The sequence below is a fragment of the Triticum urartu genome, chromosome 2A, assembly GCF_056163025.1.
Source record: "Triticum urartu cultivar PI428250 chromosome 2A, HENAU_Tu73, whole genome shotgun sequence".
Taxonomy (NCBI): Eukaryota; Viridiplantae; Streptophyta; class Magnoliopsida; order Poales; family Poaceae; genus Triticum; species Triticum urartu.
Window position 1 is genome coordinate 562,209,497 of NC_141874.1, and position 72,089 is coordinate 562,281,585.

Below are 72,089 nucleotides of genomic sequence, written 5' to 3' on the forward strand. Positions count from 1 at the left end.
CATGAATTTATCTCTCTACATCATGCCATCTTGCTTAAGGCGTTACTCTGTTTTTAACTTAATACTCTAGATGCATGCTGGATAGCGGTCGATGAGTGGAGTAATAGTAGTAGATGCAGAATCATTTCGATCTACTTGTCATGGACGTGATGCCTATATACATGATCATGCCTAGATATTCTCATAACTATGCTCAATTCTGTCAATTGCTCAACAGTAATTTGTTCACCCACCGTAGAATACTTATGCTCTTGAGAGAAGCCACTAGTGAAACCTATGGCCCCCGGGTCTATTCTCATCATATCAATCTCCATCACTTTAATCTTGTTTTGCTTTTTTACTTTGCTTTTACTTTTTTACTTTGCATATTTATACCAAAAATACCAAAAATATTATATCTATCAGATCTCAATCTCGTAAGTGACCGTGAAGGGCTTGACAACCCCTAATCACGTTGGTTGCGAGTAGCTATCGCTTTGTGCAGGTACGAGGGAGTTGAGCGTGGGCTCCTACTAGATTGATACCTTGGTTCTCAGAAACTAAGGGAAATACTTACGCTACTCTGCTGCATCATCCCTTCCTCTTCGGGGAAAACCAACGCAAGCACAAGACGTAGCAATTAGTTTCACCCTCAAAGATTGCATGAGTAGGATTGGAAACATGTGGTTATGCTATGTAGTTCATGTGGTAGGAACCTATGACCTTTGATCACCCTGGGAATATTCGTTATATCGTATATTTCTTAGCCATGCTTGTAGACGGGGATTGGTATGTGTGATTCATGCAAGTTGCGAGAGATAATAATTTTGGGACAACATAAGGTGGCAACTTTAATACACGTCTGGGTGGATTGTTTGGGGCACCTGGAGAAACCAGTGCTTTCCCAAGGGGAATCCTGGAGTACCCGTGTGATTACCCTAGGTCCGCCACCCAGGCTCAAAGGGATCATAAGATATTTCTTGCCTAGAAACTTCCGTGTGCAGCCACAAGCCATTATGGGCTCTGGCATAGCTGAGTAAGTTGTGTGACCTCTTTCCGTGGTAGACTAGCTGATGTACGGGAAAGTAGGTGTACCGGTCTACCCAGGGTTTGGAGGAAATACTTCAGAAAGGCTATGTCTCGATCTTCCGATCATGGAGGTGGTCGAGTCTTGTGGGGAAAAGTGCGCAAACCTCTGCAGAGTGTACAAACTAATCATGATTAGCCGTGTCCCCGGTTATGGACAACTTGAGTATCTAGAAGGGAATTATTGGTTGATCTCATCACTCTATTTAATGAAATTATTGGGTTACTAATAACTTGGGAATTTTGGGATTGAGTTGGAGGAACCTTCTCAATAATGGAATTTTAATTTAGTAGCAAAAAAATGTATTCCTTTGTTGTAGGGTAAAATTAGCTTTATGCAAAATAAAATTTTGAGCCTCCACCAGCTAAATTTGCATATAGAGATAGTATTTTCATTTATTATTATTCTATGGTGTAAAATTTCCAGCATATTCCATGTGCTGACCTACACGGCTGCAACGTCTCATGTTGCAGAATTTTTTGATGAGGATTAAAGGTGCGATAGGTCGTTGTTCTGCACTCAGTTTGTCGTGGAGTTGGATGGACTCGTTTACCTTCAATGCTTCCGCAGTTATTTTTATTGAGATGGCCTTTGGCCATATTATTGTAATAAATACTCTTTTGAGGACCTTGATGTAATAAAGTGTGTGATTGAACTATGTTATAATTCCTCGAGTACTGTGTGTGTCAACATACCGATCCAGGGATGACACTTAAGCACAGAGACTTCGATCCATTTTGGGTTGGGTCGCTACAAGATGGTATCAGAGCACACGCTGACTATAGGACGCGACCACTAGGAAATGGAAAGCCATAGGAAGAAAACTTTATTTTACGACTTCCTTAAATATCCGTTGGTCTATACTCTTCTCTATTCATTTCTATCTCTTCTCCAGTTCAATAAAATAGTTGTTGAACCCCATCACCAAGTTCCTCAGCCCGATGAGACCATGACCTATGAAGGCATCATTGATGAAGAAGAAGAAGCTAGAGTTGACATTGATTTGAGGAGATTTAGTTCAGACCACCACTACCAAGTTGAGTCCAACGAATGATTGAGGTAGTATGAAGAGATCATATCTCTTGTGGATATGACCTTACCTGTAGGTTTTTGCTTGTGTGGTGTGATCTGTGTGAATTGCTTGATTTGAAATTTTCTTGCTATCATAAGCATATGGGTAGTGATTTCTCACATTAGGCCCTTATTCTATTCTAATTTCTCATCCACTCTAAACCTAACAGATGCCTCCAAGACATGACCCGGATTCCCACCGGAACTTACCCAGTTGATCCAGAACCAGAATGCTCTCATGCAGCTACTCATCCAGAATCAGAACCAGAATAACAACAACCCACCGCCACCACCCCCGGTCGACAACCTTACCCGTTTCCTGAGGTTGAACCCACCAGTGTTCTCTAGCAGCACGGAGCTGATCGTTGCAGATGACTAGCTTCACAAGATCAGAAGAGAGCTGACCACCGCAGGATGCACTGACGCTGAGAAGGTACGCTTTGCCGCACATCAACTAGATGGACCAGCAGCATCATGGTGGGAGAATTACACCACTACATTTCCCATAGCCAATGTTACTTGGGATTAGTTCTAGCATGCGTTCCATACCGCACATGTTTCAGCCGGTGCTATGAGTCTGAAGAAGCATGAGTTCCGCAGCTTATGCCAGGGAAATTGTTCTGTTGGTGATTATGTGGAGGAATTCAGCAACTTATCCAGGTATTCTCCCGGAGACGTGGCTGATGATGCCGCTAAGCAGGAGAAATTTCTGGAGGGACTAAACAATGATCTGGGACTTCAGTTGACTGTGGATACCTTTAACAATTATCAAGAGTTGGTCGACAAGGCTCTCATTCTGGAAGGCAAGCAGCAGCAGGTGGAGAATCACAAGAGGAAGTACGGACAGGGAAAGTACAACTCTGGTGTTTAGCAGAAGCCCCGCTATACCCCGTACTCGGGAAATAATGGAACATGATCTGGCAAGTATAGTGGACACACTCACCATAATCATGGAGGACATTCACATCATGGAGGGAATGTACACAACCATAATGGCCATAGGAATGGCAATGGGAACGGAGGAAACAACAATCAGCATCAGTCCAACTCCGCTACACCGGCAAAGAAGGATCTGAGCCACATTACCTGTTTCAAGTGTGGGAAAACGGGACACTACGCCACCGATTGCCCTGAGGCTAAGAACAGGAACGGTAATGGAAGCTCTGGAGGCAAGAAGCCCAATCCCTTCACCAGAGGTCAGGTGAACCATGTCAATGTGGAGGAAGTTTATGACCAGCCTGACATTGTTGTTGGTAAGTTCTTGATTAATTCATTTACAACCCTTGTTCTTTTTTACAATGGTGCAACACATTCATTCATATCAAGGGGGTTTGTGGATAAGTTTAAGTTGCCGACCGTATCCCTTCAAACACCTATGTCAGTGAGTTCCCCAGGAGCAGAGTATATGGCTAGTCGGGGAAGTTTTTAGTTGCCATTGACCATAGGGAGACACGTTTTCCCCACAGACCTCATCATCCTAGAATCACAAGGATTGGACGTAATTCTAGGCATGGACTGGCTATCCAAGTATGAAGGGAATATTGATTGTGCTAGTAAGTCGATTCTTCTCACCACCCCAGAGGGGAAACAGATCAAGTATGTGTCGAGGCATACACCAAGGAGGACTCAAGTGAATTCTCTTTCGAGAGTTGTTCAGGAGGAAGTACCAGTTGTGAAGGATTATCCCGATGTATTCCCCGAGGAATTGCCTGGCATGCCACCGGATCGGGACATAGAGTTTTTGATCTAATTGTTACCAGGCACCGGACCAATATCCAAGAGACCGTACCGGATGCCCGCAAATGATCTGGAGGAAATTAAGAAGCAGATTAATGAATTGTTGGAGAAAGGTTATATTCGACTGATTTCATCACCTTGGGGAGCCCCGGTGCTTCTAGTTGAGAAGAAGGATGTATCCTTGAGAATGGTTGTAGATTATCGTGCGTTGAATGAGGTGACAATCAAGAACAAGTACCCTCTGCCGATGATCAATGATTTGTTTGACCAGCTACAAGGAGCAAAAGTTTTCTCAAAGATCGATCTTCGATCAGGATATCACCAGCTGAAGATTCGAGAACAGGATATACCCAAGACAGCCTTTACCACGAGATATGGACTTTATGAGTACACGGTCATGTCTTTTGGTTTGACTAATGCCCCTGCCTATTTCATGAGTATGATGAATAAGGTATTCATGGAGTTCTTGGATAAGTTTGTTGTGGTATTCATTGATGACATATTCATTTACTCGAAGAATGAAGAAGAACACAAGAAACATTTGTGCTTGGTTCTTGAGAAGCTTAGGGAACATCAACTATACACAAAGTTTAGCAAATGCGAATTCTGGTTGAAGGAAGTCGGATTTATTGGACATGTTATATCAGGAGAAGGAATAGCAGTAGACCCCTCCAAGGTTGAAGCTGTCACCGAATGGAAGGCACCCACCTCAGTCGGAGAGATTCACAGTTTTCTTGGACTCGCAGGATATTATTGGAGGTTTATTGAGAATTTCTCCAAGATTGTGAAGCCCATGACAGAGTTATTGAAGAAAGACACTAAGTTTGTTTGGACCGACGAATGTGAGGCCAGTTTCCAGGAGCTAAAGAAATGTTTGGTCACAGCCCCAGTGCTAATTCTTCCGAATATACGCAAGGATTTCCAAGTATATTGTGACACTTCTCGTCAGGGACTTGGAGGTGTTCTTATGCAATAAGGAAGAGTTGTTTCATATGCCTCACGTCAGCTTCGACCTCATGAGCGGAATTATGCCACACATGATTTGGAGTTAGCTGCCGTAGTGCACGCACTCAAGACCTGGAGACATTTTCTTATTGGAAATAGGTGTGATGTTTACATGGATCACAAGACTTTGAAATACATCTTCACGCAGAAGGAGTTGAACCTCAGGAAGAGAAGATGGTTGGACCTCATAAAGGATTATGACATGAAATTGCACTATCACCCAGGAAAGGCCAATGTTGTGGCAGATGCATTGAGCCGCAAGAGCTATGTTAATACCCTCACAGCAGGAGGATTACCTCAGGAATTAATTGATGACCTCAGAGATCTTCGATTGGAGATAGTACCACAAGGTTTTGTTGCCGCAATGGAAATTCAATCCACTTTGTTGGGAAAGATCCGAGAAGCCCAGAAGTTAGACAAAGGTATTGCGGAGATAAAGGGAAGGATGAACCAAGGAAAGTCAGAAGGATTTCGTGAGGATGAACATGGAACCTTATGGTTTGAGCAGCGTATTTATGTGCCAAATGACCCAGAGATCAGGAAATTGATTCTTCAGGAGGCTCATGATTCGCCTTATTCAATACACCCAGGCAACACCAAGATGTATTTGGACTTGAAGGAAAGTTTCTGGTGGACAGGTATGAAGAAGGATATTGCCGAGTATGTCACAGTATGTGACGTATGTCAGAGGGTTATGGCAGAGCACCAGAAACCAGCAGGATTACTTCAGCCTTTGTCGATACCAGATTGGAAGTGGGACAAGCTTGGCATGGACTTCATTACAGGATTATCCAGGACCCGATCAGGCTATGATTCTATTTGGGTAGTGGTTGATCGCTTGACTAAGGTAGCTCACTTCATCCCCGTGAAAACCACATATACAAGTGCTAAGTTAGCCAAGATATACATGACCAGGATCGTATGTCTGCATGGAGTTCCGAGGACCATCATATTAGATAGAGGGACACAATTTACCTCAAATTTTTGGCATCAGTTACATGAAACTTTGGGTACCAGGCTGGAGTTCAGTACAACTTTTCATCCGCAGACAGATGGGCAGACCGAGAGAGTCAATCATATTCTGGAGGACATGTTGAGAGCTTGTGCGCTAGATTATGGATCTAGTTGGGATGATAATTTTCCTTACGCGGAGTTCTCATATAACAACAGCTATCAAGCTAGTTTGAAAATGGCCCCTTTCGAAGCTTTGTACGGAAGGAGGTGCAGGACACCATTGATGTGGGATGAAGTTGGAGACCGTAAATTATTCAGACCAGATTTAGTTAGAGATTCAGAGGAGAAAGTCAAGCTGATCCGCGACAGACTCAAGATAGCCTAATCCAGACAGAAGAGTTATGCCGATACTAAACGCAAAGAGGTAACCTATGAAGTCGGAGATAGAGCATACATGCGTGTGTTGCCACTTAGAGGAGTTAAACGATTTGGAGTCAAAGGAAAGTTAGCACCATGGTTTGTGGGGCCGTATAGAGTTTTAGAATGCATGGGTGAAGTTGCCTACAAGTTGGAATTACCAGAAGACTTGTCAGGAGTTCATGATGTGTTTCACGTTTCCCAGTTGAAGAATTGCCATGCAGAGATGGCCGATATTCCTCTAAGAGATACAGTGCCACTGGAGGCCATACAGTTGGATAGTGATCTGACCTATGAGGAGAATCCCATCAAGATTCTCGAGACTGCAAGCAGGGTTACCCGCAGCAAGGTCATCAAGTTTTGCAAGGTTCAGTGGAGTCATCATACTGAGGAAGAAGCCACCTGGGAACGAGAAGAAGACCTTCGACAGGACCACCCACACCTTTTTGCTAGCCAACCCGAATCTCGAGGGCGAGATTCATCTTAAGGGGGTAGGTTTGTAACATCCCAATTTTCAATTTGGATGTCTATAATAGATCATTCATATGCATCCATGATTTATGCATTTTGCCCCATTTGTTTTATTTTATTTTTGATCCAAGGAACTTTGAGCAACTCAAGGACCAAAAGAGAGAGTTGGAAGTTTCCCTAAAAACCAATTTTGAATTTTTTTTCGAAGTTGGGAGTTTGGATCAAATTTGGTTTCACCAAAAAAATCATTTCCATTATATAAAAAATAAAATAAAGAGAGAAGATAAAATGACTTCTTCAAAATCAGAAAAGAAAATATTGGAAATTGAATTTGGAACCAAAATATATTTGTTGAGTTTTATTTGCAATTTATTTTATTAGCATAGCAAAAAGTTTATTTTTGAAAACTTGCATTTTAGGCCAGATAAAAGTTCACTAGGTCATATATAAGACCATATAACTATGTGAATTTTCTGCGATTTTTAGGGTAACTTTTATTTGTATTTTCGGTGTTTCTTTGCTTCTGTAAAAAAACATTAAAAAAACACTCAACCATAGGCCACTTTTCTCACTAAGGCCCATATCTTCCAGCCCAACCGATGGCCATCTCCCTCCTCTCCTCGTTACATGAACATGAACGCCTCCACCTCTTCCTCGGCAAAAGCCATGGCACCACCTCTTCCTCTCCTCCTCCCACTAAATTCTTTCACCCTTTCGACTCTCCACCAACACGAAACTTACAGAGGAATGTAAGTTGAACCCATTCAGAGAATTAAAACCCAACATTATTGCCTTAAATCGCCGAACTGATCCGGAAACGTTCTTGCACAAACAGCCATTAATCGTTGCATTAAGCTCGCGGTGGATCTCGTTGTATAGACTCCCCTGACACCTATAAAAGCTCCCGCCCCTTCCCCATTACCTCCTAGACCGAAGCCCCCTCCCAGTGGGAGTTCTTTCCCCCTCGTTTCCCCTCAATTCCTCGCCGGAGCGCCGTCTGCAGCCGCTGTTTTTTAGACGAAACCGGTGCCGTCCGAGGTACCTAGACCCCATTTTCCTCCCTTCTTGCTTCGTCTTGTTGAACCTTTTTGATACGGGTATGCCATGTTTTCGCAGTCGGGGCGCGCCGTCCGCGACATCCGTGATCGCCGGAGCCGCCGCCTCGCCGGAGCCTAAGTGCCTCTCCAACTCGTTCTTCTCTGTAAGTTGAACGAGCATCCGTTCACTTTAGTTAAAAAAGTGTTTCGGTTTTTCTAAATTAGATCGGTTAGATCGGTTTTCTGCGGCTTAGATCAAACCGGCTATTGTTTTATTTTTTTAGCCACCACGATCAGTTTATCTACGGATCGGCCGTCCTCTGGCAGCAAACATGCGCAGCCAATCACAGCACGCCACGTGGCAGCTCATATAGAATCCCGTAATTGATTTCCAGAAAAATGCCCAATCTTCAGAAATTCATATCTTTTAATCTATAGATCCGTTTTAGTTGATTCTTTTTTCTACGGTTTCATAGAAATATCCTCTATCCAGAGAACCAAACGAAAAATATTTTTGAGTGTTTTAAAATTTGAATTCAAACATATTTGAATTCAAACTTCATTAGGCCGTAACTCGAGTTTCGTAACTCCGTTTTAGGTGATTCTTTTTGCAAATCGAAGCTCGTAACGTGTACTTTCTGTTAGACGCAAACACACATATTTTTGCTACTGTAAAAATTATGTTATGTACAGAAACTTTATTTGGTTGTTTTGGAGTTTTTTGAAGTCTTTCATTTGTTTTCTTTTTGGATCTTTGCTTGTATGCATATGTATGTTATTGCTTGCTTACGCTAGATCATCCGGAGTGCGAAGCTTGCTACTACGAATCTTTAGAGTTCAACGATCATCAGCAAGGCATGTCCATACTTTGATCATAATCTTCAATACCCAGTTTTCACTATGCATTAGTTTCACCCTCAAAGATTGGAAACATGTGGTTATGCTATGTAGTTCATGTGGTAGGAACCTATGACCTTTGATCACCCCGGGAATATTCGTTATATCATATATTGCTTAGCCATGCTCGTAGACGGGGATTGGTATGTGTGATTCATGCAAGTTGCGAGAGATAGTAATTTTGGGACAACATAAGGTGGCAACTTTAATACACATTTGGGTGGATTGTTTGGGGCACCTGGAGAAACCAGTGCTTGCCCAAGGGGAATCCCGGAGTACCTGTGTGATTACCCTAGGTCCGCCACCCAGGCTCAAAGGGATCATAAGATATTTCTTGCCTAGAAACTTCCGTGTGCAGCCACAAGCCATTATGGGCTCTGGCATAGCCGAGTAAGTTGTGTGACCTCTTTCGGTGGTAGACTAGTGTGATGGCCTGGCTTATTAGGGATGATAGACTGCTCATATCAATAAGGAATTCCTTCTTTTCCAGGAGCCCATTCGAACAGAACTCCAAAGTTAAGCATGCTCAGCTTGGAGTAGTGTCAGGATGGGTGACCGACCGGGAAGTTGCTCCCGGGTGCACACGAGTGAGGACAAAGTGCGCAGAAAAGACTAGCATTGATCTGTGGGGCCAGTCTAGATCCCGCCAGGAGTAACGACCACCGGCGGGTGTGTCCGGAGCGTTACAAGTTGGTATCAGAGCCGACCCTCGCGGTTACACGGATGTTTGCGGACAGGTGCCCGGTCATGTTGTTCATGACATTTGTGACCCGTCGTGGCACACGACATGGTACATGTACCGGACTGGATGCACAGACGTATGTGCCAAGAGGGAACGTTCCTGTGGCCCGACGAGGACGTCGGTTCCTCTGAGTGGGGGTGTATGTGTTGGCCTGGCTTATTAGGGATGATAGACTACTCATATCAATAAGGAATTCCTTCTTTTCCGGGAGCCCATTCGGACAAAACTCCAAAGTTAAGCGTGCTTGGCTTGGAGTAGCGTCAGGATGCGTGACCGACCGGGTGCGCACGAGTGAGGACAAAGTGCGCAGAAAAGACTAGTATTGATCTGTGGGGCCAGTCTAGATCCCGCCAGGAGTAACGACCACTGGCGGGTGTGTCCGAAGCGTTACAACTAGCTGATGTAGGGGAAAGTAGGTGTACCGGTCTACCCAGGGTTTGGAGGAAATACTTCAAAAAGGCTATGTCTCGATCTTCTGATCATGGAGGTGGTCGAGTCTTGTGGGGAAAAGTGCGCAAACCTCTGCAGAGTGTACAAACTAATCATGATTAGCCGTGTCCCCGGTTATGGACAACTTGAGTATCTAGAAGGGAATTATTGGTTGATCTCATCACTCTATTTAATGAAATTATTGGGTTACTAATAACTTGGGAATTTTGGGATTGAGTTGGAGGAACCTTCTCAATAATGGCATTTTAATTTAGTAGTGAAAAAATGTATTCCTTTGTTGTAGGGTAAAATTAGCTTTATGCAAAATAAAACTTTGAGCCTCCACCAGCTAAATTTGCATATAGAGATAGTCTTTTCATTTATTATTTTTCTATGGTGTGAAATTGCCAGCATATTCCATGTGCTGACCTACACGGCTGCAACGTCTCATGTTGCAGACTTTTCCGATGAGGATTAAAGGTGCGATAGGTCGTTGTTCTGCACTCAGTTTGCCGTGGAGTTGGATGGACTCATTTACCTTCAATGCTTCCGCAGTTATTTTTATTGAGATGGCCTTTGGCCATATTATTGTAATAAATACTCTTTTGAGGACCTTGATGTAATAAAGTGTGTGATTGAACTCTGTTATAATTCCTCGAGTACTGTGTGTGTCAGCATACCGATCTAGGGATGACACTTAAGCACAGAGACTTCGATCCATTTTTGGTCGCTACATGACTAATGTTGAGTCCATGGATTATACGCACTCTCACCCTTCCATCATTGCTAGCCTCTTCGGTACTGTGCATTGCGCTTTCTCACCTTGAGAGCTAGTGCAAACTTCGCCGGTGCATCCAAACCCCGTGATATGATACACTCTGTCACACATAAACCTCCTTATATCTTCCTCAAAACTGCCACCATACCTACCTATTATGGCATTTCCATAGCCATTCCGAGATATATTGCCATGCAACTTTCCACTGTTCCATTTATCATGACACACATCATCATTGTCATATTGCCTTGCATGATCATGTAGTTGACATCGTATTTGTGGCAAAGCCACCGTTCATAATTTTTCATACATGTCACTCTTGATTCATTGCCCTTCCCGGTACACCGCCAGAGGCATTCATATAGAGTCATACTTTGTTCTAGTATCGAGTTGTAATCATTGAGTTGTAAATAAATAGAAGTGTGATGATCATCATTAATAGAGCATTGTCCCCAAAAAAACAAATAAAAAGGGGCAATGCTACTAGCTTTTTTCCACACTTGTGCTTCAAAGTAGCACCATGATCCTTATGATAGAGAGTCTCTTGTTTTGTTACTTTCATATACTAGTGGGAATTTTTCATTATAGAACTTTGCTTCTATATTCCAACAATGGGCTTCCTCAAATGCCCTAGGTCTTCGTGAGCAAGCAAGTTGGATGCACACCCACTTAGTTTCTTTTGTTGAGCTTTCATACATTTATAGCTCTAGTGCATCTGTTGCATGGCAATCCCTACTCCTTGCATTGACATCAATTGATGGGCATCTCCTTAGCCCATTGATTAGCCGCGTCGATGTGAGACTTTCTCCTCTTTTGTCTTCTCCACATAACTCCCATCATCATATTCTATTCCACCCATAGTGCTATATCCATGGCTCACGCTCATGTATTGCGTGAAAGTTGAAAAAAGTTTGAGATTACTAAAGTGTGAAACAATTGCTTGGCTTGTCATCAGGGTTGTGCATGATGAGAGCATTCTTGTGTGACACAAATGGAGCATGACCAAACTATATGATTTTGTAGGGATGAACATTCTTTTGCCATGTTATTTTAAGAAGACATAATTGCTTAGTTAGTATGCTTGAAGTATTATTATTTTTATGTCAATATTAGACTTTTGTCATGAATCTTTCAGATCTGAATATTCATGCCATAATAAATAGAATTACATTGAGAATTATGCTAGGTAGCATTCCACATCAAAAATTCTGTTTTTATCATTTACCTACTCGAGGATGAGTAGGAATTAAGTTTGGGGATGCTTGATATGTCTCCAACGTATCTATAATGTTTTATTGTTCCATGGTATTATATTATCTGTTTTGGATGTTAATGGGCTTTATTTTACACTTTTAAATTATTTCTGGGACTAACCTATTAACCCAAGGCCCGGTGCAAATTGCTATTTTTTTGCCTATTTCAGTGTTTCGCAGAAAAGGAATATCAAACGGAATCCAAACAGAAAGAAACCTTCGGGAACGTGATTTTTGGAACAAACGTGATCCAGAGGACTTGGAGTGGACGTCAAGAAACAAACGAGGAGTCCACGAGGCAGGGGGGCGCGCCTTGATGGGGAACGTAGTAATTTCAAAAAATTTCCTACGCACACGCAAGATCATGGTGATGCATAGCAACGAGAGGGGAGAGTGTTGTCCACGTACCCTCGTAGACCGAAAGCGGAAGCGTTAGCACAATGCGGTTGATGTAGTCGTGCGTCTTCACGATCCGACCGATCAAGTACCGAACGCATGGCACCTCCGAGTTCAGCACACGTTCAGCCCGATGACGTTCCTCAAACTCCGATCCAGCCGAGTGTTGAGGGAGAGTTTCGTCAGCACGATGGCGTGGTGACGACGATGATGTTCTACCAACGTAGGGCTTCGCCTAAGCACCCCTACAGTATTATCGAGGTGGACTATGGTGGAGGGGGCACCGCACACGACTAAAAGATCAAACGATCAATTGTTGTGTCTCTAGGGTGCCCCCATGCCCCTGTATATAAAGGAGCAAGGGGGGTGCGGCCGGCCAGGAGAGAGGGTGCGCCAGGAGGAGTCCTAGTTGGATTAGGACTTGGGAGGGGGAAGAGGAGGGAGAAAGGAAGGAAGGGGGGTGCCGCCCCCCTCTCCTTGTCCTATTAGGACTAGGGGGGAGGGGCGCGGGGCCCAGCCCTGGCCGCCTCTCCTCTTCTTCATAAAGGCCCGCTAAGGCCCATTAACCTCCCGGGGGTTCCGGTAACCTCCCGGTACTCTGGTAAAATCCCGATTTCACCCGGAACACTTCCGATATCCAAACATAGGCTTCCAATGTATCAATCTTCATGTCTCGACCATTTCGAGACTCCTCGTCATGTCCGTGATCACATCTGGGACACCGAACAACCTTCGGTACATCAAAACATATAAACTCATAATATAACTATCATCGAAACGTTAAGCGTGCGGACCCTACGGGTTCGAGAACTATGTAGACATGACCGAGACACGTCTCCGGTCAATAACCAATAGCGGAACCTGGATGCTCATATTGGCTCCCAAATATTCTACGAAGGTCTTTATCGGTCAGACCGCATAACAACATACGTTGTTCCCTTTGTCATCGGTATGTTACTTGCCCGAGATTCGATCGTCGGTATCTCAATACCTAGTTTCAATCTCGTTACCGACAAGTCTCTTTACTCGTTCCGTAATATATCATCCCGCAACTAACTCATTAGTTGCAATGCTTGCAAGGCTTAGGTGATGTGCATTACCGAGAGGGCCCAGAGATACCTCTCCGACAATCGGAGTGACAAATCCTAATATTGAAATACGCCAACTCAACAAGTACCTTCGGAGACACCTATAGAGCACCTTTATAATCACCCAGTTACGTTGTGATGTTTGGTAGCACACAAAGTGTTCCTCCGATAAAAGGGAGTTGCATAATCTCATAGTCATAGGAACATGTATAAGTCATGAAGAAAGCAATAGCAACATACTAAACGATCGGGTGCTAAGCTAACGGAATGGGTCAGGTCAATCACATCATTCTCCTAATGATGTGATCCCGTTAATCGAATGACAACTGATGTCAATGGTTAGGAAACTTGACCATCTTTGATCAATGAGCTAGTCAAGTAGAGGCATACTAGTGACACTCTGTTTGTCTATGTATTCACACATGTATTATGTTTCCGGTTAATACAATTCTAGCATGAATAATAAACATTTATCATGATATAAGGAAATAAATAATAACTTTATTATTGCCTCTAGGGCATATTTCCTTCAGTCTCCCACTTGCATTAGATTCAATAATCTAGATTACACAGTAATGATTCTAACACCCACGGAGCCTTGGTGTTGATCATGTTTTGCTCGTGGAAGAGGCTTAGTCAACGGGTCTGCAACGTTCAGATCCGTATGTATCTTGCAAATTTCTATGTCTCCCACCTGGACTAAATCCCGGATGGAATTGAAGCGTCTCTTGATGTGCTTGGTTCTCTTGTGAAATCTGGATTCCTTCGGCAAGGCAATTGCACCAGTATTGTCACAAAAGATTTTCATTGGTCCCGATGCACTAGGTATGACACCTAGATCGGATATGAACTCCTTCATATGTACTCCGCTTCACACGTAGATCCCGCCACGACGCTTTGTATAGAACTGCACCAACTGACAGCTCCACCGTTCAATGTAAACACGTATCCGGTTTGCGATTTAGAATCATCTGGATCAGTGTCAAAGCTTGCATCAATGTAACCATTTACGATGAGCTCTTTGTCACCTTCATAAACGAGAAACATATCCTTAGTCCTTTTCAGGTATTTCAGGATGTTCTTGACCGTTGTCCAGTGATCCACTCCTGGATTACTTTGGTACCTCCCTGCTAGACTTATAGCAAGGCACACATCAGGTATGGTACACATCATTGCATACATGATAGAGCCTATGGCTGAAGCATAGGGAACATCTTTCATTTTATCTCTATCTTCTGCAGTGGTCAGGCATTGAGTCTTACTCAACTTCACACCTTGTAACACAGGCAAAAACCCTTTCTTTGCTTGATCCATTTTGAACTTCTTCAAAACTTTGTCAAGGTATCTGCTTTGTGAAAGCCCAATTAAGCGTCTTGATCTATCTCTATAGATCTTGATGCCCAATATATAAGCAGCTTCACCGAGGTCTTTCATTGAAAAACTCTTATTCAAGTATCCCTTTATGCTTTCCAGAAATTCTATATCATTTCCAATCAACAATATGTCATCCACATATAATATTAGAAATGCTACAGAGCTCCCACTCACTTTCTTGTAAATACAGGCTTCTCCAAAAGTCTGTACAAAACCAAATGCTTTGATCACACTATCAAAGCATTTATTCCAACTCCGAGAGGCTTGCACCAGTCCATAAATGGATCGCTGGAGCTTGCACACTTTGTGAGCTCCCTTTGGATCGACAAAACCTTCCGGTTGCATCATATACAACTCTTCTTCCAGAAATCCATTCAGGAACGCAGTTTTGACATCCATTTGCCAAATTTCATAATCATAAAATGCGGCAATTGCTAACATGATTCGGACAGACTTAAGCATCGCTACGGGTGAGAAGGTCTCATCGTAGTCAATCCCTTGAACTTGTCGAAAACATTTTGCAACAAGTCGAGCTTTATAGACAGTAACATTACCGTCAGCGTCAGTCTTCTTCTTGAAGATCCATTTATTCTCAATTGCTTGCCGATCACCGGGCAAGTCAACCAAAGACCACACTTTGTTCTCATACATGGATCCCATCTCAGATTTCATGGCCTCAAGCCATTTTGCGGAATCTGGGCTCACCATCGCTTCTTCATAGTTCGTAGGTTCGTCATGGTCTAGTAACATAACTTCCAGAACAGGATTACCGTACCACTCTGGTGTGGATCTTACTCTGGTTGACCTACGAGGTTCAGTAACAACTTGATCTGAAGTTTCATGATCATCATCATTAACTTCCTCACTAATTGGTGTAGGTGTCGCAGAAACCGGTTTCTGCGATGAACTACTTTCCAACAAGGGAGCAGGTACAGTTACCTCATCAAGTTCTACTTTCCTCCCACTCACTTCTTTCGAGAGAAACTCCTTCTCTAGAAAAACTCTGAATTTAGCAACAAAAGTCTTGCCTTCGGGTCTGTGATAGAAGGTGTACCCAACAGTCTCCTTTGGGTATCCTATGAAGACACATTTCTCCGATTTGAGTTCGAGCTTATCAGGTTGAAGTTTTTTCACATAAGCATCGCAGCCCCAAACTTTCAGAAATGACAACTTTGGTTTCTTGCCAAACCACAGTTCATAAGGCGTCGTCTCAATGGATTTCGATGGTGCCCTATTTAACGTGAATGCGGCCGTCTCTAAAGCATAACCCCAAAATGATAGCGGTAAATCAGTAAGAGACATCATAGATCGTACCATATCTAGTAAAGTACGATTACGACATTCAGACACACCATTACGCTGTGGTGTTCCGGGTGGCGTGAGTTGCGAAACTATTCCGCATTGTTTCAAATGAAGACCGAACTCATAACACAAATATTCTCCTCCACGATCAGATCATAAAAACTTTATTTTCTTGTTGAAATTCTTTGAACTTTTCAAACGTTTCAAACTTATGTTTTCATTAAGTAGATACACCCATATCTGCTGAAATCATCTATGAAGGTGAGAAAATAACAATATCCGCCACGAGCCTCAACATTCATCGGGCCACATACATCTGTATGTATGATCTCCAAGAAATCTGTTGCTCTCTCCATAGTACCGGAGAACGGCGTTTTAGTCATCTTGCCCATGAGTCACGGCTCGTAAGTACCAAGTGATTCATAATCAAGTGGTTCCAACAGTCCATCAGTATGGAGTTTCTTCATGCGTTTTACATGGATATGACCTAAATGGCAGTGCCACAAATAAGTTGCACTATCATTATCAACTCTGCATTTTTTGGCTTCAATATTATGAATATGTGTATCACTACTATCGAGATTCAACAAAAATAGACCACTCTTCAAGGGTGCATGACCACAAAAGATATTACTCATATAAATAGAACAACCATTATTCTCTGATTTAAATGAATAACCGTCTCGCATCAAACAAGATCCAGATATAATGTTCATGCTCAACGCTGGCACCAAATAACAATTATTTAGGTCTAATACTAATCCCGAAGGTAGATGTAGAGGTAGCATGCCGATTGCGATCACATCGACTTTGGAACCATTTCCCACGCGCATCGTCACCTCGTCCTTAGCCAATCTTTGCTTAATCTGTAGCCCCTGTTTCGAGTTGCAAATATTAGCAACAGAATCAGTATCAGATACCCAGGTGCTACTGCGAGCATTAGTAAGGTACACATCAATAACATGTATATCACATATACCTTTGTTCACCTTGCCATCCTTCTTATCCGCCAAATACTTGGGGCAGTTCCGCTTCCAGTGACCAGTCTGCTTGCAGTAGAAGCACTCAGTCTCAGGCTTAGGTCCAGACTTGGGTTTCTTCTCCTGAGCAGCAACTTGCTTGCTGTTCTTTTTGAAGTTCCCCTTCTTCTTCCCTTTGCCCTTTTTCTTGAAACTGGTGGTTTTATTGACCATCAACACTTGATGCTCCTTCTTGATTTCTACCTCCGCAGCCTTTAGCATTGCGAAGAGCTCGGGAATTGTCTTATCCATCCCTTGCATATTATAGTTCATCACGAAGCTCTTGTAGCTTAGTGGCAGTGACTGGAGAATTCTGTCAATGACGCTATCATCCAGAAGATTAACTCCCAGTTGAATCAAGTGATTGCAGTACCCAGACATCTTGACTATATGCTCACTGACAGAACTATTCTCCTCCATCTTGCAGCTGTAGAACTTATTGGAGACTTCATATCTCTCAATTCGGACATTTGCTTGAAATATTAACTTCAACTCCTCGAACATCTCATATGCTGCATGACGTTCAAAACGTCGTTGAAGTCCCGGTTCTAAGCCGTAAAGCATGGCACATTGAACTATTGAGTAGTCATCAGCTTTGCTCTGCCAGACGTTCTTAACGTCGTCAGTTGCATCAGCAGCAGGCCTAGCACTCAGTGGTGCTTCCAGGACATAATTCTTCTGAGCAGCAATGAGGATAATCCTCAAGTTACGGACCCAGTCCGTGTAATTGCTACCATCATCTTTCAACTTTTCTTTATCAAGGAACGCATTAAAATTCAACGAAGCAACATCACGGGCCATCTATCTACAATCAACATAGACAAGCAAGATACTATCAGGTCCTAAGTTCATGATAAATTTAAGTTCAATTAATCATATTACTTAAGAACTCCCACTTAGATAGACATCCCTCTAATCCTCTAAGTGATTACGTGATCCATATCAACTAAACCATGCCCGATCATCACGTGAGATGGAGTAGTTTCAATGGTGAACATTACTATGTTGATCATATCTACTATATTATTCACGCTCGACCTTTTGGTCTCCGTGTTCCGAGGCCATATCTGTTATATGCTAGGCTCGTCAAGTTTAACCCGAGTATTCCGCGTGTGCAACTGTTTTGCACCCGTTTTATTTGAACGTAGAGCCTATCACACCCGATCATCACGTGGTGTCTCAGCACAAAGAACTTTCGCAATGGTGCATACTCAGGGAGAACACTTTATACTTTGATAATTTAGTGAGGGATCATCTTATAATGCTACCGTCAATCAAAGCAAGATAAGATGCATAAAAGATAAACATCACATGCAATATAAGTGATATGATATGGCCATCATCATCTTGTGCTTGTGATCTCCATCTCCGAAGCACCGTCATGATCACCATCGTCACCGGCGCGACACCTTGATCTCCATCGTAGCATCGTTGTCGTCTCGCCAATCTTATGCTTCTACGACTATCGCTACCTCTTAGTGATAAAGTAAAGCATTACAGGGCGATTGCATTGCATACAATAAAGCGACAACCATATGGCTCCTGCCAGTTGTCGATAACTCAGTTACAAAACATGATCATCTCATACAATAAAATTTAGCATCATGTCTTGACCATATCACATCACAACATGCCCTGCAAAAACAAGTTAGACGTCATCTACTTTGTCGTTGCAAATTTTACGTGGTTGCTACGGGCTTAGCAAGAACCGTTCTTACCTACGCATTAAAACCACAACGATAGTTTGTCAAGTTGGTGTTGTTTTAACCTTCGCAAGGACCGAGCGTAGCCACACTCGGTTCAACTAAAGTTGGAGAAACTGACACCCGCCAGCCACCTGTGTGGAAAGCACGTCGGCAGAACCAGTCTCACGTAAGCGTACGCGTAATGTCGGTCTGGGTTGCTTCATCCAACAATACCGCTGAACCAAAGTATGACATGTTGGTAAGCAGTATGACTTATATCGCCCATAACTCACTTGTGTTCTACTCGTGCACATGACATCTACGCATAAAACCTGGCTCTGATACCACTGATGGGGAATGTAGTAATTTCAAAAAATTTCCTACGCACACGCAAGATCATGGTGATGCATAGCAACGAGAGGGGAGAGTGTTGTCCATGTACCCTCGTAGACCGAAAGCGGAAGCATTAGCACAACGCGGTTGACGTAGTCGTACGGCTTCACGATCCGACCGATCAAGTACCGAACGCACGACACCTCCGAGTTCAGCACACGTTCAGCCCGATGACGTCCCTCGAACTCCGATCCAGCCGAGTGTTGAGGGAGAGTTTCGTCACCATGATGGCGTGGTGACGATGATGATGTTCTACCGACGCAGGGCTTCGCCTAAGCACCCCTACAGTATTATCGAGGTGGACTATGGTGGAGGGGGCACTGCAGGCGACTAAAATATCAAACGATCAATTGTTGTGTCTCTAGGGTGCCCCCATGCCCCTGTATATAAAGGAGCAAGGGGGTGCGGCCGGCCAGGAGAGAGGGCGCGCCAGGAGGAGTCCTAGTTGGATTAGGACCTGGGAGGGGGGAAGAGGAGGGAGAGAGGAAGGAAGGGGGGTGCCCCCCCCTCTCCTTGTCCTATTCGGACTAGGGAGGGAGGGGCGCGGGGCCCAGCCCTGTCGCCTCTCCTCTTCTTCGTAAAGGCCCACTAAGGCCCATTAACCTCCCGGGGGGTTCCGGTAACCTCCCGGTACTCTGGTAAAATCCCGATTTCACCCGGAACACTTCCGATATCCAAACATAGGCTTCCAATATATCAATCTTCATGTCTCGACCATTTCGAGACTCCTCGTCACGTGATCACATCCGGGACTCCGAACAACCTTCGGTACATCAAAACATATAAACTCATAATATAAATATCATCGAAACATTAAGCGTGCGGACCCTACGGGTTCGAGAACTATGTAGACATGACCGAGACACGTCTCCGGTCAATAACCAATAGCGGAACCTGGATGCTCATATTGGCTCCCACATATTCTACGAAGGTCTTTATCGGTCAGACCGCATAACAACATATGTTGTTCCCTTTGTCATCGGTATGTTACTTGCCCGAGATTCGATCGTCGGTATCTCAATACCTAGTTTCAATCTCGTTACCGACAAGTCTCTTTACTCATTCCATAATATATCATCCCGCAACTAACTCATTAGTTGCAATGCTTGCAAGGCTTAGGTGATGTGCATTACCGAGAGGGCCCAGAGATACCTCTCCGACAATCGGAGTGACAAATCCTATCTCGAAATACGCCAACTCAACAAGTACTTTCGGAGACACCTGTAGAGAACCTTTATAATCACCCAGTTATGTTGTGATGTTTGGTAGCACACAAAGTGTTCCTCCGATAAACGGGAGTTGCATAATCTCATAGTCATAGGAACATGTATAAGTCATGAAGAAAGCAATAACAACATACTAAACGATCGGGTGCTAAGCTAGCGGAATGGGTCAGGTCACTCACATCATTCTCCTAATGATGTGATCTCGTGAATCAAATGACAACTCATGTCAATGGTTAGGAAACTTAACCATCTTTGATCAACGAGCTAGTCAAGTAGAGGGATACTAGTGACACTCTGTTTGTCTACGTATTCACACATGTATTATGTTTCCGGTTAATACAATTCTAGCATGAATAATAAACATTTATCATGATATAAGGAAAAAATAATAACTTTATTATTGCCTCTAGGGCATATTTCCTTCACGCCTACCCCCCTGGGCGTGCCCTCCCCCACGTGGGCCCCTCGTGGCTCAGCCGACCTACTTCTTCCTCCTATATATACTCATATGCCCTGAAAACATCTAGAGGCACCATGAAACCCTATTTCCACCACCGCAACCTTCTGTACCCAAGAGATCCCATCTTGGGGCCTTTTCCAGAGCTCCGCCAGAGGGGGCATCGATCACGGAGGGCCTCTACATCAACTCCATGGCCCCTCTGATGATGTGTGAGTAGTTTACTTCAGACCTTCGGGTCCATAGTTATTAGCTAGATGGCTTCTTCTTTCTCTTTGAATCTCAATACAAAGTTCTCCTCAATCTTCTTAGAGATCTGTTCGATGTAACTTTTTTTGTGGTGTGCTTATCGAGATCCAATGAATTGTGGGTTTATGATCAAGTCTATCTATGAACAATATTTGATTCTTCTCTGAAATCTTTTATGTATGATTGTTTATCTTTGAAAGTCTCTTCGAATTATCAGTTTGGTTTGGCCTACTAGATTGATCTTTCTTGGAATGGGAGAAGTGCTTAGCTTTGGGTTCAATCTTGCGGTGCTCGATCCCAGTGACAGAAAGGGAAACAACACGTATTGTATTGTTGCCATCGAGGATAAAAAGATGGGGTTTATATCATATTGCTTGAGTTTATCCCTCTACATCATGTCATCTTACCTAATGTGTTACTCTGTTCTTATGAACTTAATACTCTAGATGCATGCTGGATAGCGGTCGATGTGTGGAGTAATAGTAGTAGATGTAGGCAGGAGTCGGTCTACTTGTCACAGACGTGATGCCTATATACATGATCATGCCTAGATATTCTCATAATTATTTGCTTTTCTATCAATTTCTCGACATTAATTTGTTCACCCATCATAATAGTTATGCTATCTTGAGAAAAGCCACTAGTGAAACCTATGGCCCCCGGGTCTATTCTCCATCATATTAATCTTCCGTCAACAAGCTATTTCTATTACCTTTTATTTTGCAATATTTACTTTTAATCTTTATCATAAAAATACCAAAAATATTATTTTATCATCTCTATCACATCTCACTCTCGTAAGTGACCATGAAGGGATTGAAAACCCCTTTATCGTGTTGGTTGCGAGGTTCTTATTTGTTTGTGTAGGTACGAGGGACTTGCGTGTGGACTCCTACTGGATTGATACCTTGGTTCTCAAAAACTGAGGGAAATACTTATGCTACTTTGCTGCATCACCCTTTCCTCTTCAAGGGAAAACCAACGCAGTGCTCAAGAGGTAGCACTTTCCACTCAAATCATCTTTCCACCAAATACAATCCTATGAGAGAGAGTTGTGTGTTGGGGAGACTATCATTTGAAGCACAAGAGCAAGGGATTCATCATCAACACACCATCTATTACCTTTTGGAGAGTGGTGTCTCCTAGATTGGTTAGGTGTCACTTGGGAGCCTCTGTCAAGATTGTGGAGTTGAACCAAGGAGTTTGTACGGGTAAGGAGATCGCCTACTTCGTGAAGATCTACCCTAGTGAGGCAAGTCCTTCGCGGGCGATGGCCATGGTGGGATAGACAAGGTTGCTTCTTCGTGGACCCTTCGTGGGTGGAGCCCTCCGTGGACTCGTGCAACCTTTACCCTTAGTGGGTTGAAGTCTCCATCAACGTGGATGTACTATAGCACCACCTATCGGAATCATGCCAAAAATCTCCGTGTCTACATTGCGTTTGCTCCCTCCAAACTCCTCCCTTTACCTTCGTGTGCAATGTTTTACATTCTGTTTCTATACTCTTAGACTTGCATGTGTAGGTTGTTTACTTGACTGGTGCTAAGTTGCTAAAATCTTCCAAGACTTAAAATTGGAAAAGGCTAGATTTTTATTTGGTCAAGTAGTCTAATCACCCCCGCTCTAGACATAATTTCGATCCTACAAGTGGTATCAGAGCTTCGGTCTCCATTTGCCTTGATTTCCATTTTGGTGATCATAGCCTTGGTTTCACAACCTAGGAGAGCATGGCGTCTAGCGAGGGAAATTACCATCGTAGAAGTCCTTACTTTGATGGTACAAATTTTGCTAGTTGGAAGCATAAGATGAAAATGCATATTCTTGGACATAACCCTGCCGTTTGGGCTATTCTGTGTATTGGCTTGCAATGTGAATTTTTTGATGGGAGAGAACCGAACCGTGAAGCTAGCGCGGAAGAGTTGAAGATGCTGCAATACAATGCTCAAGCTCTTCAATGGATTGTGCCCCGAAGAATTCAACAAAATCAGCCGTCTTGAGAATGCAAACGAAATTTGGGATACTTTGATTGATATGCATGGAGGTACCGACTCTGTCAAGGAATCCAAATTGGATGTGCTACAAAGTCAACTTGACAAGTTCAAAATGAAGGATGGTGAAGGTGTCTCTGAAATGTACTCTAGGCTTGCTCTCATCACAAATGAGATTGCCGGCTTAGGAAGTGAAGAGATGACCGATAGATTCATCATCAAGAAGATCCTAAGAGCCTTGGATGGAAAATGTGATACCGTGTGCAAATTGATCCAAATGATGCCAAATTACAAAGATCTCAAGCCAACGGAAGTCATTGGAAGAATTGTTGCTCATGAGATGTCACTCAAGGATAAGGAAGAGCTTCTCAACAAGTCAAGTGGTGCTTACAAAGCCTCGTGTGATGCTCCCACATCATCAAGTGAGAAACAAACCTTCAATGAAGAATTGAGCCTAACGGTGAAGAACTTCAACAAGTTCTACAAGAGTAGAAGCAAGGAAAGAAGTTCCAAGTCAAGGTCCTACAATGACAAAAGATCTTCAAGTCGTGAACGTAATTGCTAAAATTGTGGAAGACCCGGACACTACTCCAATGAGTGTACGGCTCCCTACAAAAGAAGAGAAGATTCTCCCAAAAGAAGAAGTAGAAGATAAGAATCACCACCAAGAGAGAGAAGGAGTAGATATGGACGTTATGAACAAGAACATCAGGGAGAAGCAAGGATTCGGAAAGGAAGGACAAATCATCAAGGAGCTACACAAAACGAAGACATCAAGCTCACTTTGGTGAATGGGTATCCGGCTCCGACTCCGACGATCACTCCGACTCCGAATATATTCAAGATGAAGGTGTTGCTGGTCTAGCACTTGTGTCAACCAACTCCTACGACATATTTGAGTCACCAAATGAAGGAATTGATATATGCTTCATGGCTAAAGGCCCAAAGGTATCACACCCCGAGTATGTTGATTTTAATAGTGATGAAGATGACTTACTAGGTGATGATGATTTACTTGTTGACAATTCCAGTGATGAAAACTATGATGAACTTTCTATTAATCATGCTAATCAAGATAAAACTAATAATGATGATAAGAAGGAGATTGAGCATCTAACTAAAGAACTAAACACTCTTAAGTTAGCTCATGAAACTACCTTAGAAAATCATCGAGAGCTTTTAAAGACTCATGAGAAGTTACGCTTCGAAAAGCTCAACCTTGAGCAAGAGCATGGGTCCTTAAAAGCGATCAATGATGATCTTCGCAGGAAAAGTTCTTCTTACATTGCCAAGCATTTACTCTTGTCTACTAACATGCCACAAGATAAATCTAACAACAAGAGTAAGAAAGATTCTTCTTCTAGTAGTAACAATAATCATGCTAAACCCAATGATGTTGCTTCTAGTAGTTCTCTTGATTCCACTAATGATTCTCTTAGCCAAGTTACACTTGAGCAAGAAAATAGCTTATTGAAGGGAATTATAGAGAAAGGTGTTTACAAGAGCCTTGCCGGAAGTAAGAAATTTGAGGAAATTGTACGCAAGCAAGGACGACACTAGAAGAATCAAGGTGTTGGTTTTGAACGAAAGTTCAATGCCAATGGAGTTGAGTGGGAAGAAGATCAATACCCCAAGATGAAATTTGTTACTCAACAAGAGAAGTATGATCCTACTTCTTTCCAAGGAACACAAGCTCAAGATGATCTTACACCATAAGACCATAAGCAAAAAGGCAAGGACAAGCTTCAAGAGGAGATTGATGCATTCGAGGAAGCTCCAAAAGCCTTGGTCAAGTGGGTTCCCAAGACTACATCAAGTTCTACTTCATCAAGTACGACTACAACTCCAAGGATTCCCATCAAGATGGTGTGGATCCCGAAGAAGAAGAACTAGAGAGTTCTTGAAGGTGACTCCGCCAACATACTTCACTCATATCATTTTGGCGAGGACAAGTGCAAACAACTTCCACATCTTGCACTAGTTAAAGGAGTCACAAACCCTCTTGTTGGTAAGACAAGGGACAAGGTAACCTAATTCTTTCATGGACATCATCCAATGTGAACATCACTCTATGTCTATGGATATCCTTGTTTGTTCCTTGTGGGACTAACCCGTGTAGGTATTGAAAGTGCAACTCACTCTAATGGATTGCTCCAAATGATCTACATCAACATTGAGCATCTACATCTTCAACACCTACATGAAGTCATCATCGACAAAACCCAAGGTTAGTCCATCCCTCTTAGGGGGGATATCACATATAGGGGGAGCTTTACTCTAATCAATTGAGCTAAAGCAACTCTAATGGTGTGAACACAAGAATGCTTTATGGAAAAGTGGCAACCCCACTTGTGCTTAAACGATGAGTATGACCTGCGACCAAATGTTCTCATTTGACCCCTCAGTCAATATACTCATATATAGATGACCTAGTCATCGCAAATTGCTTGATAGATGCTAGAGTGATTGTGCATGCTTTGTCACATACTCCCTCCGTTCCTTTATATAAGGTGTATTTGTTTTTTGATAAAATTCCACAATGTAAGGTGCATTTCTTCTAATTCCTCGTAATTCCGTTGTTAGCCCTTCAAATAAAGGAAAGTATTTCTTCCCTGATTGCATGCATCTCTTCTTGTAAAGAGAAAAAGAAAAGTATCTCTCTCCTGATTGCGTGCATCTCTTACTTTCCTAGCATAAACGATTTAGTTGCCATTAATCAATGATTTAGGCAAGGTTAATTTTGTCCTAACATGTGTAGAATTATGTGCCTTGGTCACCGTGCCGAAAATAATACACCTTACATAAAGAAATGGAGGGAGTATTTCATTTGCCATCTTATTGTGTGAGCATGTTGGTTGCATATTTTACTCATTCAAGGACATCCATTTGTTGCTTTGATTGTTTGGATTTTTCTCTTTTGCCAAATGGATGGACAAGAATGCCTAAGAACCTCCTCTAGCTATCTATGCTTTTCTCATCTCAAACTCTATTCATGCTACATCATAAAGTTTGATCAAGTTAGATTCGAACCACTCTGTGTGAGGAGCACTCGGAGTTCCTGATTCGTCATAGACTTAAACTTCCAAAACCTCTGTGCATGTCGGTATGACCGATTCATCCACCTCGGTCACACCGAGTTCACTATGTTGATCTAGGTTTTCAATCTCGGTGCAACCGATTTGAACTTTTCGGTCACACCAAGTTGCAGTAACTGCTCGCGATTCTGCATCTCGGTGCCACCGAGTTGCCCCACTCGTTCACACCGACAGGGTCGGGATATATATACTCATGGGTTGAATTTTGGAAATTTGTCCAAAACTCTTCACCTCGCACGTGTCACGCTCTCCTTCCTCGGGTGTCCGGATCATCTTCTCGCTGCCAGCGACCTCCCGCCACTGGTCTCTGTCGCTGTCAACAGAAATCTGCCCCACCGTTGTTGCCGTAGCGAACCCCCGCCGAACTAGGGTATGGGTTCGACTTTTGTTCTATTCTTTCACCTTTGATTCATAGCACATTGTTTTGCCATGATCCTTACCACATATGCAAACACTCTATCCACTGAAAACATCCTTTAGGTTAAATTCGATTTGAAAATTTAGGGTTAGGTCTCCGCCGAACTCATCTCGAACCGACCGAGTTGTAGAAATTGGTCTCACTGATTTGGCTTAGGCCATAGCACATGCATTTTTGGTCTGACCGAAAATTGCAAATCGGTGACCAAGTTCGATTCTTTGTGAAACCCTAGCAGTCTCGGTGCCACCGAACTGTGACTCGGTTTGACTGAGTTCACTAGTTTAGGTTCCAAAAGCTGCTTCGGTATCACCAAGTTTACAAATCGGTAGCTCCGAAATGCTTTCTGTGGAGAACTAAAACTAAGTTTTTAAGTCATCTGTTTTGCAAAATCTCTACACTTTGTGATGCTCATCCACTCTACCTCATCTACATCTATTCACGGGGTCTGCTGTCCGTAAGTTTGCAAAGATGTCTGATCAGAGTGACGGTCAGAACAGGTCTGAGGAACATGTGCAGCTGAGTGAGGGTTCAGATCCCTCAAGCACTTCTGATGATGGCAGCAGGAGCACTCCAAGTAACTTGCCAAAGGCAGCCACCAGAACAAGGAATAAGAGAACCTCAGATTCAGAGGTTGAGTACTATGTGGCTACTAAGGAGGAAGTAAGCTCCAAGAAGAAGGTGCTGATAACGAAGTATGGCACAACTGCTACAGTTAAGCCGGGGATGAATAAGAAGGCTCCAGCAAGAAGGATTCCTATGTCTAAGGCCAGAGCCTCCACTCAAGAGACAATGGAGTTCACTCTTGAACCCAAAGAAGGTGGAGAAGGCAAGAAGAGGAAGGAGAGGGTCAAGAAGACCACTGGCAGAGTTCTAGGGAGATCATCCATGTTCAAGGATCCCACGGAAGAAGAGGAAGAGGAAGAGGATGCTCTAGCACCCAAAGCTCAGAAGCTTATGGGAGATGCTATAGAGTCAGGGGCTGCAACATGAAAGCCCAAAGCTGCTTCAAAAGCTCAAGCTCAGAAGCCTCCTAAGCCCAAGAGGAACACCAGAAGTATTCCTGCCGAAGAGAAGAACAACCCCCAGTGCCTGAAGCTGAAGAAGAGGATGATGAATCCCATGTGTTGAGAAATTTAAAACCCAAGATCCCAGACCAAAATGATACTCATCCAGTGGCTGAAGACAAGCACATCAGGAAATATGCTGGACTGAGATTGTGGAGACAATCTGATCCCTATGCTGCAAGGAGAAGGACTATAGTTGACTACAGGTTCCACACAAAAGAACAACAAGACTTCTATGAAACTATTTTGCTTGACAAGAAGCCCATTGTGTGTGACATGAGATAGGTTGATTCAGAATTCATCAAGGAGAATGAAGATCACTTCCCAGGAGTTTATGACAGATTCAAAGCATGTGGAGTAGATGAGTTTGTTGGACAAAAGCTCACAAAATGGAATGATGAGCTGATCATGCAGTTTTACTCCACTACTCACTTTTACCCACATGGGAAGATCATTTGGATGTCAGAAGGTACTAGGTACCAGTCCACTGTTGAAGAATGGGCCAAGCTGATAAATGCCCCAGAGGAACATGAGGATGACTTGGATGTGTATGCCAAGAAGAAGAAAGACCACAACTCTATGACAAACATGTACAAGGAGATCCCAGATAAAGCTTTGGAGACTCACAAGCTTGGATCAGTACATTACTTGTTGGTTGGTCTGCCTACCATCAACTAGATCCTTAGGCATACATTGCTACCCAAGTCAGGAGATCACAAGATGATCAGAGGGCATTCTATCAACCTGCTACAGCTTCTTGATGTCCCTCTGAAGTTCAAGGTCATGAGTCTGATTGTAGAGACAATCAAGAGGACCGGCGCTGACCAGAAGAGAAGCTGTGGGTATGCTCCACACATTTAGGAACTTATCAACTCCAAGATGGGCACATGAACATATATGTTGGATAAGGAGCATCTACCCTTATATCCTGATTTTGAAGACAACACTGTAGTGATGAATGAGGAGGAACCATCATCATCTCAAGCACAGGAGAAGAGAGCCAAAGCAAAGGTTGAGAAAGCTGCCAAGATGCCAAGTGTTGAAGAGGAATCTCAAGTTTTCTTGAAGAGCAAGCAAGATCAACTTGCATATCTGATCCAGTCTACACTGAGGATTGAGAAGGGCTTGGCCACCCTGACTCAAAACCAGGAGAGCTTGGAGAGGATTGTAGAAACCAAATTTTATGATCTCGATCTAAAGGTAACTGAGATTCAAACAATAGTTGATTAGCTCCAAGAGGAAGCAAAAGAGAATAGAGGGAACACAACTACTGATACATTTCAGCGAGTGCCTAGAGGACAGAGGTCTGCTGCAGTGCATGTACTTGATACAAGAGAAAAAACATCAGCACCAGCAGCCACAGCCTCAGTACCACCTCCAGCAGCCACTCCACCAGCTCCAACTACGCCAACAGATGCCTTCATCCTTGGAGTTCTCTCTACACCACCTCCCGTAGACCAAGCCTGAGAGACGCATAGCACTATGCATATTTGAACTTTTTGGTAACTTGTTGCCAAAGGGGGAGAAATATGTATAGATCATAGGGTTCGAGAGAGTGTTTTACTTCTTTGCCTTTTGGTTGAACTTCTTATTGTATGCCTGTGTGACATACTTTATGTACTTGTGTGATCATGTGATTGATCATATGCTACTTTAATGCTTGCTTGGATGATACTATCTTTTATATCTCTATATGATCATTCACTTTACTTGGTGATGAGTGCATGCTTTTTAAGTTATATCATTTTGAGCACTCCACCAAGATGTATGTGACATGGAAGAGTGACCCATGATCCTAATCGATTGTGCTTTTGCATTCAAAAGCAAATTTTAAATAATGCACAAATTTAGGGGGAGCTCTTACTTATCACATACTTCTCAAAGCGACGATGTATTTCAATCTTATTATCATTTGTCGAAGCTTTGATCCATATGTTGTCATCAATTACCAAAAAGGGGGAGATTGAAAGTGCAACTATCCCTGGGTGGTTTTGGTAATTCCTAACAACATATAGCTCATTGAGCTAATACTATTTCAAGATAAATATTTCAGGAAAGCTATATGATTGGCATGGCATGGATTAGAAATGTGGACCCCTCAAAATGCTAAGGACAAAAGATTGGCTCAAGCTCTAAAGCTCAAGACTCTACATTTTACCTTTTAATGATCCAAGATCACATTGAGTCCATAGGAAAAGCCAATACTATTAAAAGGGGGTGAGGTGTTGCTTAATGGGTTACTTGCTCAAAATGCTTAGTGATATGCTCCAAAGTCCTCAACCACTTTCTCATATCCACATATGTCCCAAACCAAAAGTCAAACTCGGCCCCAGCGAAACTTTCGATCCGGCGCCACCGAGTTCAGTTGACATAGCCACTGCCACAAAACCCTAGTCACTTCGGTCCCACCGATAGGGATCTCGGTCTCACCGAGATGGGATTGCAAACTCTCTATTTCCCTTCATAACATTTCGGTCTAACCGAGATGAGAGATCGGTCCCACCGAGTTTGCAATGCAAACTCTCTATTTCCCCTTCATAACGTTTCGGTCCAACCGAGATGAGCGAATCGGTCCCATCGAGTTTGCCTGACCAACTCTCTGTTTGCTTATTACCAAGATCGGTCCCACCGAGTTTGTGTAATCGGTCTCACCGAGATTACATTATGCCCTAACCCTAATGAAATCGGTCCCACCGAGTTGACATGCCGGTCCCACCGAAAATCCTAACGTTCACATTTTGAACTGAATCGGTCTGACCGAGTTTTCTGATTCGGTCCCATCGAGTTTAGTAAATTGTGTGTAACGGTTAGATTTTGTGTGGAGGCTATATATACCCCTCCACCCACTCTTCATTCATGGAGAGATCCATATGTACATGCCTACAATTCCATCATACATTTTCTGAGAGAGAACCACCTACACTTGTGTTGAGGTCAAGATATTCCATTCCAACCACATAAATCTTGATCTCTAGTCTTCTCCAAGTTGCTTTCCACTCAAATCATCTTTCCACCAAATCCAATCCTATGAGAGAGAGTTGAGTGTTGGGGAGACTATCATTTGAAGCACAAGAGCAAGGAGTTCATCATCAACACACCATCTATTACCTTTTGGAGAGTGGTGTCTCCTAGATTGGTTAGGTTTCACTTGGGAGCCTCCGTCAAGACTGTGGAGTTGAACCAAGGAGTTTGTATAGGCAAGGAGATCGCCTACTTCGTGAAGGTCTACCCTAGTGAGGCAAGTCCTTCGTGGGCGATGGCCATGGTGGGATAGACAAGGTTGCTTCTTTGTGGACCCTTCGTGGGTGGAGCCCTCCGTGGACTCGCGCAACCGTTACCCTTTGTGGGTTGAAGTCTCCATCAACGTGGATGTACGATAGCACCACCTATCGGAACCACACCAAAAATCTCCGTGTCCACATTGCGTTTGCTCCCTGCAAACTCCTTCCTTTACCTTCATGTGCAATGTTTTACATTCTGCTTCTATACTCTTAGACTTGCATGTGTAGGTTGTTTACTTGACTAGTGCTAAGTTGCTAAAATCTGCCAAGACTTAAAATTGGGAAAGGGCTAGATTTTTATTTGGTCAAGTAGTCTAATCACCCCCCCCCTCTAGACATACTTTCGATCCTACAACTGTAGCAGAAGCACTTTGAGAGAGTCCTGGATTAGGGGGTCTCCGGACAGCCGGACTGTTGGACTATGAAGATACAAGATTGAAGACTTTGTCCCGTGTTCGGATGGGACTCTACTTGGTGTGGATGACAAGCTAGGCAATACGGATATGAATATCCCCTCCTTTGTAACCGACCTTGTGTAACCCTAGCCTCCTCCGGTGTCTATATAAACCGGAGGGTTTTAGTTCGTAGGACAAGATACAATCATACCATAGGCTAGCTTCTAGGGTTTAGCCTCTCTGATCTCATGGTAGATCAACTCTTGTAATACTCATATCATCAAGAACAATCAAGCAGGACATAGGCTATTACCTCCATCGAGAGGGCCCGAACCTGGGTAAAACATCGTGTCCCCTGCAGCCTGTTACCATCCGCCTTAGACGCACAGTTCGGGACCCGCTACCCAAAATCCGCCGGTTTTGACACCGACATTGGTGCTTTCATTGAGAGTTCCTCTGTGTCGCCACCGTAAGGCTCGATGGCTCCTTCGATCATCGCTAGCAATGCGGTCCAGGGTGAGGCTTTCCTCCCGGACAGATCTTCATATTCAGCGGCTTTGCACTGCGGGCCAATTCGCTTGGCCACCTGGAGAAGATTGAGAGCTACGCCCCTGGCCATCAGGTCAGATTTGGAAACTTGAACTACACGGCCAATATCTGCGGAGACTTGATCTTCGACGGATTCGAGCCCATGCCAGACACGCCGCGCAGTCACGACGAGCAAGACGTAACTCTACCGTCGGACAATGTTCGGGAGATCGCATCCGCAGCTACTCCGGCCTTTTATCTGGAGCAAGTCGCACCATCCGAGAGCGGAGGGATGGACCCCGCCATGGAGGCCGCACTCTCAACGGCGATAGAGCCGGATACTGACTTCACCCCTTACGAGAGCCGTGTTGCCGAAACACTGGATTCATCCTCGGCCACGGACTCTGAGCCGCTCGTATCCGTGCACATCGAGTTCGACTGGGCGCCGATCATGGAGTTCACCTCCGCGGATATCTTTCAGCACTCACCTTTTGGAGATGTGCTAAATTCATTAAGGTATCTCTCCATGTCATGAGAACCTTGGCCGAACTATGTCTGGCCAGAATGGGATGCAGACGACAAAGAAATTCGCTGCCCACCCACCACCCACTTAGTAGCCAATGTCGACGACTTAACCGGCATGCTCAACTTCAGCTCTGAAGACTTCGACGGTATGGACGACGAAGGAGGAGACGAACAGGATCCACCGCCCTCGGGGCACTGGACCGCCACCTCATCATATGATATATATATATATATGGTGGACACCCCCAAAGAAGCCAATGGCGAGGAGAAAGCGGAGGATGACCCCTCCAAGAAGCAACCCAAGCGCTGACGTCAGCGGCACCGCTCTAAGTCCCACCACAGTAAGGGCAATGATACTGGCACAGGAGATAATAACACTCCGGATAGCACCGAAGACAACAACAGTCCCCTCTAGCATGGCTAAGAGCTGGAGGACGAACAAGCTAGCCCTCCAGAGCAGGCAGCAGATGGAGAACCAGAGGAGGACAATTACATGCCTCTCTCCGAATACGAGGCGAGCCTCGGCGACGACGAATTTATCGTGCCTGAGGACCCTGTCGAGCAAGAGCGCTTCAAGCGCCGGCTTATGGCCACATCAAATAGCCTAAAGAAGAAACAGCAATAGCTTCAAGCTGATCAAGACTTGCTAGCAGAAAAGTGGACCGAAGACCTTGCGGCCAAGGAGCATGAACTCGAGCGCCCGTCCAAGAGTTACCCAAAACGCAGGTTGCTACCCCACCTCGAGGAGGAAGTATTCAAACCTCATTCACCAGTGTACAATGTGGCTGACCGGCCACTACATGGCCGAGACAAAGAGGCGTTTCAGCCCAAAGTTCAGCCCGCACCCCATCGCTACTCAGTCAAAGATACTAAGGCCTGGGGTAACACAGAGGACCTGCGAGACATCTTGGACAGCAAGGCAAAAATTGCAAGGTCAATATACGGGACACGAACACGTGTGCCCACACGGGACGATGATCGTCGCGCCGGATACACCAAGAGTAAATCCGACCGAGCCGAATACAGCAGACAAGGCTCATACGAACTACGTCGGGATATAGCCCGGCACAGAGGCGCCGCACACCCCTTATGCTTCACTGATGAAGTTATGAACCATGAATTCCCGGAGGGTTTTAAACCCGTAAATATCGAATCATATGACGGCACAACAGATCCCGATGTATGGATTGAGGATTTCCTCCTTCATATCCACATGGCTCGCGGTGACGATCTATATTCCATCAAGTACCTCCCACTAAAACTCAAAGGTCTAGCTCAGCATTGGCTGAATAGCTTGCCGGCAGATTCCGTCAGCAGTTGGGAGGATTTGGAAGATGCATTTCTTGACTACTTCTAGGGCACTTATGTGCGACCACCGGATGCTGATGACTTGAGCCACATAACCCAGCAGCCAGGGGAATCGGCCAGACAATTCTGGACACGGTTCCTGACCAAGAAAAATCAAATCATAGACTGTCCGGATGCAGAAGCCCTAGTGGCATTCAAACATAACATCCATGACGAGTGGCTCGCCCGCCACCTCGGCCAGGAGAAGCCGAAATCTATGGTAGCCGTCACAACACTCGTGACCCGCTTTTGCGCAGGCGAGGACAGCTGGCTGGCTTGCAGCAACAACACATCAAGGAATCTGGATACCTTGGATACCAAAGACGTCAATGGTAGGCAACGTCGTAATAGACCAAAGCGCCGCAATAACGGCAATAACACCGAAGATACATCAGTCAACGCCGGATTCAAAGGCTCTAGATCCGGTCAGCAGAAAAAGCCATTCAAAAGAAATACTCCGGCTCCGTCCAGTCTAGATCGCATACTGGATCGCTCGTGTCAAATCCACGGCACCCCTAAAAAGCCAGCTAATCACGCCAATAGGGAATGCTGGGTGTTCAAGCAGGCCGGCAAGTTAAATGCCGAAAACAAGGACAAGGGGCTGCATAGCGATGACGAGGAGGAGCCCCGGCCGCCGAACCCAGGGGGGACAGAAGGGGTTTCCCCCACAAGTAAAGACAGTAAACATGATATACGCAACCCACATTCCCGAGAGGGAGCAGAAGCATGCACTAAGGGACGTCTAGGTGATGGAGCCCATCGCCCTAAAGTTCAACCCATGGTCTGCTTGTCCGATCACCTTCGATCGCAGGGACCACCCCACTAGCATCCGTCATGGCAGATCTGCCACACTGGTCCTAGACCCCATCATTGACGGATTTCATCTCACTCAAGTCCTTATGGATGGCAGCAGCAGCTTGAACCTGCTTTATCAGGATACAGTGCGAAAAATGGGTATCGATCCATCAAGGATCAAACCCAGCAAAACCACCTTCAAAGGTGTCATCCCAGGTGTAGAGGCCCATTGCACAGGCTCAATCACACTGGAAGTGGTCTTCGGATCACCGGATAACTTCGGAAGCGAATAGTTAATCTTCGACATCGTCCCGTTTCGCAGTGGCTATCATGCACTGCTCGGACGGACAACATTTGCAAAATTCAATGCAGTGCCGCATTAAGCATACCTCAAGCTCAAGATGCCAGGTCCTCGCGGGGTCATAACAATAAATGGAAACACAGAACGCTTGCTCCGTATGGAAGAGCACACTGCGGCCCTTGCAGCGGAGGCACAAAGCAGCCTGTTCAGACAGACCACTCATTCGGCGTTACAGCCCCCGGACACCTTCAAGCGAGTCCGGAATAATCTACAACAGGATCGCCTAGCGCGATCTGCGCTCGCCTAGCAATTCGGCCCCCGTCCCAGTCCCCGTGCAGCAATGAAATTCGTGCCGCACGTACATAACTACGCATTGAAAATACCATGGACATAGGCGGGGGCACAATCAGGACACGCCCCGCATTGTGGCTTAACCACACTAGGGGCTGTATACCTTTGACATTCCTTTTCTCTTTCAGGGCCTAACTCTTCGGAAGGCCTTTCCGGCAGTACGACTACCGGACACATTCCGGAAGCAACAACCGATGCGGCAAGAAGCTAAGATGAACACGGGAACCGCCAGGTGGTCTCTAGTAATGTAACGCCCCGAGACCAACGCGCCAGGTGTCTTCTAGTTATTCGTTGTTGTTGCCTTATCATTTGATTGTGTGTCACATCTTGCCATGTCATCATGTGCATTGCACCATTATGCTTTCAAAACTTGCATCCGTCCCGGTCTCCCTGTTCCTTCCGTTGTCCGTTCTGAACCCAGTCACACTCGCACGCGCCCGTGGCATGTCCAAAATATTATTCTATAAGTGGCCAAAAAATGTTCTCGGAATGGGTTGAAAGTTGCCGTGTGGTCTTGTTATAGTGTAGGTAGGCCGCCTTCCAAGTTTCATCGCATTCGGAGTTCGTTTGATGCCCCAACGGATAACTATAGCGACAATATAGTCGGTCAAACCGTCGGACGTTTTCGGTCTCCGCAAACAGTCGCCGGGCTGCATTCCCCCTCTTTCCTCTTAGCCCAAGCCCTTCTTCACAGTCCACCTAGGCCCAGCCTACCCCTCTTTGTGCAGTGCATAGACCCCTCCCGCGCGTCTGAAACTTCCCCTAACACGACCCGAGCAGTCGTGACCGATGGGTCCGGAACATCCCCAAACATCTATAAAACATCACTATTTTCTTATTTGGACTCCCTAGCCTATTTTTCTCTACCACCCGATTTCGATCGGAGGGTCCTACCTCAATCCTATTTCCATATATAAGACCACCACCTACCAAATCAAGCCAACCCTAAAATCTAAGGGATTTATCCCTGCCGCCGCCGCATTATCTCCCACCTCGGGATCCTCCCCAAATCCAAAAATCCCCCCTCGATTTTCCAACCGGACCATCCCCCTCGTCGCCGCCAAATTCCACCCGCAGGCAGCCAGCCACAACCTCCTCCCGATCCATCCACCATGGCCATCGCCCCACTTCCTCAAGACCAGACGCTGCTGATCTGCATCCATGCCGCCTCCCGCCGTCGACCGCAAGCCAAGGCACCTCCCCGTGCTCCTCCACCTCGCCTCGTCGGCCGGCAACCGGTACTGCCGCCGGCGACCACGTCCAGCCACCAGGCCGTCTCGCACCTTCCCATGCTCTTTTCTCGCTCTTCTTTCCCGTGAACTCTCCCTGACCTCACCCCTCTCTCTTTCTCTTTCACAGACAGGAGCCCAACCCCGGCGTCCGCGTCGCCATGCCGCCGCCTTGCTCCGCCCTCGTCGATGAACAGCACCAGCAGGGAGACAATCGCAGCCGCCCTGGACCTCCACTGAACCGCGAGCAGTCACCGTCCTCGCCCAGGACCCGGCCAGATCCCACCTTTCCCGGTCCTCCCCGTCGCCGGGAGCTTGCGCCAAGTCCGTCGTCATCCTCTGCTCGGGAACGAGCTCGATGCGCCTCTGCTCACCCGCGTGGAACGACTGGCCGCTGGATCACCCCCGCGCCCGTTCCTGACCATCTTCGCTCCGTCCGGGCGCCTCCTGCCGTCCGTGTCGTCAAGAGACTGCTGCATCTCGAACCCCACCCCGCGCCATGGCTACATCTCCCGCAGCAGCCAGTCGCCGCTGCAACCATCATGGCGCTCGGCCTCGTGCAGCTTCGGGGCCAGTGCCGCCGCCTAGAGCTTCTCCGCTGGAGTCCCCTTCGTCTCGTCCGCGTCGCTGGTGCCCCGCCAAGTCCCTTAAGCCGCTGCCAAGTCCCGCGGATGCGGCCTCCTGCACCGCCGGTGTCCTCTGCATCGAAGCAGTTGCAGAGGAGGACGAGCGTCTCGATCCCTGTATCGCTAGCGCGTTGACCGCGCCCTGCTTCTCGTGTAGCCAGGGCCCAGCGGCAGCGCCCCTCCTGCAGCCTCCCTCCCAATCGGGCCAAGGCCCATGGTGAGGCAAACCCCCCCAGCGCCTCCTTTTTTTTCCCTCCTTACTTTGGCCTGGCTAGATTCGGCCCGCTTACATTTTTTTCCAGATCGGTGAATTTGTATTTTAACCAGGGTTTTGCAGTTTTACAGAAAACTCCTTGCACAACATGCATATAATAACTCACAAACGGTGCATCATATTAAAACAAACTTTATATGAAAAATGACTAGAATTTCATCTAGTTTCATAATATGCCACTTTCATCCATGTTTGAAATGTTAAAAATGTTGTTTGCTTTAATTTGCTTAAATGCCATGCTAAAATGAATTAATTCATAACTAAATAACCGTAGCTCCAAACCTAACAAACTTTATATGTAAATGGGATAGAAAAATGCCTAGTTTAACATGGTGGCTTTACTTTGCATGTTTAACAACTCTAAAATATGGATTAGGGCAGAACAGTACTGTCACGACCGGGTTTTTTTTCGGGTTTTAAATTCCAGAAAAAGACCGTCGTGCTCATCAGTCCCAGGATTACTGTTAGCTGATGAGGCTCCAACTTGATACAGAAATTCCAAGCAAAATACAAAATATGTAGTACAAGACCATTCTGGCCTGTGAGTACAACAATTGGGTTTCTAGTGGTCGATGGCGGAAGCGGTTTGTGAGACATCAGTGTCTATGGGACTCCATTTCCCACAGAACAGCTGACCAGGTTAACTCCTATCTTCGCGAGGCTGCTATCACCGTTGCTTAGGTCCCGAGGCTATCATCGCCACGCTCCTCTCCAAGCAAGCAATCTGGCCAAGACAATAGCCAGGGACAAGCCAGTGAGTACTTTGAATGTACTCGCAAACATTAAGAACATAGGTATAAAATAATCGATAAACATGCACTGAAAAATTCTATGATCACATCGCCAGTCATAAATAAAACATCTTTTATGCATGCAAGCAGGTTATTATCATGCAACATGAATAAGCAGTAATAGAGTGGGAATAAAATGCCGCAGTCGGGCGTTTGAGCGACACCACATAAAGGGCTTTAAAAGAAATGCCACAGTCGGGCGTCTGAGCGACACCACAAAAGGGGCTTTAAAAGAAATGCCACAGTCGGGCGTCTGAGCGACACCACATAAAGGGCTTTAAAAGAAATACCACAGTCGGGCGTCTGAGCGACACCACAAAAAGGGCTTTAAAAGAAATGCCACAGTCGGGCGTCTGAGCGACACCACAAAAAGGGCTTTAAAAGAAATGCCACAGTCGGGCATCTGAGCGACACCACATAAAGGGCTTTAAAAGAAATGCCACAGTCAGGCGTCTGAGCGACACCACGTAAAGGGCTTTAAAAGAAATGCCACAGTCGGGCGTCTGAGAGACACCACGTAAAGGGCTTTAAAAGAAATGCCACAGTCGGGCGTCTGAGCGACACCACATAAAGGGCTTACAAGATAAATCATCACAATGAATATCCAGGAGGTAGGACCGCCCAGGGATACTCGATAATATAAATAATGCAACGGGTTAGTCCATCACAAGATAATAATCATAATCTTCACAAGTCACAAGTCACGGTCCAAGTTCTGGTTTAACAATCTCTCCTCCGAAGACCGACACTAAGACCAACACTTGACCCATCCCAGACTGTAATCCTTAACCATGGACACGGCTATTCGAATAGGTTTAATCTCTGCAGAGGGTGTACTCTTTACCCACGAGTAACGGATTCCTTTAGTCCATCGGGACTAATTCCGTCTACGGCCTTTTAGTTGAAAACACGCCTAACTTGCACACACCAGCTTAACTCATCGGTGTCTGGAATCACCCACGACACTTGTTAAGCAAAACTCTAAGTGGGGAGGCTACAACCTCGCGTAGCATGGGATCAAATTTATATCGCGCGCTCTAAGGGGTGGCCTCCCCTCTCGGTCTCAACCGGAAACACCCATGCCCCCGGACCAGGTGGCATGCCTACCGGCTACAACCGATATCTTCCACCATGGCCTCTCTGTACGGTGTGTGCTTGAAAGGGGTTGACGACTTACTGAACCATACCCTACCTGCGGCAGGGACAAGTGGTAGTACGAGGCAAGTATGGGGGTTACTGGAACAAGACTCGGTCTACGGTCGACTCAGGAGGTTTATAAGTTCCCTGCATGACATGTATATCAAATATATTTCAACCGACGAAATCACCACTCAATGTACCTTACCGTGCCATACCGGACATAACCGTCCCGACGGGGACCGGCGACAAGCTCACGTCTACCCAAGGCCGAGGCTTTCCTGGATTCCTTTCCGGCATGCATGCAAGGCACATGAGGATGATTACCATCACAATTATATTCATTTCCAATAGCAAGGAAATCACTAATATGCTTCCATGCAAATGATCATGTCACATGAAATAACAAGTCCTCTGAAATAAGGTGGTGTTATAAACGTGTCAAATAACACACCAAAAACATTATGCCAGGGTTTAGAATGCTTGCCTTTAAGTTGTGGAGGGGTGAGGTGCTCTCCAAAACTTTTGAAAGTTTCTTCTCTCTCTCCAAAATCCTATTTTAAAAATATATTTGAATTAACACACATTTCAAAAACGGTACAAAAAGTTGTTTGGAAAATTTTCAAATGAATCTTAAAATAAACTAGACCAAATTTGAGGAAGGTAGGAAAAAGAATCAACTCATTTGGAATTATATTTAAAAAGATATAGTCATTCAAAGTTCTGGTCAAAAACTGATTTAAATAAGACAGAAAAAGAAAAACGTTTCAGAGAGGAATACGCTTTCGGAGCGGGGAAAACGTACTGGGCGGATTACGCCTTCACTTAACCCACGTGGATAGGCGCAGGGTCACTGACAGTGGGTCCAAGGGGCCCACTAGTCAGGTTTGACCAGTCTTCTCCCTCCTCTTTCTCTGTCCCGAGCGGAGGTGGAACTCCGGCGATCGCCGCGGGCGATTGGCGGCTCCGTTCGAGAAACCGAAGCCATCCACGGGCTCAGGGGGTCGAGGCGGTCCCGCCGGTGGGTGTTACGGTCTCGGGGGTGGACGGGGTCGTCGGCGGTGAGTCTCGCGGCGGAGGGAGCTTCAGGAGCAGAGTGTGATTGGGGCTACGGTGGTTCCTGATCAAAATCGAGTAGGGGGATGGGTTCACGGAGGGAAGGGGGAGTTCTTGGTGGAGAGGACGGAGAGGGAGAGGCCTTGGTGGTGCTGGAAGAGCTGGGGCCATGGCGGCGGCTGTTGTTGCCGGAGGTGGGGAAGAAGACCTCCCCCGGGTCGATTGGCTGCCACGGGAGAACTAGGGGAGCATTCTAAGGTTGCCTGTGTGCTTGAATGGGTTCGGGGCCTCCTTTTATAGGCGTGGCAGGGCGGTTCCGCGGCGGCCGTGGATAAGCTTCTCCGGCGACCGCCATTCCGTAGCTGCAGGGCATCGTGGCGAGGCTGGGGATGGCGGCAGGAGCTAGCGGACGAGCGGCTACTGCTCCAAGGGCGAGCTGGCGAGCGGAGGTGGCTTGGGCGGCGCTGGCCAGCGCAGGAGCTGTCGGGCGGCGGTGGCGGCTAGCTGTTGGCTTGCCGGCGACGTGGCGAGGGCTGCGGGGTTCGTGGGGTGCAGAAGGGGACACGGCGCGCTGGCTACGGTCGGTCACGGACTGGAGTAAGTGCGGGGCGGGATGCGGCGGCTCGGGCGCACGTGCGTGCCAAACGCACGCTCTGGGCGCGCCCAGAGCACGCACGAAACGTGCTCGACGAATTGCCAGAGCCTGCTACAGAGCTTGGGTGAGGCTGGCAATTAACAGACCCAGGCTAGGGGCAACTGGGAGCCTAGTGGACATGTTAGTTTGATCAAAGGTGCAAGCTCACAATGCAATGCCAAAACTCATGTCAAAACTGGTCATGCCTACAGGGTGCTCGATAGAATGCCACATGCACCTAGGCATCTCTTGGGGTGGCCAAAACTTCCAGATTGGGGTCTCTTTAGATGAATAAGAGGGTGGTAAGGTTGGTTTGCCAAAAGCAGAAACTTGTTAGTGCAAGTTTTGCAAAACTTCAATTCTGTACAGGAAATAAATGACATTATTTCATGAACCAAAAATATGCCAATGGGTGTACGCTCCTGGACTTAGAGGTTTGGTAGGGATGTCTACAAGTAGGAGAAAGCACAAGATCTTTGGAGCAAAATTAAATAGGGTTGCAGTAGAAATCACAAGGCTGGACCAGAATGGAAAAGAGGTTGATTCACTCAGAATTTTCAAAGAACAGCACTAGGTTTTTGCATAAAGTTGAATCATATGCTACTACCAACCTCCCATAATTTTGGTGGAGGCCAGAAAGAAATATTTAAATGGGTTGTAGTGAAAATTGCACTCTGGACCAGAGAAGAAAAATTGAGTGTAGAGCTCAAAATATAACATGAATAAAAGATATTTTTGTACAAAAGTGATTTAAAAACATCACATGACATCTCCAAATTTTGGTTAGAATTTTAGGTGAATTTATCAAATGGTTGTAGTTCAATTATGGCCATATAACCTTGAAAAACCATTTTTTAATAAAATAAAGATTAAGCAAATTAATTATGTAATTAGTTATACTGGAAAAAAATCAAAGTTTTAATTCCTGGAAAAAATTTAATATAATAAAACAAGGCCAAAAATTTTGGGGTGTCACAAGTACCAAACCTAAAAATATGCACATGAGGATTTTTCCGGAATTGTTGTTTGTTGTTCCAGCCTCATTTAAACTTGCCTAGATAGGTAGTTTTCTTTTGCTTCACCCCTTGCCATGTTAATCAACATTTAAAATTGTTGGGTACATAAATGAGATCGAACTAAATAAACAAATGTGGTGCTTCGTCAATATGAAACTCGTTGCATATTGAGCTCCACTTAATTTGTAGGATTGCTTGTGCACTTTGCCATGCCATGCCTCATTAAACCGGACATGCACCATACTTGTTTGCGCATCATGCCATGATTATGTGATGGTTGTTTACCATGTTGTTTGCTTCTTTCCGATGTTGCTTCTTCGGGTTAGTTCCGATAACGTCGCGTTTGTCAGGATCCGTTCGACTACGTCCGTTTGTCTTCTTCATGGACTCGTTCTTCTTCCTTGTGGGATCTCAGGCAAGATGACCATACCCTCGAAATCACTTATATCTTTGCTTGCTAGTTGCTCGCTCTTTTGCTATGCCGCGATACCTACCACATGCTTTATCATGCCTCCCATGTTGCCATGTCAAGCCTCTAACCCACCTTGTCCTAGCAAACCGTTGTTTGGCTATGTTACCAGTTTGCTCAGCCCCACTTATAGCATTGCTAGTTGCAGGTGAAGATTGGAGTTTGTTCCACGTTGGAACATGGATATTTGTTGGGATATCACAATATATCTTATTTTAATTAATGCATCTATATACTTGGTAAAGGGTGGAAGGCTCGGCCTTATGCCTGGTGTTTTGTTCCACTCTTGTCGCCCTAGTTTCCGTCATACTGGTGTTATGTTCCTTGATTTTGTGTTCCTTACGTGTTCGGGTTATAATGGGAACCCCTTGACAGTTCGCCTTGAATAAAACTCCTCCAGCAAGGCCCAACCTTGGTTTTACATTTGCACTAACAACCTATCACCTTCCCTTGGGTTCTGCAGACTCAAGGGTCATCTTTATTTTAACCCCCCCGGGCCAGTTCTTGTTTAAGTGTTGGTCCGAACCTGTCAGCCACCGATGGCCACCAGGGGCAACTTTGGGATGGCCTACCGGAAGTTTGGACAATCCGGTGTTGCCCTGAGAACGAGATATGTGCAGCTCCTATCAGGATGTTGGCACATCAGGCGGCTTTGCTGGACTTGTTTTACCATTGTCGAAATGTCTTGTAACCGGGATTCCGAGTCTGATCGGGTCTTCTTGGGAGAAGGAATATCCTTTGTTGACCGTGAGAGCTTGTGATGGGCTAAGTTGGGACACCCCTGCTGGGTTTTGAACTTTCAAAAGCCGTGCCCGCGGTTATGGGCAGATGGGAATTTGTTAATGTCCGGTTGTAGAGAACTTGACACTTAACTTAATTAAAATGCATCAACCGCGTGTGTAGCCGTGATGGTCTCTTCTCGGCAGAGTCCAGGAAGTGAACACGGTTTCTTGTGTTATGCTTGAACGTAAGTAGCTTTCAGGATCACTTCTTGATCACTTCTAGTTCACGACCGTGCTTTGCTTCTCTTCTCGCTCTCATTTGCGTATGTTAGCCACCATATATGCTAGTGCTTGCTGCAGCTCCACCTCACTACCTCTTCCTACCCATAAGCTTAAATAGTCTTGATCTCGTGGGTGTGAGATTGCTGTGTCCCCGTGACTCACAGATTACTTCAAAAACGAGTTGCAGGTGTCATTGATACCAGTGCAGATGATGCAGCTAAGCTCAAGTGGGAGCTCGGTGAAGATCTTGTTCGTTGTTTTGTTTTGTTTCTGTTGATCAGTATAGGAGCCCAGTCGGGGCGATCGGGGATCTAGCATTAGGGGTGGTCTTCTTTTATTTTGGTTCCGTAGTCGGACCTTGATTGTTTTATGGATGATGTAATGCTATATTCATGTATTGTGTGAAGTGGCGATTGTAAGCCAACTCTTCATCCCTTTGTTATTCAGTACATGGGATGTGTAAAGATTGCCCCTCTTGCGACATGCCTACTATGCGGTTATACCTCTAAGTTGTGCTCCGACACGTGGGAGATATAACCGCATCGTGGGTGTTACAAGTTGGTAATCAGCGCCTTCCCCGACTTAGGAGCCCCCTGCTTGATCGAATTGCTGGCGTTGTTGAGTCTAGAAAAATGTTTTGAGTCTTATAGGATTATATATATCGGAGAGTAGGATTCTTTTACTCCTCGGTCCCTTCGTCGCTCTGGTGAGGCCTCCTGACGTAGAGTTTTGACTATTCTCTTCTCAAATTTCATGAATTTTTTTAGGATCACGTCGGTATCTTGGAATCGTTTCGATGGTTTTGTGACGAGAACATTGTTCTTGGTGCCTCCTGACATTTAGGGGTTGTGGCAGTGTCCCGGGGAGTTGAGCTCTGAGGTGTTGTCGTCACAATTTTATCGTTGCAGTTCTGGAATACCTGAGTTTCGCCGACATCGAAAATCTCTTTTATGCAGTTGTTGGTGAGATAACCTCGACGACACCCAGTACTGGGGCGGGAGTTCGGGAGTATTGCAATAACTCGTATAACGGATGCTTTTCGAAGGTTGAGGTAAACGATTTCCGAAGGTTTCTTGGTTATGTGTTGAAGGATGGATACAGATGGATGTAGGATTTGCTAGTTTTGGGTGAGATATTATGCTTCCCCTATATCCCCAACACATGATTGCATAACCGGGAAGTTTCGGGAGTTTATAAGTGGGAATTCAAGTATCTCCTAGGATATCTTTCCGATAGATGTATGATATGAAATTGGGGTTCGACGTCTAGTGGTCCGCCTATCCACGGTTGGTTTTACAGTGGTGTCGTTGTGTCTTTAAGAGTCCTTGGCCATGCTGACTCGGGGATGCTTCGTATGTCATGTGCACTGCCATGTACATGATGGTGTTGTACAATTGAGCCCGTGTGGGCCCCACCACGAAAAGTTCGGACGAAATCTCTATCATATGTTTGTTCCGGCTTATTCTGCAAGCCAATCCTTTGTTTTGTTTTGAATTGTGGTATTCGAGTTGCTTCGAAGTCAAATGTTGATTCCATGCCTTTTTACTCAGCGGTGTTCTCATATTCCTATGTGAATACAAATCCTTCTTGATCATAGAGCTTGTCATCTAAATTTCTTCTCAACCGGTGTGCTCCTCTTCAAGTGGATCTGATCATGTCAGTATTCGCAAGACCACCTTTCAGTTCTTCTCAATGGTGTTCGTTTCATCCGTCTTCAAGTTGACTTTGTTTTCCCGCCCTCCCACCCTTTTTCTTCAAGGACTCGGATTTCTTAATCAAGTATCCATTTTATTGATGGGAAGCCTCTCCATTCTTTTCCGTCAATGTTCATATCTGGTGATTCTCATGAAGATGCTAAGGAAGCTACAAGTTCAATATTCTTCACTCTTTTTCTTCTTCGGTGGATTCAATTCAGGCCTTGTCGATCATATTCTTTCCTCGGTTCAAATGTTTTCCCATGCCGGTGCACTTCTTAATCATCCACTTCTTGTTATTCAATTGTTCCGGAGTACTGAAGATATCTCAGAAGACTCACGGTTAAATTCTCGATCAATTCAAGTTATTTCGAGGTTGTTATCTCATTGAAGCCATTTAATTCAACCGACGCAATCTCCCTTTCAAGTAATCGTTCAATGGTGTATCTTTTGAGTGGGCCCTAACCCACAGGTCTTTTCCTAGGATCTTACCTGACTCCTACAATTTTCCCGGAGCTAGCCTAAATTCTTTCAAAGTTGACGTAAGAATGAATTATCATCGGTCATATGTATTTCTCCAAGATCTTTCAAATTCTTTTCATTGTTGGCTCAACCTCTTCGCTTTTGATTCTTCCGGAGTGTCTAGATAATTCATGGTGGTGTTTCTCGTCGTCATTCTCTGCATTTGAATACTGAAGAAGAGTTTCTCTTAAGTCTTGCTCCATTCTCTTCAAGATTCATGATTCTAGCTTGATGCCATCTTCTCATAATTGTTTTGATTGTGAGTATTCTTTTCACCTATCCGAAGCATTTCATGAGTTGTTTCCATTTCTTTCCTCCGAAGGCCATCTTTTCAAATATTACTCATTCTTAGCTTTCAGCTCTCGTTCTCCAAATCTTACTGGTACATCATTCAAATATTCTCTAATCAGTTCGTGATCTATTCGTTCTCATGTATCAAATACCCTCAAGTATCTTCATTCGTTCTTCATATTCTTCCCGGTGAATTGTGCCTTTGCTACATTCATTTTCTATTCTTACGGTGGTTCATTCAAGATTCCTTTTCTCTTGGTATCATATCGATTCATTCGTTCTTACAATCCTACCGGTGGTTCATTGAAGACCTTCCCAAGTTGACACTATATCTATCTTAATCCTTTCTATGAGAATAAGTAGCATGCCAAATCCATTGTTTGTCATCAATCTAATTGGTGAAGGATGAGCATAATGTAATTCTTATTCTTGTTTCAAACAAATGTTTCAATTCCTTATTCCGGTTTCAATTGCTTCATCTTCCTTTTCTGGAGTTCCAAGTTTTTCTGCTTTATCTCATCGCGAAGATCCATCTAATCATTGCAAGGATTCACCTTGTGTTTTCATGTCACAGCCCCAGTTCAGCCCTTGCTTGACTTTGCTTGTTCTTCATGCCATCATGTTTTAATTCCAAAGAAACTTGAAATGGGGATTGTTGAAACCCTAGCACCAAATGAAATTCACTAGGTTCAACTAAAAATATTCTCAGTGAATCCAAATGGTTTTCAAAAATGTTCATCATTTCTGGAAAATGCTGGAAGCAATAACCAGAGGTGTTGCACATTTTTCCATGACATATTTGGGCTTTGAATTAAATCATATTATATTTGCATTTGGGCATTTAAATGCTATAAAATATTTTAAATGCTCAAATAATCATAAACTAAAATGTTTACTGTTGGATATATTATAAACAGTAGCCATGCTTAGTTTCATGATTTTTGGAAATGTCTTAGCATTTTAATTAAGTCAAAACAATTGCAGAAAAATAGAAAACAGAAACAATTTAGAAAATAGAGAACACAAACTTACATGGGCCAACTCACCTGTGCAGCCACCTGGCGGCCCAAGTGGCCGGCCCAGCCCACCTGGCCCTCCCCTGTCGTCTTCCTCCCCGCGCCAATAGACAGCGCGCGTGGCCGAGGCACGCCGGCACGCGCCCGACCACCTCCTGCTTCCTGCCGCTTCCCCCTCATCGCCCCGGGCCTCCCTCGCGACGCCACGCAGTCCCGACCCCTATCTCACTCTCTCAAGCGCTTTCCCCCCTCCTCTGCTCTCTTCCCGAACGGAGCCCGTCGCCGCCGCTCGCCGTTCCTGCGGCCACCGGCCACCCCTCGCCCTGCCGCTGAGCTTAGGAGCTCTGCCTCGACCCCCTCTCCCTCCCCACCGAGCCACTCCCCTCCGGAAGCCCTGCAGCGTTGTCCCCAACCTCGTCTTCAACCTCTGACCGCCGGCAAACTCGTCGGGGATTCGCGAGCTCCAGCCTCTCCCCGACCTCGTCGTCGCCTCTGCTGGATCCGCCGTGAGCTTCTACGCCGCCTCCCCCTCTTCTTTGCCTTGTTTGCGCCCTCTAACCACCTCCTCCACCAGAGCCGAGACGCTTCACCGCAAGAGCTCGTCGCCGGCGTTGCTCCGGTGACCATTAGGTTGCGCCAATGTGCCAAACATGCCCGCCGCACCGCGTAGTGCCTTGCCCGCACTTCAGTTCGCGCTTTTGCCCGCTGCAGCCGCGCCCCCGAGCTCGGCCGAACTCCGGCCGCCGCTGCCATTGTCGCCGCCATCGTTCCGGGCCATCTCCGGTGAAGCTGAGAGCACCACTCGACATGCGCGAGCTCCAGCTACTCGTATATGGGCTCCGCCATTGATTTGGTCGTCGGAGGAAGTTTTCCGAGCCTCGCCGCCGTGTCTGGCCTCGCCGGCGTCGAGTCGCCGGCAGGTTTGACCTGTTCGACCAGGGTTTGACCTCCCTAGGGTCAACACACGTGGGCCCCGCCCCTGACTAGATTAGTTTAGGACTAATTACCCCCCCCCCCCCCCGCTGACTCTGACAGTGGGCCCAGTGGCTGTTAGTTTGATTAGTTAGATTTAATTAACCCTGGTAGTTAATTGTGTCACTGACGTGTCGACCCCACTGGTCAGGTTTGACCTGGACCGGGTCAGTTGACCTGCTGACGTCACAGTGACGTAGTGCTGACGCCATAACTCATTTTCTAGATTAATTATAATTCAGAAAATTCCAGAAAATAGTTAAAACTTCTAAAATTCATATTAAATCAACCATAGCTCCAAATCAAATAAATTATATATGAAAAATTATCAGAAAAATTCAAGGAATCTGTTTTTGGCATTTGCATGCATGTTTGAACAACCTAGGGTTGCTGTACAGGGCAATTGCATAATTGACATTTAAATAAGCACATATGGAGTTTGAATTTGAACCCTTGGTTCAAACCAACTTCATTTAATATGATTGCTAGTTGCATGAGCTCGATCAACAAAATATTTCCATGACATTATCATGCATCATAATTGTTGCATTGCATTGGTTGTGTTCCTCTTTTTTTGCCGGTATTTGTCCCCTCTTGATAGACGTGGTTCCGACGATGAGATCGATGTCACCGATAAAGAACTATACTATCTTCAGAAGTGCCAGGCAAGCAAAACCCCCTTGTTCATTCCGATACAAACACACTCTCTCGCTCCTGCTCTCTTTTACTACATTAGGACAACAACGATTCAACTATTACATGCTGCGGTAGTTGAACCCCTTTCCTTTGCATGACCTGTCATTGCCACAGTAAATAGATGAAACCCACTAGCATGAGTACGAGTTGTTTGAGCCCTGATGTGCCTACTCATTCATGTTTTCTTGTCATGCCTGCTATTTCTTAGAGTTGTGTCAGGTCTGATTCATCAGGAATGAACTGGAAAGTTGTGAACATGCCCTACTGTGTGTGAGCTAAGTGTGTGAACACGATTTGGTAAAGGTAGCGGTGAGAGGCCATGTAGGAGTACATGGTGGGTTGTCTCATTGAAACCATTCTCAGGAACTAAGTTCTGTGTTTGTGATCCATGAAACAGCTACTACCACACATTGGGCCCTGAAATATGACCCCGCTCGACTTACTGACCCCTCTCATCCTCTGTCCAGGAGATGTAATTAGTTTCTGGTGTTTACAGGATATGTGTTGGCGGCCGTGCGTAGCGCTGACCCTAGGGGTGGGCTTTGATGCGGTAGATACACTATGGCACGGTGTATCGGGCGCCCGTTTGGTGTCTCGCGAATCCTGCACACATCGTTTGGGGCTGTGAGCGAAACTCCGGCCGGATCTCCTCGCGGATGGAACCCGAATAGGCGATAAACCTGGACTAGAGACTTGTGCGGTTAGTCAGGTCGTGGTCTACACCCACGTCGGTTTTCACTTGAAGTCTGCCGAGCACATGTCGTGTGCAGGAGCTAAGTGGTGGAAACATGTGTGACGAAGTACACCCCTGCAGGGTATAAAACTATTCAAATAGCCGCGTCCGCGGTAAAGGACTTCTGGGTTGCCTATAACAGTTCATAGACAAGTGAAAGTGGATACTCTAAAATGCGCAAGATAAGCGTGAGTGCTATGGATGGCGTTCTCGTAGGTAGACGGGAGTGGATCCATAGTGGTGTATTGATTGGTGAATATGTGGACTCGTGTGCGCCACCTCAAAAGAGTTGCTTGCAGTCGTAGTTCAGGTTAGCCACTGAGTCAAAGCTGGCTTGCTGCAGTTAAACTCCACCACCCCCTTTATTGATACCGATGCATATGTAGATAGTTCTGATGTAAGTCTTGCTGGGTACATTTGTACTCACGTTTGCCTATTTTATGTTTTGCAGAGAGACGTCAGTCTCCCTAGTAGTTCCGTGTGGACTTCGACGTTTAGCTTGATACCTCAGCTACGATCTTGTGCCCTCGGCAGGATTTGGTAGATAGTTAGGCTTCTTAGCCTTTTTCATTTGTAGATGTCTGTACTTAGACATGTTAAGCTTCCGCATGTGCTTGATTTGTATGCTATGATTGTTGGGTCATGAGACCCATGTTTGTAATTTCTCGCTCCTCAGAGCTTAATAAATACTTGAGTTGTAGAGTTATGTTGTGATGCCATGTTGTATTTACACATATCGAGCATATTGTGTGTATGATTGAAATGCTTGGTATGTGTGGGATCCAACAATCTAGTTGTTTATCCTTGGCAGCCTCTCTTATGGGGAAATGTAGTCTAGTGCTTCCATGAGCCATAGTAGTCCGCTACAGCCCGGTTCACCGGAGTCCTGTTAGCCCAGCACTACTGCTCAGGACACTTGACTGGCTGGCATGTGTTTCACTTCGTTCCTGTGTGTGTCCCTTCGGGGAAATGTCACGCGGTGACATCCAGAGTCCTGCCTAGCCTGCTACAGCCCGGGTTCCCGGAGTCCTGTTAGCCCAGTGCTCCAGCCCGGATTCACACGCTGCTGACCGACACGCTCGATGTGATTCATGTATGCCTGTCCCCATAGGTTAGTGCCGCTTTGGGTTCACGACTAGCCATGTTGGCCCGGGTTCTCTGTCATATGGATGCTAGCGACACTATCATATACGTGAGCCAAAAGGCGCAAACGGTCCCGGGCCATGGTAAGGCGACACCCACGGGAATACCGTGCGTGATGCCGCAAAGTGATATGAGGTGTTACCAGCTAGATCGATGTGACTTGGAATTGGGTTCCTGACAACTTTGGTATCAGAGCCTAACTGCATGTAGGATTACCAAGCCAAACTGGTCGAAGTTGAGTCTAGAAATGCTTTAGTTATATAAGGGAATTGATTGTGTGATGGAACGTAAGGCTCTTTTACTCCTTATATCTCATGCCATCTGATCTGAGTCACCCTCTTCCTTTCTACGGGGTTAAGAAACTAGGCCTTCTCATCTATCCATCAGGATGACGTGTTACTAACCCGTTGACTTATAGGATTGATGGATTCATGTCGCAGTCCAGTTTCCAGTACTTCTGTGTGTTCATAATTGGTCCCGGAACCTTGATATTGTGATGTTGAGTGGTTATGCCACCATTTTGCAGGATGTCTCAAATCTTTTTGAGCATTTACAGCCGTTATGCTGTCCGAGTCATCCCAGGTTTCTAAGTAGTCTAATGCACTTGCAAATCTTTCCTCCATGTTCCTGTTGTATTTTTGGGCCAGATTAAGCACACTAATCGGTGTGTTGAGGTACTCCGTTGCCTTGACATGTATGTTGGTGTTATTATTATGGCCCTAGGTGTTTTAGGGAGTCACCTAGTAATCTAGCAATGCTTTGTGTTCCCAGTGTGATGATTCTGGCCACCATTCTTGAAAGCATCCCGTGATGCCACTTAGTAGTAGGCATTCTACTCCTGGGTTTTGAACCCGAGGTTCACCTATTTCATGTTGTTAGTATTTGCTAGTTCCCTCAAGATATTAGTAACCCTGCGATAGTCCTCGAGGTCTGTGGTATATCCTTCTTCCAATACCATGAACCAATATGGCAAAATCCTTTGAACCAAAAGATCACAATAAGAGTGCTCTTGATGAGTTCTCCATTCTACATTGTGAATCTGCCAGTCCTACCTTTCTGCATGGGTTGTCCGGAAGAAATGTTGAGTTTTGCTCGACATACTAATCTATGCATCCACAACTCAGAAAGTTATATGTTCCTTGAGTTGTTCCTCTTTAGTTGTATTCCGACCATCCTCTATCAGTTGATAGCCAAGAGTATGCGTGCATTCGTCCAACGATGCCTATTATTCTTGTGGTACGTTAAACCATTCTATTTCAGAATGACTAGGAGAAACAAACTCCAGTACCTCATCCATATCAAGGATTGGGTCAAAGTAGTTGTGTTCTGCAGATCAAATGCCAACCCATCTTTTGCTCTGTTCTACCCTGGAGTATTACCCCCTTTATGTCAGGATTGTCATGAGAATTGCACCATCTCTCATGAATTCTTGACGCAGTGATACTTCTTGCCATCATTTTTCATTCCTCGGTCCCGTGTTGTCTCAACCGGAATGCCGGCAAGTGAACCATGATGTGTAAAATCAATACTCCTAGCAACCGTGTTGCTTGGTAGTTAATGGACACTAATATCATTCTTAGTGTGTTGGTTATCGAAACACTATTCTAGGATTGATCGTGCTACCTTGTTCTTATTTCTGGTGCACTCTTCGATCTTTGAGTTAGGATTGAATCCCTTGCTCTTTTGATCACATCGTCTTGTCTGAAAAGCAATATTGTTCTCGAGCTTAGTAACATATCGGTGGTTCGTGATTTTCCGAATACCTTCTCGGAAGTATCACCAGGTGGCTCCCCGACTGTTATGTTGAGCTCGTGATCAAGTTGGTTTTCTTGTAAACCACCCTTTCTCCAAGAATCTATGTTGGATAACCCTGAGCTAGTTGGTTAAGCTAAACAACAACTTGGAGAGTTGGAAGATAAAAGCTTGTCTGACTTAGTTCATGTTAAGGGATATCTTTTGTGTGTGTGTGTGTGTTGAAGAAAGATGGTATTGTCATCGGTTGACCCTCGTGATCAGTTAATGGACCTATCATCTTATCCAATCTTTGATTTGAGTATGGGCTATCATCAAATCAAGTTAGAACCAACGATATTCGTAATGTTGTCTTACTCGTGGTTGATTCCTCGAGCATACACCATTACATCCTTTGGTCTGACCAATGCTATCACCGTGTTCACATGATGGTGGAAGTCCAGTGATATGGAAATCCCGATGAGTTGCTGTTAAGCCCATCAGCAGCATTTTGTCTCCCCCATGATTCATGTTTAACATTAAGCTAGTATTGGCAACTTTGTAACCATTGCCTTCATGTTGCGTTCATGAGGTATATGTTTGGTGCAAGAAGTGGCTTTCTCCAAGTTCACGTGCATTAGGTGCAAGTTGCCGTTATGAATTCGAGAAAGTTAGTTTTGCTTCCTCGGGAATCATCCCAAGTCACTCATGCACGTGCGAAGTATACTATGGCTTGAGAGATTAGCTACCTCCATCCCATCGGTATTTCCTAGCACACCAACCCACTGATTGATTTGTTCAAAGAAAAGAAGTTCGTGCGCTAATCCTGAAGGGCCCGGACGGACATGCACAAGACTTCGTTATTCCAATGATGGTTCCCAACCAGAACTTGATAGTGTTTTTATTATAAGACTACTAGATGGCCATGTTTGTCTTGGACAACGTGTCCACATATATGTAGTAGAACCAGCTCATGTTTTGGAGTTTACTATCGTAGTTCAATTCCCGAGAATCTCACAACATCGTCTCGTCGGTTTGTGTTGCAAACTTTCTTCCGGACATGTTGTCTGAAATATCCTGTTACCATCCAGATCTGAATCTCAAGCAGATATGATGGTTGGAGCTATTCCAAGATTTATGATGTAGGTCCCGACAAGGTTGATGTTCTGGCCGACACACCTACCCAGAAGATCTATCGTTGTAGTATCTTGATTGAGCTATTTGACAATCTTCTCCATGAGGATTTAGTGCAACTTATTCTAGAAGTTGTTCCTCATGGGTTGTTGTGCTCTCGGTTTCCTCGATTATGCTAGAACCATTTAAATAGTGGAATCACTCTCTACTGTTGAGTTTACCCCCAGTTACTAGAATCATTCCCAACATTTGCATTTTGTTCCCAGCTTGCACCGCCGTTGTGCCATTCTATCTTGGACTACCTTCTCGGTAATTCCTGGTCAGGATCATCTTCAACAGTGGTACTACCATGGGTCCCATCTATTTCCAATGATAAGCAAAGTCATCCATTGCATTGTCTTCAACAAGGTAGTCCACATCATCCATCCTAGTCCGAGTATGCAATTTTTTCGAGCTCTTTCAAACAATCAATTGTAATTTGCCTTAAGCTGGTATGAAGAGTTTCAATGATCTATGGATCAAAAGTAATTCTTTTTGCCACTTAAGGGAACAGTCCAACGAGTCACCTTTCCCAAGGTGCCCCGTTACGGGATCATGGCAATTATTTCCTCCCCACCTTGACACCATCCACCATCTTTCTAAGCGTGGAATTGTTGCCCACCAAATCAAACCCTGTCATTGTTCTTCCATCCCTCTCGATGTGTTTTGTGTCTCAACTCGAGATGTTTCAACATCTCATTCCGCGAGTGATATTGTATAGCTCGATCTTCGAGAAGACCAATCCTAGTAGGGTTTCTTTTCGTTGTCATCGCGTGGATGAAGATCTCAAAAGCGAGGATGTCAAAATCAACGTATGCAATGAATCAACAACCTTATGAGGTGCAACCTGGATCATGAATATTATGCTAGCTTGTGTTCCCCCCTTCACCTTACCCTACGCTTGAATCTCGGGATGAGATTCTTGTTTAGTGGGGGTGAGCTGTCACAGCCCCAGTTCAGCCCTTGCTTGACTTTGCTTGTTCTTCATGCCATCATGTTTTAATTCCAAAGAAACTTGAAATGGGGATTGTTGAAACCCTAGCACCAAATGAAATTCACTAGGTTCAACTAAAAATATTCTCAGTGAATCCAAATGGTTTTCAAAAATGTTCATCATTTCTGGAAAATGCTGGAAGCAATAACCAGAGGTGTTGCACATTTTTCCATGACATATTTGGGCTCTGAATTAAATCATATTATATTTGCATTTGGGCATTTAAATGCTATAAAATATTTTAAATGCTCAAATAATCATAAACTAAAATGTTTACTGTTGGATATATTATAAACAGTAGTCATGATTAGTTTCATGATTTTTGGAAATGTCTTAGCATTTTAATTAAGTCAAAACAATTGTAGAAAAATAGAAAACAGAAACAATTTAGAAAATAGAGAACAGAAACTTACCTGGGCCAACTCAGCTATGCAGCCACCTGGCGGCCCACGTGGCCGGCCCAACCCACCTGGCCCTCCCCTGTCATCTTCCTCCCCGCGCCAATAGACAGCGCGCGTGGCCGAGGCACGCCGGCACGCGCCCGGCCACCTCCTGCTTCCTGCCACTTCCCCCTCATCGCCCTGGGCCTCCCTCGCGACGCCACACAGTCCGGACCCCTCTCTCACTCTCTCAAGCACTTTTCCCCCTACTCTGCTCTCTTCCCGAACGGAGCCCGTCGCCGCCGCTCGCCGTTCCTGCGGCCACCGGCCACCCCTCGCCCTGCCGCTGAGCTCAGGAGCTCCGCCTCGACCCCCTCTCCCTCCCCACCGAGCCACGCCCTCCGGAAGCCCTGCAACGTTGTCCCCAACCTCGTCTTCAACCTCTGACCGCCGGCAGACTCGTCGGGGATTCGCGAGCTCCAGCCTCTCCCCGACCTCGTCGTCGCCTCTGCTGGATCCGCCGTGAGCTTCTACGCCGCCTCCCCCTCTTCTTTGCCTTGTTTGCGCCCTCTAACCACCTCCTCCACCAGAGCCGAGACGCTTCGCCGCAAGAGCTCGTCGCCGGCGTTGCTCCGGTGACCATTAGGTTGCGCCAATGTGCCAAACATGCCCGCCGCACCGCGTAGTGCCTTGCCCGCCCTTTAGTTCGTGCTTTTGCCAGCTGCAGCCGCGCCCCCGAGCTCGGCGGAACTCCGGCCGCCGCTGCCGTTGTCGTAGCCATCGTTCCGGGCCATCTCCGGCAAAGCTGAGAGCACCACTCGACGCGTGCGAGCTCCAGCTACTCGTATATGGGCTCCGCCGTTGATTTGGTCGCCGGAGGAAGTTTTCCGAGCCTCGCCGCCGTGTCTGGCCTCGCCAGCGTCGAGTCGCTGACAGGTTTGACCTGTTCAACCCGGGGTTTGACCTCCCTAGGGTCAACACACGTGGGCCCCGCCCCTGACTAGATTAGTTTAGGACTAATTACCCCCCCCCCCCCCCCGCTGACTCTGACAATGGGCCCAGTGCCTGTTAGTTTGATTAGTTAGATTTAATTAACCCTGGTAGTTAATTGTGTCACTGACGTGTCGACCCCACTGGTCAGGTTTGACCTGGACCGGGTCAGTTGACCTTCTGACGTCACAGTGATGTAGTGCTGACGCCATAACTCATTTTTTGGATTAATTATAATTCAGAAAATTCCAGAAAATAGTTAAAACTTCTAAAATTCATAGTAAATCAACGTAGCTCCAAATCAAATAAATTATATATGAAAAATTATTAGAAAAATTCAAGGAATCTGTATATGGCATTTGCATGCATGTTTGAACAACCTAGGGTTGCTGTACAGGGCAATTTGCATAATTGACATTTAAATAAGCACATATGGAGTTTGAATTTGAACCCTTGGTTCAAACCAACTTCATTTAATATGATTGCTAGTTGCATTAGCTCAATCAACAGCATATTGCCATGACATTATCATGCATCATAATTGTTGCATTGCATTGATTGTGTTCCTCTTTGTTTGCCGGTATTTGTCCCCTCTCGATAGACATGGTTCCGACAATGAGATCGATGTCACCGATGAAGAACTATACTATCTTCAGAAGTGCTTGGCAAGCAAAACCCCCTTGTTCATTCCGACACAACCCCACTCCCTAGCTCCTGCTCTCTTTTACTTCATTAGGACAACAACGATTCAACTATTACATGCTGCAGTAGTTGAACCCCTTTCCTTTGCATGACCTGTCGTTGCCACAGTAAATAGATGAAACCCACTAGCATGAGTAGGAGTTGTTTGAGCCCTGATGTGCCTACTCATTCATGTTTGCTTGTCATGCCTGCTATTGCTTAGAGTTGTGTCAGGTCTGATTCAGCGGGAATGAATTGGAAAGTTGTGAACATGCCCTACTGTGTGTGAGCTAAGTGTGTGAACATGATTTGGTAAAGGTAGCGGTGAGAGGCCATGTAGGAGTACATGGTGGGTTGTCTCATTGAAACCGTTCTCAGGAACTAAGTTCTGTGTTTGTGATCCATGAAACAGCTACTACCACACATTGGGCCCTGAAATATGACCCCGCTCGACTTACTGACCCCTCTCATCCTCTGTCCAGGAGTTGCAATTAGTTTCTGGTGTTTATAGGATATGTGTTGGCGGCCGTGCGTACCTCTAACCCTAGGGGTGGGCTATGATGCGGTAGATACACCATGGCACGGTGTACCGAGCGCCCGTTTGGTGTCTCGGGAACCCTACACATCATTTGGGGCTGTGAGCGAAACTCCGGTCGGATCTCCTCGCAGATGGAACCCGAATAGACGATAAACCTGGACTAGAGACTTGTGCGGTTAGTCAGGTCGTGGTCTAAACCCACGTCGTCTTTCGCTTGAAGTCTGCCGAGCACATGTCGTGTGCAGGCGCTAAGTGGTGGAAACATGTGTGACGAAGTACACCCCTGCAGGGTATAAAACTATTCGAATAGCCGCGTCCGTGGTAAAGGACGTCTGGGTTGCCTATAGCAGTTCATAGACAAGTGAAAGTGGATACTCTAAAATGCGCAAGATAAGCGTGAGTGCTATGGATGGCGTTCTCGTAGGTAAACGGGAGCGGATCCATAGTGGTGTATTGATTGGTGAATATGTGGACTCGTGTGTGCCACCTCAAAAGAGTTGCTTGCACTCGTAGTTCAGGTTAGCCACTGAGTCAAAGCTGGCTTGCTGCAGTTAAACTCCACCACCCCCTTTATTGATACCGATGCATATGTAGATAGTTCTGATGTAAGTCTTGCTGGGTACATTTGTACTCACGTTTGCCTATTTTATGTTTTGCAGAGAGACGTCAGTCTCGCTAGTAGTTCCGTGTGGACTTCGACGTTTAGCTTGATACCTCAGCTACGATCTTGTGCCCTCGGCAGGATTTGGTAGATAGTCAGGCTTCTCAGCCTTTTTCATATGTAGATGTCTGTACTTAGACATGTTAAGCTTCCGCATGTGCTTGATTTGTATGCTATGATTGTTGGGTCATGAGACCCATGTTTGTAATTTCTCGCTCCTCGGAGCTTAATAAATACTTGAGTTGTAGAGTTATGTTGTGATGCCATGTTGTATTTACACATATCGAGCATATTGTGTGTATGATTGAAATGCTTGGTATGTGTGGGATCCAACAATCTAGTTGTTTATCCTTGGCAGCCTCTCTTATGGGGAAATGTAGTCCAGTGCTTCCATGAGCGATAGTAGTCCGCTACAGCCCGGTTCACCGGAGTCCTGTTAGCCCAGCACTACTGCTCAGGACACTTGACTGGCTGGCATGTGTTTCACTTCGTTCCTGTGTGTGTCCCTTCGGGGAAATGTCACGCGGTGACATCCGGAGTCCTGCCTAGCCTGCTACAGCCCGGGTTCCCGGAGTCCTGTTAGCCCAGTGCTGCAGCCCGGATTCACACGCTGCTGACCGACACGCTCGATGTGATTCATGTATGCCTGTCCCCATAGGTTAGTGCCGCTTTGGGTTCACGACTAGCCATGTCGGCCCGGGTTCTCTGTCATATGGATGCTAGCGACACTATCATATACGTGAGCCAAAAGGCGCAAACGGTCCCGGGCCATGGTAAGGCGACACCCATGGGAATACCGTGCGTGATGCCGCAAAGTGATATGAGGCGTTACCGGCTAGATCGATGTGACTTCGAATCGGGGTCCTGACATTTCAACTTCTCCTTCATTTTGTTTTGATCATCCTTTTGTTACCGAAGTTCCTTATGGAGGTTCTACAGGTTGGTTCATCAAGGATTTAATTCCTTCCCGAAATGCTCATCGAGATTCTTTTTAGAGGAGCTCAAGCATTCTTATTCTTGCATTCCAAAGTGTAATTCTCTCTACCTTATCATTTGAGGTGGTGTTACGTCATTCTTGATAATTTCCCTTTGTTTTTCATGATTCACAAGTTTTCAAGAGTGACATATCTAAAATCCATCATTTTCTCTTCGTTCAACACATCTTTTCAACCAATCAACCTCTTCGTTTGAGTTATCTTGTGTCATGTTTCACCTAAAGCCTTCCCTAAGGATTGTTGCTATTTATGGTGCTTATAAATGACCCAAGTTCTTCATTTATCCTCCCGTTGAGATAAGCTTCTCGTCTCCTTGTTCATATCAATCCAATCTATCGTTCCTGTAGTGGCAGAATTTCCCCTCAAGATTTTGAGATGTTTTCCATAAGGCCACAACAAGTTTATTCTTTTCATTGTTCATTTTCTAATAACTCCATTCAATCCTTCCTTCTAAGGATGCTTTCAAATTCATTGGTGGTAGAAGTTATCATTTTCTTCTACTTTCTTTCTTCCCTAATGATCTAGTTTCTATTCTTCCGTTTCAGAGGCATTGTGATGTTGCTCTTTCTCTCGTCATCTCGAATGGTGAGGATCTTGTTCTTTTCATGCTTATCCATTTAACCAGAGTGTTGTGTCCTCTGCTCAAGTTATTTTCTCCTTATCAAGTCTTGCATCTCTTTTCAACCGGAGTGTTGTCCGAATTTGTTCTTCCTTGTTCCTCTTTTCTAACCGAGTGCTTTCAACTTCGTTCATCTTTGTTGCTTTCTTTCTTTCAATTTTTTCAAACTCTCACGGTTCGTGGTTTCACTCGTTTGTCAAAGAAGCAACTTAATGGTACCTCTTATCTTCCTCTTCCGTTTTCCCTCCGGTGACATCCTAGATCTCGGGACGAGATCCTCTCGCAGTGGTGGAGTGTTGTAACGCCCCGAGACCGACGCGCCAGGTGTCCTCCAGTTATTCGTTGTTGTTGCCTTATAATTTGCTTGTGTGTCGCATCTTGCGATGTCATCATGTGCATTGCATCATCATGCTTTCAAAACTTGCATCCGTCCCGGTCTCCCCGTTCCTTCCGTTGTCTGTTCTGAACCCAGTCTGTTGGGGATATTACTGCTGGGCGTAAATCATCCTATCTGGGCCGGGTCAACTTCATAAGTAGTTCAAGAGTGCTAAAGCCCAAGAAGACAGACGAGGGCCTAAGGCCCGTGGTCGGTTTTAGACTTGTAGCTGTAAACCGGCATTTGTATATAAACTTGTATTGTAAGTTAGGAATAAGGAGAGACCAACCCGGATACGAATATGGACCGGTGTTGGGACTCTGTGAACCGACGGGCGTCACCCGTGTATATAAGGGGACGACCCAGCGGCAGTTCAAGGACAGACAACAACTCGAGACATAGGCAAAGCTTGTTTGCTCCCTAGTCATCGAAACCCCATCAATTCCATCACAACTAGACGTAGGCTTTACCTTCATTGAAGGGGCCGAACTAGTATAAACTCTCTTGCGTCCCTGTGTCCGCTTTAACCCCTTCAAGCTAACCCGTCGCGATGGCTCCACGACTAAGTCCTTTCTCTAGGACATCTGCCGTGACAAAACCACGACAGTTGGCGCCCACCGTGGGGCTATCGCACGATGGTTTTAGGTTCTTGGAGGGCCGCTTTGAAGGACTCAAGGGCTATGTTGTAGGCCGGATGACTAAGAGTCGTCGCGGCAAGCTCTACATCGACGATGCAGGCTGGGGCCCCAAGGCCGGCTCAGTTGAGTACGGGTACCGGGTCCCCTTTGGTGGCATTCACGTTTTCATTGGCAAGATCGGTGAACCGGGCCCTGAGCCAGACATCTGCACCGACCTCGTCGAGACGGCTCAGCGTGCGCGATCTGCCCGGGTTGAACCGGCCATGAAGCATGCCTTCGTGGGAGTCATTCATGGAGGAAGTTATGAGGATGGATCGGAATCTTGCAGCGAGACCGTCGTTTGTTCCGATGACAAGTCATCGACCGGGGAAACCGAATCTCTTTATCAGCTACAAGATGGCCGGATTGGGGGCTGTTCCGATGGCGACAGTATTCCGGACCCCTCTAATCTGCCCAACCGATTCGGAATATTCATGGCCGGCACACAAGCAGCGCTTCATTCTTCGACCGCTACGGCAACAACCTCCGGTTCAGCAGCGGCGACGGCTGCCGGGGCAGGAGGCCCTGTGCGTCCGCCGGCTCAAGTTCTATCAGAGCTATTTGATGCATTGGTTGTGCTTATGGCGGAAGCTAATCTGGCGGATCAGGACGTCCACAACGCGGAGATTGCAAAAGTAAAGGAACAGATCACCCAGGCCAAGGTGGATCTGGCAGCTGAGGACACCAGGATGGCCACAGAGCAGGCCGCTCTAGACGTACAAGCCTACAGGCTCATGCTGGAATAGAGCGCGTCATGAGGAGGAAGTACTGATCCCGTTTGCCTCCGGTTTTCGAGGCCAGAGACCTTTTCAGCACCCCGGGAGCAGGAGCCGGTAATTCGCTGGAGGGAAACCGGGTGGAAGCTCCTGGGACCGGTGCACCGGTTCAGCCTCGTCGGATGGACCCGCCTCGTCAAAACACCGTTATACCTCAGGCTGTTTTAACACCTCCGGGTCACTACTCCAACCTAATGGACAATCTCGTCGCCGCTGCTGCATGGCTGGTGGCCATTCCAATTGAAGGTGACTCGCCGCAGGCAGTAGAAACACGACGGGTCAAGGAGCTTCTGAGGACAGCTTTGGTCCAACAGGAAGCATACTCATACAGCCGCGACCGGATCCACTCAACCCCCCGTCCAAGCCGGAGCTATAGCAGACATATGGATGAACCAGCAGTGTCGAGTAATGAACAACATGGAGCACCCCGTGGCAACAACCCGGCGGGTGGTGCTGATAACGCTCAGGAAGTGGTGGACCGGGCCCGAGCGCGCAGGGAGGCCGAGTTAGCCGCACAGCATCAGGCTCGGTAGCTCACGCCGGTTCGTCCAACTATCTCGATCGAATCTGGTGTTACTTCTAGTTCTTTGGGGGTGCCTTGCCTTGTCCCCACTTTACGCAATGTGCGCCTGCCCAAGGATTTCAAAGGCCCGCGCAAAGTACCATATTACACGGTGGATCAACCTCCAAAGACATGGGTGGAGAGCTATGAGATGGCCATGGAGATGCTTGATGTGGATGACGCGGCGTGTGCGAAATACTTCACCATGATACTTGAAGGAACGGCCCGTACTTGGTTAAAAAGCTTGCCAGCTAATTCTATCAGTTCATGGGCCCAATTACGAGCCCGGTTTATTAGCAATTTCAAGGATACATGTAAACAGCCTATGTCGATAGTGGACTTAGCTGCCTGCGTCCAGGAGGAAGGAGAATCGACGACTCATTGGGTGCGCCGGGTTTCACAAGTGTTGCATTCATCAGACCGCATCAACGCTGACACCGCTGTATTAACCCTAGAAGGCAACTGCCGGTTTGGGCCCCTAAAGCTGAAGTTGGGACGGATGAAGCGTCATTGCACTGACATGGGGACCCTCATGGCTGCTTTGGTAAAGTATGCTGATTCTGATAGTACCAAGGATCCCGAATCTGATGATGACAAGGCAGGGAAGGGAAAGAGGAACAACAACTCCAAAGGTCAGCAGCATCACTGGACAGGCAATGGTGGTGGAGGCAAGCGTAAAGTGGATGGTAACATGGACTTTGTGGCTAATACCAACACGCAGGACAATGGCCAGCGACGCAAGGGTAAACCGAAAAATCGCAATGGGGCACCCAACCCTAACCCGGACCGCCTAAACTATCTACTAAGCCAGCCCTGTCCAAGACATGGGACGAAGGAGGCGCCAGCAAACCACCGTTGGAAGGATTGCTTCATTATGCAGGAGTTCAAGAATTCTAATGCTTTCCGGTATGATCACGGCTCCGGCGGTGGCTCAGGGTCCTGGCCGGGTTACGGTGGAGGAAATTCCGGTTCAGGATTTAATGGTAATCCGGGCGGACATAATGATCAAAATAGTCAGAACAACCAGGGTGGTTACAACCAACAGCAGCAACAGTCAGGTTACCAGAGCAACCCAAAGCAGTTGAATAGTGGGCAGTACCATGTTTTCACCACTAGCTTGGACAAGCGAGACCGGAAGGTTCAGAGGCGGGCAGTTAACTCTGTGGAACCGGCCGTGCCCCGTTATCTACGCTGGTCCAAGCAGCTGATCATATGGAGTAGAGAGGATCACCCTCCCCAGGTTGATAATCCGGGTCAGTTGGCTCTGGTGGTGGCACCTCAGGTGGGAGGTTACAAGTTCACCAAAGTACTCTTGGATGGAGGGAGCAGCATTAATATTTTATACTATGAGACCTTCCGTCGTATGGGACTAACAGATAAAAATCTCAAACCCTCTAATACGGTGTTCCACGGTGTAGTACCTGGCAAGTCAGCATATCCTGTTGGTAAGATAGCTCTGGAAGTGGCCTTTGGAGATGATCATGATTCCAGGTCGGAGACATTGACATTTGAAGTGGTGAAAATCCAATGTCCATATCACGCCCTGTTTGGGCGACCGGCCTACGCCAAGTTTATGGCACGGCCCTGTTATGTGTATTTGCAGCTCAAGATGCCGGGTCACAAGGGGACAATAACGGTTCACGGAAGCCGCAAAATCGCTTTGGAGTGCGAGGAAGGAGATGCGGCCTATGCAGAGTCGGTTTGTGCCACCGAGGAGCTGAAGTATTATAAGGACAATGTTGATCCGGTGGACATGACTCCATTGAAGAAGCCAACTACGGAGCATGATCCGGCCCTGAAGTTCAAATCGGCAGCAGAAACTAAGCTTGTTGATTTTGTACCTGGTGATTCGTCCAAGCAGTTCAGCATCAGTGCCAATTTGGATCCAAAATAGGAAAGCGCGCTCATCGAGTTCATCCGTGAGAATCGGGACATTTTTGCATGGAAGCCTTCTGACATGCCAGGTGTACCGAGGCAACTCACTGAGCACACCCTTAATGTGGATCCTAAATACAAACCGGTGAAACAGTTCCTCCGCCGGTTTAACGAAGAAAGACGCAAGGCGATTGGAGAAGAGGTAGCCAGGCTCTTAGCAGCTGGTTTTATTGTTGAAATTTTTCACCCTGAGTGGCTTGCCAATCGGGTGCTAGTCCTTAAGAAAAACGGCACCTAGCGCATGTGTGTGGATTACACAGATCTTAATAAGGCTTGCCCAGCAGATCCTTTTTCCCTCCCCGTATTGATCAAATCATTGATGCTACGGCGGGTTGTGAGCATTTAAGTTTTTTGGATGCATATTCTGGCTATCATCAGATCAAAATGACAGTTAAGGACCAGGAGAAGACGGCATTCATAACTCCCTTTGGAGCCTTCTGCTATGTGTCTATGCCCTTTGGGCTCAAAAGTGCCCAGGCAACTTATCAACGGTGTGTACAAAATTGTCTTCACAAGCAGATTGGCCGAAATGTACATGCTTACGTGGATGATATCGTGGTTAATTCCAGAGAGAAGGAGACTCTGGTTGACGATTTGAAGGAAACCTTTGATAACCTAAGGACGTACAAGATGATGCTTAATCCGGACAAGTGTGTCTTTGGTGTACCGGCGGGCAAGTTATTGGGTTTTCTGGTGTCCAACAGGGGAATTGAGGCTAATCCGGAGAAAATCACAGCCATCACCTCCCTGGCTAAACCGAAGTGTATCAATGATGTTCAATGCCTGGCAGGCTGGATTGCCGCGTTAAGCCGGTTTATTAGCCGTCTTGGTGAGAAGGTAATCCCTTTGTATCAGATGTTGAAGAAGACGGATCAGTTCGTCTGGAGTTCTGCTGCTAATGAAGCATTTGAGGACTTAAAGCGGCAATTGGCCAATCCGCCTGTGCTCGCCGCTCCCATTGACAAGGAGCCGTTACTGCTATATGTGGCTGCTAATGCTCGTGCGGTCAGCGTGGCTATTGTGGTGGAGCAAAAGGAGGCAGGTAAGGAGCATCCGGTTCAACGTCCGGTCTATTATATCAGCGAGGTACTTATTGAGTCCAAGCAAAGATATCCGCATTGGCAGAAGCTGGTGTACGGAGTTTTTATGGAAAGCTGGAAGCTTAAGCAATATTTCCAAGGGCACCCAATTACGGTGGTCAGTTCTGCTCCTTTGGGGGATATCATCCAGAACCGGGAAGCGACTGGCCGGATTGCCAAGTGGGCTATAGAGCTTGGGCCGCACGGATTGAAGTATGTGCCTCGGACAACGGTGAAGTCTCAAGCACTGGTTGATTTCATCAATGATTGGACGGAAATGCAAGCACCTGAGGAAAAGCCAGATCACACATATTGGACCATCCATTTTGACGGATCCAGGCAATTGGAAGGCTCCGGGGCTGGAGTCATATTAACTTCCCCACGAGGTGATAAGTTTTGTTACGTTCTCCGCTTAATGTTTCCTTGTACTAACAATGCAGCTGAGTATGAAGCCTTGCTCCATGGTCTTCGGATGGCTAAGGAGATGAACCTAAGTCGAGTTAAGTGCTTCGGTGACTCGGACCTCGTGGCTCAACAAGTGTCTGGCACTTGGGACTCCAAGGACCCACTCATGGCAGCGTATCGTTGTGAGGTGGACATTGTTGCAGGTCATTTTAAAGGATATTAGGTGGACCACGTGGACCGATGGAAAAATGAAGCGGCGGACGCTTTAAGCCGGCTGGGCTCTCAGCGCAAACCGGTCCCGCCCAATGTTTTTCTGGATGTGTTGCACAACCCGTCGGTCAAGATCCCTGGTGAAGCGGATTTGGCTATTCCTGATCCGGAGGCTCAATTGGTGGCAGCTCTTCATGTTATTCCGGATTGGACGCTTCCTTACCTGGCGTACAAGAACCGGGGCGAGTTACCAGAAGATGAGACTCTGGCCCGACAGATAATCCGGCGATCCAAGTCCATGACTATTATCAACGGCGAGTTGCATCATTGCAGTGTATCAGGGGCGTTTCAACGCTGTGTGTCTCCTGAAGAAGGCCGTGAAATTTTGCATGAGATCCATGAAGGAGATTGTGGTCACCATGCCGGTTCAAAATCTTTGGTAGCTAAAGCGTTTCGCCATGGCTTCTATTGGTTAACTGCTCATGCTGATGCGAAGGATCTGGTCAGACGATGTGACGGTTGCCAAAAGTTTTCAAGACGTGCTCATGTGCCGGCTCAAGAATTGAGAATGATTCCAATTACTTGGCCGTTTGCGACTTGGGGCTGGATATGGTTGGGCCTTTCAAAAGGTCCAAAGATAAGAAGACCCACCTCCTGGTGGCGGTTGACAAGTTTACAAAGTGGGTGGAGGCAGAACCTGTTGGCAAGTGTGATGCGGCCACGGCGGTTCAGTTCATCAAAAAAGGGATTTTCTGGTTTGGCTTTCCACACAGTATCATCACAGATAATGGTACCAATTTGTCGAAAGGTGCCATGAAGGAGTTCTGCGAACGGGAGCACATCCGGCTCGACGTCTCATCGGTGGCACATCCACAGTCCAATGGTCAAGCAGAAAGGGCTAATCAAGAGATCTTGAGAGGCATCAAGCCCCGGCTTATGGTTCCTTTGCAGAGAACACCGGTTGTTGGGTAGAAGAGTTACCATCTATGTTATGGAGCATCAATACTACACCCAATAGATCAACAGGATACACACCATTCTTCATGGTTTACGGAGCGGAGGCGATTCTCCCCAGTGATATCCGTCATGATTCACCCCGTGTGGCGGCTTATGTTGAAGCGGACAATGAGACAGCACAGCAAGACGCTTTGGACCTGTTGGATTAAGAACGTGACATAGCAGCTGCCCGCTCGGCGATTTACCAACAGGATCTTTGTCATTATCACAGTCGCCGAGTCAGAACCAGAACCTTTCAGGAAGGAGATTTGGTGCTTCGGCTCATCCAAGATCAGACTGATATGCATAAGCTATCCCCACCTTGGGAGGGGCCTTTCGTGGTCAGCAAGAATCTGCACAATGGGTCATACTATCTGATCGATATTCAAGAGCATAAGGACTCACGTACATCAGAGGAGGAGACCAACAGGCCGTGGAACATAGCTCATCTTCGGCCTTACTATACCTGAGCCATTGGCTCTACTTATGTACATATTACGACGATGTATATATTATGATTAAATATAATAAACCGGAACCTCAGCTAAAGTGGGGTATCTGTTCTTTTACATCATGTGTGGTTACACGGAGTTGTTCTAAAGCGGCCTCCGGTTTACCCCTTGAGTTAGCTTTTTACAAGCATCATGTTATATCACTTGGGGGTTTGGTCGTGTCCGAACCAATACAATACCTCTTGATAGGCGAGAGCCACCAGATCACTTGGGGACTTGGTCACGTCTGAACCAGTCATGCCTCTTGATCGGCCTAAGGCCACAGAATCACTTGGGGGCTTGGTCGAACCCGAACCATTGCCATGCCACTTGATCGGCATAAATGCCACGGTTTCATTTGGGGACCTGGCTGACTAGAACCATAGTTACACCTACCGGGAGCTTGGTCGTGTTCGGCCATGGTAACGCCATCTGATCAGCTCAAATAAGCCTTTTTTTTGCAAACGGTTTTGTCATTGCCTTTGCTTCACACTTTTCTTTGAAAGGTATTTCTTTCTTTTTATTGCGTTTTTTAAACCAACAAAGTTTTCAACCGGTTCACACTGTCAATTGACGGAACACGGTTCATTTCAATCCGGAGACTATTTACCCGGTTTGATCTTTTTTGTTAACATCCTCTTATGGAGTAACACGGTGTTTATTATAAACCGGCACGGTTTACATGGTAAACCGGCGTCATATATATATATGGGAGCTGCTATCTCCTCCAACAGTGTGGGTTTATAAAACTCCGCTTCAAGATTGGCCAAGCTAACTTCACGCTCAACAATGGCAGGTATTATGTATCTCAAAATTTTGGTCATATACTTAAAAAAAATCGGATGTTTTGATTTCATGTATGCAGACATCATATTCCGCCTAACGGTACAACCACGGTGGCACTTGAAGATTTTTTATTGCAGCAAGTACTTTGGAAAGTTCATCACCCAAAGGAAGAGCAAGTGGCAGCGATTATGCACGAAGGCATATCAACATCAAAAGTATCAGCTAGCCTATTACAAGGCAACACGGTGCCCACAATAAGATCATTGTTTTTCGCAAAGGAGAAGCAATTTTAAACCGGCTTCCGGTTCAAGCTTGGTCACCAGCCTGGCCTGATGGTTGTGGGTCATCCTGCGCCGCTTCAGCTTCAGTTTCTCTACCCAGCGGCTGGAAATCAACAGTTGTCCAGTCGATTCCCATTAATGCTTGAAAAACTGCTTCATCATGGATCAGCAACGACGGGTCAATATCGGGAGTGTAAGTATGCTTATGGATTGGAGGGATAAGATTTTCCGCTTCATGAATTGGTGCAGCTATTCGCTTGTTTTGATTGTCATATTGGGCTTGATAATGAGACAAGTCTGCTTCTTCAGTTAATTGACAAGCTAGCGGACGCACCTCCCGGTTTATTGCTCGCAGATCCGCTTCACCAAACTCTGACCCGTCTTCCTTCAAGCTGGGATAGCCCTGAGACGCTTCAATAGGATCAAAATCCGACACCCAAGCTTTTGCCCGGATTAAGGCATTGATCGCACCGGTTCGAGCAGCAGATTTCTTCAGCTCTTCAACCCGGGCACGAAGCACCGACAGTTTCATCAGAGTGTCCTGAATCAAGGTGGGCGCCGACTTGTTGTGGGATGCAGTACAGATGATCCGCTGTGCACCAGTGTATAGTTGTTCGACCAACGTATAGGCGGCTTTCAATTTCTTCCGCACATCTGACCCCAAGTGACCAATGCGTGTCCCTAAAATATCATAAAGGGTTAACAAACCGGCAGCTCTGTAAGACGGCAAAATCATATCAGAAGTCAAACCGGCTTACCAAAGATAGCAGTGGTCATGGCATGCACGTGCCGCTTTATGCTGGTCAGTTCATCCGCCATCGGTTTTAGTGCAGCCTCGGCATCTTCTGCTCGTTTGATTAAAGTGGATTTTTCAGTGGCCCAATCCGCCCGCTTCTTCTTGAAGTTCTCCTTAAGCTGTTCCATGGCGCTTAAAGCGCTGGTTAATTCCTCTTTTGCTTTGGAGGTTTCAGCTTGTTGGGATTTCAGATTATCTTGGAGATCGGCGACTTGGTTTTCTTTCATCTTCAGCTCAGCCTGCATGCAGACAGTTATATGATTCAGCAAAACGGTACAAGGATTGAAGTACCAACCACATAACAAGTTATGCACTTGGCACTTGGGGGCTAATGCATATTTGATCTTCATCTTTCAATTGCTTACAAAGTCCCAAGATCAATACAAGTATTCAACTTGACACTTGGGGGCTAATGGCTATTTGCTCGTATATATTCTGATGCGGCGATCTCAATTACTTAAAGTCCCGGTTTAACTATGCTAAGTTGAACCGGCCCTTGGGGACTACATTAGCGAATTTCAAAGCATTAAGATTTATATTAGTCAGTCCCGGTTTGAAAGAAGATTACAAACCGGCCCTTGGGGGCTAGGAGCATCAACAAGAATTGAAATAGACAAGCAGGAAAGAGCATATGGAAGTTACCTCATATTTATCTTTCATCATATTAACCAGACCGGCTTCATAGTCACGACTGGTATACAGCCGGTTCAGGTAGCCGGAATGGATATCTTGGGCGTTCAGAGCAGCGTAAGTCGCCAGATCAGCATTCCACTTGCCTTTGCCAAAGGCAGCAAATTAATCCTTGGCAGAATGTTTGGACAAAGCGACAGGATTGCTTGGCTCTGTATGGCCAGTGCCAGTAATGACAACCTCATCATCCTTGGTATCGCTGGTTTGCACTGGGGCTGTTGGCTTGTCAGTAGGCTTTGTTGGACCGGTGGATTTCTCAATCCGGATGGAGCTTGTGGGCTGATTGACAAGATTTGAGGTATCAATAGGTCTATCTTCAGCAATAAGATCATCATCTTGCTGCGGTGGATCATTGGGTATATCCTCAGGAATAGCCGCTTCAAGATCTGGTGTTTTGCCCGGTTCAAGGACGGCAACCTCCTAGGCCGCTTTGTCCAGGCGAGCCTTCTTGCTTGGCCTAGGCTTGGCCCTGAAAGGAATAACAAAATCAAATATAGCATATGTTCCAAGGCGATGTGCTACAAATATTATGATAAGTATAGCTTACCCAAGCACCGTTTTGAGCGGTGGCAGCTGAGTAGCCGATGACTCGCCAGAGGATGAGTGGGAAGTAACCTGGTAATCGGAGTCAGATGGATTAAGAGGTTGAGCAGCCCGCTTTAGGACAAGCACTGACAAGCAAATTAGAGACCTCTGAACGGCGTTTCCGAACCGGACTGTTCGGTAAACCGGCAGAGGTAACTACCTGGCCGCTGTGCTGGGTTGTGCGACGAGCTTCGTGCTGTTGGGTCTTCATAAGAAATTTGGGATCCAAATAAGCAAGAGGATGAGAAAATTTAACTTTCCGGTTTGCCTGACGGATTTTTAGTGAAGGCAAAGGTTCTGAATCGGAAGAGAGAATAATTACCTCTGCAGCATCAGCATGGCTGGCTTCGGCATCGTCCTGACAAATATCATCATCAATAAGACGCATGAAAAATAAGCCAAGTGAGTCAAGCCCTACCTCAAGGTCCAGATTATCCACATCATCATCAGGGGTCGGATTAGAGGATGCAGTGGTTCTTTTCCTGTGGGCAGTCTTCTTCACGACTTTAGTCTTTTGCCGGGTTGCCCTTTCCGGTTTGTTTGGTTTTTCTGGTTTCTCCTGCGGCAGTTTCTTGCTCCAAAATGGATCATTGCCCTGGTTACACAGACACTGATATTAAACAATGACAAGATATATCAACAGCAGATTCAGCAAAAAGAAAAATCAAACTCTTACAGCTGGCGGTTTGTTGGTGGCACAGAAGGGAAGCAGGCCGGTTTTAGCACAGATGTGTTCCGGTTCATTCAGCATCTTATTCACGGCCTCTGTGATTTCTTCATCGGTGAGCTGGATGTTGGAATGTTGCAGTGGATCATCAACACTGTCAGTATACTCGCACATCAAACCGGAGCGTTGACTAAGGGGCAGTATGCTCCATGATATCCAACAGTGGGCGAGATCAACCCCTATTAAACCGTTGGCCATAAAGGCTCTGAGCTTCGATAGTTGAGGAGCATATTTGCTTCTCTCTTGGGTAGTCAACCTTTGCGGAAAGGGGTGTGTATTGCTGAGCCGCTCCGGACGAAAGCCAGGCAAGGGATTTTCACCAGCAGGGGAGGTGTCTTTGCAATAGAACCATGTTTGATTCCACTCTTTGGGGTGGCTGTGCAGTTTGGCGTGAGGGTATGTGACCTCTTTCCTTTTCTGAATCGCCACGCCACCCAACTCTGTATTGGAGCCGTCAGTAAACTCAGTACGGTGGTTCAGATGGAAACAGTCTCTGAACAATTCCACTGTGGGCTCCTCTTGAAAGAACGCCTCACAGAGCACTTGGAAGTGACACATGTTTGTAACAGAGTTGGGGCCAGTATCTTGTGGATGGAGTTGAAAATTGGCTAAAACGTCCCGGTAAAATTTAGAACCGGGCGGCTTAAAACCCTGGGCTAAGTGATCTACGAAAACGATGACCTCTCCTTCTTGAGGTGTGGGAGGGCATTCTTTGCCAAGAGCCCTCCAATGGATGGTATCTTTGCTGCCTAAGGCGCCGATCAGGACTAAATCGTCCAGTTGAGCCTCTGTGATGCGAGAAGGAACCCAGTTGCACTCATATACTTGCTTGGCCATGATGAAATCTACAAGGTAGATGATCCCGGTTCAAAAAATGCATTGATTATGGTACATTGGTATGTGCAATGTTAAACCGGAGACAGATCTATCTAAACCGGAGTTTTATGAAGCAACAACAACTGGCGGTTCAACAAGGGGACTAATGGTATATACCGGTTTGGCAATTTTTTCTACAAAGTTAAACCGCCTGATCTAAGCATTGAAACAGCTGAGATTGCGGACGGATAAGTATGCAGAAACAGATTTCACAAGATTTCTCTACAGCGTTGGATCTGAAGCAAGTTCAGAAAATAAGAAAAATATTCAAAAGCTCAAAGCAGAACAGTATTGAATCAATGGGCAGAAATATATGTGAGATCTATGGTCTTGGGCATGAAACTAAAGGCGGATACTAAAAGCTACCGCTACACAGAGCAGGGGTTCACAGATGCATCCAGGAGCTAGTATATGAACACGAACAGGTGATGAACACTGCAAGAACATGAAACCCTAGAACAGATCTGTGTTGAGAAGAGCAGAAGGCTTACCAGAGTTGAGGAAGACGCGGAAGGTTGCCACGGTGCTCTGGTGCGTTCAGGTTGATGCAGCGGCCAAGGTTGGTGCAGAAGTTGACGGCGGCGGCAGAGCTCCGAGGCTGGCGATGCGAGGAAGACAAAGAAGAAAGGCACGAAGGGGAGA

The 72,089-nt window shown here is 46.0% G+C and overlaps 1 non-coding gene across 1 annotated transcript; it reads left to right on the top strand.

Moving 5' to 3' along the window:
- Positions 1-36,081: 36,081 nt before the first annotated feature.
- Positions 36,082-37,312, top strand: LOC125533650 (uncharacterized). Its single transcript, XR_015616939.1, has 2 exons — positions 36,082-36,372; positions 36,494-37,312. It is a non-coding gene; the product is annotated as an uncharacterized LOC125533650 (transcript).
- Positions 37,313-72,089: the final 34,777 nt, after the last annotated feature.